The 72089-nt window shown below is 44.8% G+C and overlaps 1 protein-coding gene across 10 annotated transcripts; it reads right to left on the reverse strand.

Annotated features, from left to right (window-relative positions):
* Positions 1 to 12877: 12877 nt before the first annotated feature.
* On the reverse strand, positions 12878 to 30610 carry CNR1 (cannabinoid receptor 1). 10 transcript variants are annotated; one of them, XM_037391863.1, is made up of 4 exons: positions 23026 to 29509; positions 22526 to 22583; positions 19035 to 19094; positions 12878 to 17521 (listed from the first exon to the last, which is right to left on the reverse strand). In XM_037391863.1, exon 4 carries the CDS (start codon positions 17458 to 17460, stop codon positions 16039 to 16041), a length of 1422 nt encoding a protein of 473 aa, XP_037247760.1. In that variant the 5' UTR covers positions 17461 to 17521; positions 19035 to 19094; positions 22526 to 22583; positions 23026 to 29509; the 3' UTR covers positions 12878 to 16038. The 10 variants fall into 10 exon arrangements, with proteins under 10 accessions (XP_037247760.1, XP_037247763.1, XP_037247756.1 ...); XM_037391866.1 differs by lacking the exons at positions 19035 to 19094; positions 22526 to 22583 and adding an exon at positions 30438 to 30548 and having other exon boundaries at positions 23026 to 23119; XM_037391859.1 differs by lacking the exons at positions 19035 to 19094; positions 22526 to 22583; positions 23026 to 29509 and adding exons at positions 29520 to 29623; positions 30438 to 30518.
* Positions 30611 to 72089: the final 41479 nt, after the last annotated feature.

Raw genomic sequence — 72089 nt, forward strand, 5'->3', positions numbered from 1 at the left:
GGCGAAGCTGCTATTTGCACTGGTGGAGATTAGCCGGCCCCCAAACAGAAGTAAATTGCACAAATGCAAATCATGGCTTGCTGCGACTTGCTGACTTATGTCCCTGCCCATGGCAGAAGGGGGTGGACTAGATGATCTTTAAGGTCCTTTCCAACCCAAACCATTCTGTGATTGTGTGACTTGCATAAAATATTTCGCCGGTGTCAATTTGTTGGCTCCGCAAGTGGAGCATTTCTCCAGGGCAACTGAAGGCTAGTGGCTAGCATGTGTTTGGATGCGACATACTGCTCCCAAAGCAGAGCAGTGAGGAGGACAGGCAAGCCATGAAACGTTCTTCAGGGTGGCTTGACACACACAGAGGCCAGGAGATTCATGGCCCACCACCTTCCCTTCCAGGGTACACAGAAGCCTCTGCAAAACTTCTGATAAGCCTGTGCCCAAGATCTGAGCTTACAGCAAAGCTTTCATGACTTCTGTGCAGGGTTTTGTTTGATTTTTTTTTAATGAAGTAATAGCCCTGTTCTGCTCAAACTCTCACCGGGCAGACCAGGAAAGGACTGAGGTGGGAATCCTCTCTGGGTGCCTTAAGAGCTTAGAGGCCATTAGAGGCACTTTAGCAGGCTTTGGCCAAGGCTAAATCCAGATGGGCTTTCTCTTGCTGAGATCCATTTTGCCATGTCCTTACAATTATTTATACATCAGGACTCACATTTTCCAGTGTGGCTGTGTGCAGTCATTTTTACACACCTAATTAAGCCCAGAAATGCATGTTTAGTGTTCTAGCGATGACAGAGCCACCCAATAATCCTTAGCACTTATGTGCGTATGAAATGGTGCATACAACATCAAACCTGTGCACACACATTAAATAATTCACCCTCATAATAACTGCTGGAGGCGGGAGAGAGGGGCATTAGATAAATAGCTCATCCCTGTTCTTGCAGCAAGTCACCAGCAGAGTCAGGGTTAAGCGCTGCAAGGGTTTGGCGCCCAGCTTTATGCTTCGTCTATTAGCTCTCACTTCTCTGCTGTGGATGTCCGTAGCAGCTCATACGTTATTTGGAATATTTCCTACTCCAAGACAGTCTCCTGTGGGAAGCAGCTACAAGTCCAGATGCACAAAATATTCCGTAAAAATAAACTAGTGATCCCCGGGTTGGAGCGGCTGGTGCTGTCGAGGAGAGGCAATGCCACACAGATTAGTGATGCTGCTTGAGTTGCTCATGATGCTAACACCCACAAATGTGCTGTGGCACCAGGAAGCCTGGCACCCACCGGCTCCAGCGGTGGGCAGGGGCACCCAGGTGCAGGAGCATCAGGGAGCGCGGTGCAGAGGAGGGCTGGCTGCTGGGTGGTGGAGAAAAACCCAAACCAAGAAGAGCGTGGCAGCCACGTCAGTGGCTTTGTGCTCTGCTGTGCTCACGGCCAAAGAGTACAGCCCTACCTTGGTCACCCTCCTACTCGCTGTCGTGATCAAATTCAATCAGCTGTGACCAAAAATGACATAAAAAGCGACCCCCAAATCCCTTTGAAAACATGAAGGTTTCTAAATTAGTAGGGGGTCCCTTCTCCCTCCCTCAGCCTTCAGCCAAAGCGAGTAAATGGAGCACTACTGGAAAGGTGAATTTCTCTGCAGACATCCTGTAGCTTTACAATCAGGATTCATCCTCTCGCATGATATTATTTACATGGTTCAGTTCTGTGTCACATGCCTTGGCTTTTGTTTGTCTCTTCCCCTGAGCGGTGAGGTGTATGACACCTCTGAAAAAGCCCATCTGCAGAAGGCAGCTTTCCGAGGCTGGGAGAGAAGGTATCCAATGCTCTGGGAAAGAGCCAGCTCAGATGTAATAATAATTTGATGTTTTACTGGCCGAGGACGGTAACTCTTGATATTCTGCTGGCAATTTGCAGGGATATGGTTCTCCACATTGCTCTTTCCTGACAGACACAGCTATTTTTCCAAGAAGCCTTTGGACTCCAGGCATTATAAATGTGTTGCTGGTTTGTTGGGGTTTTTTGGGTTTTTTTTGTTTTTTTTGTTTTTTTAAATCTAAGCTGCCTTTTGGTATAGTAATCTTTCTGCTCAATACAAGTTTACCTGTGAAGCTTATATTGCCCCTTTGTGATGTTACCACTGACTCCACATATTCTTTAAAAAGCCACTTTACCTTCAAAGAAAACACCCTAAAACTCCTGTACGTATTCCAGAGCTTTGCACAACATACGACAGGCTCTGGAGAGACCTATGTAATGGAGACCATTTGCTATCTAGATATGTTTGGACATTCCTTTATAGAGCATGTGGAAATATATTCCATTTTCAAATAGATACACCCTCCTCCTGTAACATGAGTCAAGAGGAGAAAGCCCACACAGTTGTTTTGGTTACTTAGGAACTTCCATGCCTGATTAATCAGTTTCTCTCCTCTGCTTCAAGGAACCTAATTGAACTTGTCATTTTATTCCTCTGAAATGTACTCACAGATTCAAAAAATTCTGGCATTTCTAATATTTATTTTCCACACTGTAGTTGCCAAACGTACCTCCCTTGGGGATAATATAGACTGGTTTCCATGTTAGCTAAGATCGTCCTCTACATTTTCTGTCCTTGGCTATAAGGAATGGAGCACCTTCTGCTCTTTTGGTGCAGTTTGGCAGGTACTGAGCCCATTCCTATACCACAGGGTCTTCCATATCAGCAATGTACCTCCTTCTCTTGCTCCCACCATATCTTTTCCCTCCAGCATCTTCCAATTACAGTATTCCTTCCATTACCATTAAATTTAATATAATCCATCAAGTAGTCCCAGAGGGGATATCTTTCACTTTGGATTTATCTGCTAATAGACACATGGTAGCAGATGATCTCTCTCTTTCTCTTTTCTGGGAGATTATTAATTACTAATGCAATTTTATCGCAGAAACCTGACAGTCTCCAAACATAGTCTTGTGTCTTCCCATTTCATTTGAATTTCTCCAGTCTAAATTACTGCCTCACAGTCCTGGTTTCTATAGGTGCTCATTGTATTCCAGCATAATTCATGAAAAAATAGAAATAGATTATTTTATGGGTGTGTTTCTTCATCCTGAGTTCCCCATTCACTGTTTGATTCTATTCTCTTTGGTGTGTTTATGCACTCATTTTTCACAGGTTTATGAATGTTGCAGTGGGAGCCTTGGATCAAATTCTCAGCTATAGGCACAGGGCTCCCATCTAGATGAATAGCTTCTTAGGTTTAAGGCCAGAAAGAAACATTAGATCATCTGTTCTTACTTCCTGTATATCACAAGCCATTACATATCACACAATTACCCATGTATTGAACCTAATAGCTTCTTTGGCTAAAGCACATCTTCCAGAAAGGCATCCATCCAGCCATGATTTGAAACTCTCCAGAGATAAGAATCCACGGCCTCCCTTGAGGATTTGTTCCAGTGGTTAATTACCCCCACTCTTAAAAATATATGCGTTATTTCCCATTTTAATTTGCCTGGCTTCAGCTTCCAGCCACTGGCTCTTGTTATGCATTTTTCTGCTGGTTAAAGAGCCTTTTAGCAGCTGGTATTTCCTCCCATGGAAATACTTCACATGCTACAAGAGAATCATCTTTCAGTCTTCTATTTGATAAAAACCCAAATGTTATGAGCTGGGTCTCTCACGGAAAAATGGATTCTCAAGCCATTAAATCAGTTCTATGGCTTTTTCAGCACCTTTTCCAATTTTCCCTCAAAAGAAATGACATTCATATGTCTGGTTGTGATCTGCGGGAGGAAGCCCTGCCGCCTTCTCCTCCATCCATTTAGGATACAGTCCAGGTGCCCTCAAGTCATGGTCACACATAAACACAATGCTTGAGTCCAGTCCTGGGAGGTGATGGGCCTTCTCAGTTCAGCACAGACTGAAAACTATGTCTTGTCCTTCCCAGGACGAGGGCTCAGGACAGTAACAGAGCCTTTATTCAGATGTCTATCCTCCCTCCTGCCCTCTCAGCTCATTGTGAGGTTGGCGAGAAGGGCCATGCTGTTCCCTTGGCCAAGATGGCTGAAAAACCATCATATGCACCTGGCATATGCACCTGGCAGCATATCTCTCAGGGGGCCATGTGTGCATCAGGGGACTCTCCTAGTCCTAGTCCCTGCTGCCCTCCTTCTGAAAGAAACCTCCTGTAACAGGGTACAAAGCATGGGGTGATGAGCAGACACACCGTGGTGTGGCAGATGGGCTTCCTGGGCATGGTCCATTGGGGACCAGCCACATAGAATCTTTTTGGTTCTTTGTGTTGTGTTTTGCTCTCCCAAAACCTGGCAACTTCTCTGCAAATGGTGGTACTTCCAGAGAAGAAGCTCTTGGTTGGTCATTCCCATCTGGTACTCAGCCAAGTAAGAAGCAGCTATTGAACAAGTGCAGTGAGGTACCCAGCCTGTCCAGTCCTAATGTTTATTTTTATTAGCGATAAGTAGCTGTGAGTGTCTCTGAATGTCTCTTCTAGATAATGAAAGCTTCACTTCAAAAAAACCCCCAACAAATAGCTTTAAGGAAGTTTTATGACAGAGCTGGGAAGCACTGTTGCTTTTGCGGCTTGCAGACCCCAAGGAGAAGCAAGGACTGGAAGCACTTTGCATCAGGCTCAGGCTGCCTCACTCCCATCTGTGTTCAGTTAAATCCTGGCCAGCTGGTGATCCCCATCGTCATGCCTGCTGCCGAATCCAGAGCTGCTGCTGTGAGAGGTTAGATGTGGCTGGAGTTTCAGGTGAAGGGTAGATGACTGAGGCAGCCATCCTTTGCCCATCTATTCGGACCAGGACCAGGGTGCCACCCCAGAGCTCCCATTTAAGTGCATATAAACCTTTGTGGCGCAGGAAGAAGGTGCTAATGATGGTTGCTAAAGATTTTAAGTGCCTTTAGATATTAGCTGCTGCTTTCCATGCTGAATTAATGAGGCTTAGGGTGCCTGAAGTTGGCATATGGTGGGATTCAGATCTGCTCGTGGCAGTACAGGACAGGGAAGGCATCAGGCAGAGTTGCCTGTGCAGGGATGCACAGCCCCAGCCCTGTGCCTGTCCTTGCTGTGCAGTGTTTCACGGCATTGTCTTCTAGCATGCATGCAAGAATGGCAACTGGTGCCAGGGAGTTTCCTTCCACTTGTGCCAGCCAGCATTGAGAACGTGCTTTGACTTTGCTCTTTCAGCTTCATCAGCAGGCTCCAAGCATGCACCCCCAGCCAGGAAATCAAAGGCAGTAAATACGTTCAGACTTTCAAAGCAAAGTTAGACACTGTGAGGAGCACCAGAAAAGACTGCAGGCTGCTGAAGACAGCAGGGAAGAGGCGATGCTGAGTGCTCTGCAAGACCTGCCCCTGCCTGCCAAGCCATCAGTCTCAAGTTTTGGTTTTTATCTTGGAGCCCCACCAGAGGTGTTGACGCGTGGTTTGTTGTGTCAGTCCCAAGTCTGCCCTGGATCCCTGAGCTCATGGATGTTTTAGAGAGGAAATATCTGTGCTAATGAATAGTCCTTAGATCTTGGTCTTCTGCAGACCTTGTGGCCATGCTGTAAGGTCCTCCCTTTGGGCACGTGAAGAGGGAAAGATGAGGCAGGGAAGAAGCTTTCTTTGATATTGAAACATTTTATTTTTCAGGGAAGGGGGCATAGCTATTTATTTACTTTTGATGGATCCAGGGCAAACCATTTGTTTGATGGATTAGGCACTTAGTTTTAATTTCTCAGGTTGCCTAGGGTACAGGACAGGCAGGTTAGATGGAGCAATTGTCTCTATACAAATGGAAAGAATAATGTCCTGAAAAGACAGCATTAAGGGGTCTGCTCTCTCCTCTGCAGACTGTTCCACAATACTTACCCTTTAAATCCCAGTCAAGTCTCTTGAGGAGACCTGAGTTAGCAGTCAGAAGTAGAGGCTTGTGTGGCCTTTTAGCTGCAGACTAAATACCACTCTAATAATGAGGCCTTTGACATATGCAATACTGTTTTTTCCCCTCATAGGAATGGTTTGATAAAGGCTGTTTATTATTTTTTTTGTGTGTGCTGTTGCCAATACCTTAAGCCCCTATTATTATGAGTTGCCAGGTATTATAGCAATATATGTAAAAACAGGCGATTAACTCAGTGACTTGCAAAGAAGAATATTATGAGTCTACCCCTCTTTGGGCAGAGAGCTTGCACAATTCTGGTAACGTCTGGCTCATTTGATTCCCCCAGTTTAGGTTAGGATGGCTTAAGGATACACGAGGTACACACGTTATGTTAGTGTGAGGAGAAGTGCAGCATAGACTGTCAGGGATGACGACTACCAGCTTCCCATGCACATCTTTGCACCCCAGGGAAAATGCAGGGTACCTTGCCCTCCTGTGAAAGGATATGGTTGCAATTACTTTTGTGGAGTAAACACATCCACAACTCAGCAGTGTGACTGACTGATGTATGACTGGCCTCTATCGCTCTGCTTGTGAATGTGGTAGAGCTCTTCTAATTTACAGCAGCTTCTCCTCCTGATTTATTTACCAACCCAGCCTCTAGAGGAGATTGATTTTTTTGATACAGAACCAGGCAGTTTCTTTCTTTTTAACAATACAGGCCTGTAAAATCAAAGTTTGACTTGTTTTTTCTAAGAACGAACATTTCCCAAGTCCCATGTTGTCATTGGTATTCAAATAAAATTTGAGGAGCAAAGAGGCACCAAGTGCTCCTGGTGCTGAAGAGGCTGTAGTGGTTGTCCTGCCTGAGTGCTGCAGATGCACCTGAGATGTAGTCTGCTTACGTGATTGACCACCAACTGGTCAGCAGCTCCTTCTGCAAAGCATCTCCGTGTCTCTCTGCAGTGATGAGAAACAAACTCCTTCAATTCCCAGTAATCTACCACTTTGATTCCCAGTATTAACAACACAGATACAGCAGTACAGAGAGGGGCATCATGAAGCAGGCAGTGAGAGGAGTCTGCCCCAGAGGTGATGGGCACCTGTGCCAAGGGATGCTCGCACTGCGATACGAGTGCCGCTGCAGCACCAAGCTCGCCCTGCCTGCCCTGGGACATTGTGTACCGGTGCAGAGAGGCGCTCACCGTGGCATGCCCAGAGCAAAGTGATCCCACGGTGAGTCGGCCACGTGGCTCGTAGCCGGAGGGATGACTTGCATGTTCTGCCCATCCACCTGAGCATGGGTATTTCCAAAGACTCAACAGGAGCATAGGTATCTTTCAAGAGAAGAAAAAGACAAAGGGAATTTTTCAACTTAGTTGTTACTTTTGTTGTTGTTGTTGTTGGGGGGGGGGGGGGGGAAGTGTATTCGTGTGAGCAAAGTCACTGGCACTCAGAATGGGGAGAATTTTCTTAGCTCTGGTGAGGACTTTGCCTTTGAAGGACACAGACACAGCCCCTGCAGTTTTGGTACCTCGGTGGGCTCAGAAACTCAAGTTTTCTTCAGTGCTTCTGTGTGGAAGTGCAGGTCACTTTTAGACTCTTCCGATAATGAACAACAAGACCCTGAAGGGCCCATTACATGCTTGGCACAGCAGGAACCTGGTTTGATGGAGCTGTTGAGCTACCTGTGTGACAAATCCTGCACCAGTTCCTAGCTCTGAAACCCAGGTCATGAAGTCTGGAAACGATCTGTCAGTCATAACATGCCCAAAACAAAAGAAAAAAAAAAGATGATGTTATTTTATAGCTGGATCACTTCAGCTGGATCTGACTCACCAGGCAGCCATGCAAGCGCTTGTGTTGGCACTATGGAGGAGGCAGCATAGAGAGGAGAAGGAGCAAACTGCCAGAGGGCAAGGGACCACAGAAAATGTACATCAGCCCATGTTCTTATGCTTTGCCATTGTTCACTTTCTCACAAGAAACACTCCTATTCACTCACACCTCCACACTGCTCTCTAGAAGGCAAGTGCCCTCTTCCTTTTTGAGACTTCAGTCTACACTTTCATAGTCAGCAGAAGGATTTAAGCCTCAGCAGGGGCCAGCTGACACAGCAGCTAAGATTAGATCCCAAACAACTATTTAAAAACCTTGTGTAATCAGTAAGAAAGGGCAAAGAGCAGAAGTGTTAAGAATAGAGCGGCACTGAGTTTGAAGGCCCCCTCTGTCCTTCCTTATGATAGCCAGTAGCTTCCCCATGTCTGCAATAATGAAATGAAGCATCTGCAGGGCCCAGCAGTATTTTGAACCGGATTAAAAAGGAACGAAATGATGGACGCTCACTTCAAATCAGGCCTGAATGTCCTGAATGAAAGAACCCCAAAGGTCTCAGCTTAAGTATGTGTTTAGGAGGTCAGCTGCTGGTCCCTGTAGGAGTGGTCCTTTCCAGCTCCAGATGCAACCGCTGCTTGCATTGCCATTGAGTGAGACAACTCAGTCTTTTAACTAAGCTAAACCAGATCTTCAGCTTTCCCACGGGAAAATGAAGTTAAATAGTTTACCTGCATGTATCACTTGTATAGAAAACTGGGCTAAATGCCCAATTTGTAGGTGCATAATGTGGTCTTTTTTGACACTTTGCTGTTAGGCTACTCTTCCTGTAATCTGTCTATAAGGACTGTAAACATGGAGTTTTTTATCGTCTGCACATAGCCACATCTTGGTTAGCTCCAGGATCCCGAGTGAAGAACACCAAGCTGAAAGTGGAAGCTTTTCTTAAAGAACAATTTGGGGTAAAAAGCAGATACTCAAGCTATGCACAATTCATGCTCGTGTCTGATGAAGCACAGGCAGGAGGAAGCCAGCTCCCTTTGCAAATGCCTCGCCATCAGCACTAACCTTCAGCTGCAACAATTTTGGCCACCTCCCCGCCAAGGAGCCCATCATCAGCTGCCAAAGTGGGAGTGGGGGGTTTGAACCTGAAACTTTCCTCCCCCTGCGGCAGTGTCCAGCCAGCACCTCCCAAGCCATACGGGGATGTAGGATGTGCCTGGGGAAGGAGCTGCACCCTGGAAGGCTTCGCTCTTTTCTGATTTCCTACCAGGCTTGCTATGAAGTGCCAAATCCTCTCTCTTTGTCTCCTTGCCCAAACCAGTGTTTTGCAGCACCTGGGTGCCCTGGCCTTGCTGCTGCAGGCAACTCGGCACCACCACCGGCCGCATGCGGAGAGACCATCCCTCCCTCTGCCAGAGCTGTGCTGCCAGGTTCTGCTAGTGCTATAATAAGAATAAATAAAAGCCCTCAAATAAATAGGAAAAGATAAGGAGGCAGATAACTGTAATTCTCATGACTGATAGTATTACTCAATTTAGACATTAACATTCTAGCTAAAGCTTTAAATCTTGGATTTACTGAGCATTGCCTGTTATTAGTTTTGCCTACTCAGAATGCATTGGTGGCAGGTAGGTGTGTAACTGAAAAATTACTTTGAATTAGGCTGTGAGTTAAGCATTGCAGAGACAATGATTCTCCCCCACCCCACACTCCACCCCGGCTGCTGCTGAAAGGCCTTACAGCATTTATTATTACCCTTGTGGAAGTTTGGGAGGAGTGTTTACCTGATGGATCCATAGCCTGTATAATTCCCCACATTCCTGTATTAAAATGATACCCCTAATCCTTGTTCCGTAGCTAAGAAATGACGCATAGCAGATCCTGCATCATGCCCCTGCCACATCTTAAACCCTTTCTTTTCAGAGTTGCAACCAGAGATGATTATTCTTCACCCCTCTTGATGAGGTTTCTGCTCTCAGCCAGGTTATAACAACCACCAAGCCCTGCCCTGGAAGACAGGGACACCATGGGGGAGTCCCCAGAGACCCTCACAGCACTACACACACAGCAGCTCCAGGAACAGCCTGCCACAAACAAGAACCGGGGAGTTTCCAGGTCCTTTCCCTTCTCCCTCACTTCAGCTTGGTGGAAAGTGGTGTGTCCCTGTGGCGCTGAGCCCTGGAGGGACTTTCAATGAGATCCATGGGGAAAAAGAAGAAATGGTTCAGATAGCAATGGTAGGGCTTGATCCATCCAGACACAGCTATGAATGGCAGAAGTTTCCCCTTTGTTAAATTGGTGGCTGTGAAGTTATTTCACATTATTATTGTTGTTCTTGTTGCTGTTATTATGACTACTACCTTTATTTTGGGGAAAGACTTTGAATATGTGTGTGGCCCGTTTTCACCATGCACATACATATATGCATATATATGGAGAGAAGGAAAGAAAGCAGCATTGGAATCGCATCGCCACAAGCAGTCAGGAAGCGACTCTGTCAGCATTACTGAGAGCAGTTTTGTTCATTATGTTCTCTACCCCATCTGCACACATATGGATAAATAAATTGCTTCACTCTCATGTAAAGTCCATTGAACTCCTGCCAGACTTTATGATTCTGCATTGACCCACCAGAATTCAAAATAGGTTATCTTGGAGGTAAAAAACCCCTAACAGATACAGAGGGTATGACTTATTCTGTCTCATCTTTGTTTTAATGCCTGCAAATGCAAATATAATGGAATATAAAATCGCACTTTCCAAATGCAGACTCACAGTTTGAAAATCTGGGATAAGATATCATATCTGCTGAAGTCAATAAAAGATTTTTAGTGACTTTATTGAGACAGGACTCCATACCTTAATATGCTTTAACATTAAACTGAGTGCTGCTCTGAATACCAAAGATGATTTATTGGAAAGCAATACCAGGGCGTGTCAAACCTAGTGATTTAGATTACCCTGGGTTTATTATCACTTTTTCTCCTAACTGAATTCTAAAGATTAGTATTAGATGACTGTTCATATTAAGGAGCCCTGTTGAAGGCTATCATGTGCTTCATACGTTATGCTGCTATTTAAAGAAAATTCTTTATGTCCATTACCTAAAAAGACCAGTGGACAAAGGCAGAATGGAGGAAGACATGGATTCTAAACTGTCAAATAAGCCCCTGACCCTATGCCTTCTCAAACACAGGCAAAAATATTTTTTTTCTTCTTTTACAGTCTGTTCCCAGATATTATGCTTTCATTTTTAAATCAAGCCAAAGCTGGACTTTCACTGAAGACAAAATACATATGTTTTATTGATGATGTGCATGCACGATGATATTGTGACTTCTTAAAAGAACTGTCAAAGAGCAGAAACTGTAATGGATGTTAACGTGAAAGTCTGAAATGATGACAGTCTATTTGGCCGCATGCTTCCTGAGCTGGTATAGCATGGGAAAACAGGCGCTTGGGAAGTTGTCGTTATTTCCTCTTGTGTTGTTTAGAACAGACTTACAAATGCCGTCAGGTGTTACTGTCAAGAGGAACTGCTGGTCTGTGGCAGTATAGCCCTTATTTTCTAGTGAGCGTGCAATCATACAGTGGGAAACGTCTCCTGGCTGCTTTGGTAGTGACAGCTTTCAGCAAAAATATTCAGACTCTGTCATTTAAATGTAGTACGCAGTTAAAGATTATGAGTTAATCTTTCACTTCCAGTTGCTTTTGTTTTGCCAAGACTTTCTCAATTCGTCCGTGACCTAATTTTTAAAAATACAAATATTGTGGCACAACCACGATCCAAAGCCCCAGGAGACGCTCACTTCATCCCTAAAGACCTCCCATGCTTTCAAACCACAAATGCGGAGAAGGAAAATTGCCCAAGTAACATGAATCTGACATTAAGTCATATGGAAAACCAGTCCTTTGAAAGGGGCAAGGACCTTTCTACAGCATTCAGTAGGCTTCCTTTCAGTTGTGGATGAGCAGCAGTGGGAGCACTTTTTTGTGCCCGTAGGCAGTGGCGTGGCTGAGCTGGCTCTCCCTGCACAGCTTTCGTGCAGCCCTGCTGGACCAGCCATCCCCCCACCGAACCCCATAACCCTGCCCCCACTGGCACTGACCAAAACTAGACTTTTTGTTTCTCTCAAGTCTTCGATTACGTTTACAACCATCAATAACTAATTTAGGTCATCGTTGCTTTTGGCAGTGCTCGTTTAGTTTGCATTCCTTTCTTCTGCTCTTTTGTGTTTCGCTTTTCTGAAGTATACGGGTTTGTCTTAACGTGACATCTCTGTGCAAACATATGCATCTGAGGAAGGCAAAAGAGATTTATTGCATTTTGGCTAATACAGAGGAAAGGGGAAATTGCCTACATAATGAAACAGGAGATTCAGTTTTAACTATGTCATTTCTCTCGTCTCCATAGTACTGAATACACAAATATAAAATACATAATCTACCTCCTCCTTCAAACATATCAACGTACAATTAAAACCCACAAAGCTTGACAACCTGTTGTCAAGTTGTTTAAGCAGTTGTTTCAGAATCTGACAGACAAACTTATAAACAAAACGTAGAGCACCAGATTGTGGGATGAGGCAGCAGCATCACGTGGCTTCCTCAGTTATCTCAAAATTTGGAAAACAAAAAAGTAGAGGAATACTTTTTCTCCTTGAATAAATAACAGTTTAATTACATTACAGAAATAAAATATGATATGGTAGGAATACACTGGAAATCTTACAGAAATACTATTCTGCTACTGGTATGTAAATGGTCAAAGCTACTTTTCATGACAATCTGAACAGTACTTGTGTACAAACTATTATACAGGTTGCTAATGAAAAATATTGCAGCAGTTGCAAGGATGTTACCAGCTCAAACAAACATCTAATGATACAATATTCTTCTAAGAGGAAGTAATCATGTTAGATTTACAGACAATAAAGAGTTATGTTCTCCACTTCGAAACACTGGAAATAAAAAGCTCAGGTAATCCAATTTCTTTACCTCATATTATCACAAGGAAAGATTTTCCTTTCACTATGAAACAGCATCCCAAGAGACCCTGTAAACAGTTTATTCAAAGGTAGTATTTGAGATGTCACAGCAACTTCAACAATCGTCCTAGTCTACAATTACAGACTTTTTAGGCCACTGCTTGTACAGATGACGTTTTTTTTTAAATTTTTCACTTATTTACATACATTCAGCCCAATAACAGCAGGTAAAACACGCTGTCTATCTCACAATAGACACACTAAAATTTTCATCGAAAGGCCAGTGCAAGAAGATGTGGATAGTGATTGCACAGCATCGAGATTATATTACACAAATATACAATTAGACTGTTGAGAATCTAACTCTGCACGCATGTGACACAGATGATCTTCTCAGTAGATGTGCGACACTTGGGAGTTGGTACATACACGTAACTGCAACTATTGTTGGTCGGTTGATGATGATGGCAGAACACGGTATCGTTTGTCTGTGTTATCGCTAAGTGAAGGCAGGCAACTGCAAATTAGGAATACCTAACGCTGAAGTTTAAGTACAGCTTATCTTGGAATGGCAGGAGTTTTTTCTAATGAAAGGGTAGTTATACTTAGCGCGCAACGTGTAGGGAAATTGTTGCCACCTCTTTAATAAATGGTTCTAGCTGAACCGACACAGTTCCCAGAGCTTTAAAATAACTCATTATGCAAATGAAGATACTGACGACAGACGGTAACATTTCACAGGATGCTATTTCTTATTATATCAGTAAGCACCAAGTTAAGTGCCAAGACAGCCCCATTGTCCCATGATTTATCACGTAAAATTTAGAACTTGAATGCACAACGAAAGTCCACAAAGTTTGCATTTAAACACAAGAAGACAGTTTCAAAAATGGCTCTTAAAATACCTTTACATTTCAAATGGGCTTTCCTCCCCTCCTCCAAGAGGACCGCTTTAGCTTTAGGATGGACTAGACCTAGATATAAGAAAGATCTTTCAGAAGGAGGACTTGCACATCCTCCGGGAATCCTCTGCAATCTGCTGGTTTTGGCCGACCGCCGCAGCCCCCTCGGGAGCGTGGTGCCCTGTCCCACCAGCCAGGTAAGCTGCAGGGGAGCTGGGTGGAGGAGGAAAGTAAGCCCATGTCTTCCAGCTGCTGCTCAGCACCTCACCTGATGTGATCTTTAAAATGGGCCACCCCGCACCAAGCCTCAACTTCGGAGGCACTTACGGCCCCGCAGAGCCGCTGGCTGTCATCGGCTGGGCTGCCCGTGCCACCGGCTGCTCTGGCCTGCACGGAGATACCAGGAACGCCATGGGGACACCAAGGCGGCCGGAGACCCAGGGCTGCCGTCCCCCTCTTGCTCCCTACGTAACCCCCAGGATGGGCAGCATGGATTTGGCTCCACTCGCCCGGTGCCACGGAGGGAGTCGCCCCTCTTGCAGCAATAGTCAGGCAGCGAACGGGCTAAGCCAGCTTTGCAGCTATTTTGGCAGAAATCAGCCAGAATAAGAGTGAGGAATTGGTCCAAAAAAAGCAAGGCAGCGGAGAAGAGGACCCCAGACCTTCTGATTCAGAATGGAATTACGGAATATCCAAGCCTCAAAGACCATGCGGTAACATGCTCCTTGGCAAAGTCCCAGGCTGCAGAAGCAATCCCACCACGGAACAGAGTCACCGCTTCCCTTCAGTAACTTCTTCCTTGAAGCCGATAGTGTCAAACCTTGTCATCTGTATCCTCACCTGATTTCAAGCAATCAGATTTGAATGCTAATGGCCTTAAAACAAATTATAATTTATTTCTGGCTTTCTCAGCTTTCAGGAACACCACCGACAGCCGCTTCAGTTGTCAGTGCGGGCTCATGCCATGCTCTGCCGCTTGTTTCCATTTATTCTCAAGTACAACTGAAAGTTTGCTTTCTCTAGCATGTGGATACCCCTCTCAGAGTGGGTTGGGATGTTTTTAATATGGTACTTTCATCAGTAATCAGTTGGAAGAACTCAATTTTAGAAACAGAATTTGTGTGCAAAGCGTGCAACAAGAAATACAGTTTACATTTGGTCATAGTGTCCTATCTTAGTTATGCTACCATGACTCACACCGATTAGTATACTTACACACACACACGCACACGCACACATGTACACACACATAGATATTTATTTATATACACGCTCACACAGTAAGAAAATGTCTGACAATATTTCCTCCTCTTTTAGTGAAGACAGGAGTCTGGCATCTCAGGCTCTGGATCTGCTTAAACCTGGGATACGGGAATGCGACACACTTCAAGTATACATCGACGGCACAGTGATAACATCGCACATTGAGTCTGACACATGCTGTCTTCAGTGGTCCAGCACCAGCACGTGGCTTAAAACCAGATGCCCATTAAAGGAGCCAATATCCGGGACCTTCGCTTTTCAGTGTTCATATTCACACAAAGCCCAAGAGCGGGGCGATAGTCTTTACAACCACAAGTGTCCTTCCGTATAAACGCAGTGGTATTTAAAAGTCTGAACCAGTGCATTCCTCTCTTACATTCCTCCTCTTATTCCTTTGTTGCTGTTACTCTCGTATGCATGTCAAAGTAAAAGGTAGTGGGGAAATAATTTTAGTAGAAGAACACAAAGCCTCTCCCCTAAGTCCACAGAAGACCACTAAAAGTGTAAAATTTCCAAAATAGCTCATAGGAATTCTTCAAATACAGTAAGTGTTTTCAATGGGGTTTACATATCACGTTTCACATTATTTCCACGGAAGTCTACCTTATCACTTTGTTTAATCAGACAAATATCAATAACACATAATAAAACAGCATACAATTCACAGGACACGACACATTTTACAAAACCTCTAAAACTCAGCACTGCCGCTTTTGGAAAAAATCAAAAAACTCCTATTACTTACAGACATGAAATACACTTCACATTGAAATGAACAGCATGATTACAAGTTTCTTTTTTTCTTATTTGATGGTACTGGTTTAGGATGCGTTAGTTTTCAATTAGGTTTCACAATTTTTTTTCACACCCCCAAAAGGAACCATTGCTAACCTGGTATTTATTTTCTCTGTGTTCTTTCAGGAAATTTACTATTATTCAGTAAACACTTTTTGAGAAAAAAAAAATTGAAAATTTAGCTTGAATCCCTAATTGTAAAACCTGAAGAACTGGCTGATGGTAATGCTCTTAACACAATCATCACTCAGCTTACAATGACAAACCAAAAAAATATTACAGGAGGGTACAAACACGTTAAGCCACGGGTTTGGTTTTCTCTGTTGTGGATTTTTGTTTTTTTTTTAAACTAACTCCTTTTCTCACAATGCGGAGAAGTCTCTGACTTACAATGCTTCAGCAGTTGTGTCTGTGGAGACAGACATGGTAACTTTGGCAATCTTAACTGTGCTCTTAATGCAGCTCTCGGCAGCCCTGTGCACGTTGCCTGCGTTGTTGGCGTGTTTGTGCTGGCAGTCAGACTCCATGCTGTTATCGAGGGGCTGCGCGGTTCCTTCGCAGGTGGGGAACATGCTGCGGAAGGCATGTCGCAAGTCCTTGCTCCTCAGAGCGTAGATGATGGGATTCACTGTTGAATTCAGCAAACAGAGCATGCTACAGAAGGCAAAGACAGTCTTGATGAGCTTGTTCATTTTCCCAAAGACATCGTACACCATGATGGCAAGGAGAGGGCCCCAGCATATGATTAAAACGACTAGGATAAGGACCAAGGTTTTGGCTAACCTGATGTCCATACGAGTTTGATCAGGCCTAGTGATCTGTACCTTACCGTCCTCTGTAGACTGAATGATTATGCTTTTCTGCGTGCCCCGCTGAATCATGCGAACAGCGTGGCTGTGAGCCTTCCACAGTATGTACATGTAGGCATAGACAATGAACAGCAAGAGGACGCTGGTGACCCCGATCCAGAACATCAGGTACGTCTCGTCGATGAGAGGGAATATGTCCGAACAAACAGAATTGAGCTTTTTGCAGTTCCAGCCGAGCAGAGGCAGAACGGCTATTACAATAGCGATGGTCCACATCACACAAAACGCTACAACAGCCTTTGGTCGGGTAACAATCCTTTTGTAAGCTAGCGGCCTGTGTATAGATATGTACCGGTCTATTGCCGTGAGGAAAAGGCTACCTACAGAGGCGGTGAAGGAGGCTGTAACTCCACCCAGTTTGAACAAGAAGACGTTGGGGCTGTCCTTCCGGTGGAAAACATGGAAATCCACAAAACTGTAGACAAAAATCACGCTGCCCAGGAGGTCGGCCACAGCCAGGCTGCCGATGAAATGGTAGGAGGGTCTACACCGGAGGCTTCGGGAGTGGAGGATGACACACAGGACAAGGAGGTTCTCTAGCACTGTGAAGGTGCCCAGGGTGAGTGACAGCACGGCGATGGCCAGCTGCTGGCTGGGGTTCAGGATCATAAAGCACTCCATATCCATGAAGTTCTCCCCACACTGTATGTTCTCCTCATTATCCTTAAACGTGGACAGGGACTTGTTGTAAAACTCTGTGATGTTGACCTGATCCGAGGGAATAATGCTCAACAGGGGATCATCTCCTGCAGTCATTTTTTCTTGGAAAGGATCACCCCTGAAGGAAGACAGAGGGAACTTCTGGGGGTAGTATCCCAGCTTGGATGCCATGTCGCCTTTCATGTCTTCGTACTGGATATCGTTGGAGCCCACGTAAAGGAGATCTGTCGTGATTGTTCGGAAAGTTGTATCTGCGAGGCCATCTAGGATTGACTTCATAACCCCAGTCTGGTTGGTTTCAGAGAGACTTGGGGGAGGAAAAAATGCATCGGAGGAAACCCTAGAAGGGGAAAAGATCAGACGTCATTAAGATAAACAGGGAAACAAACTCCACAAACAGCCAAACTGTCCCCAACATTGACCCTTCTCTTGCATTCAGTGCAGGTCTAGCCTTTGCCACCTGCAGGAATCAGGGTGAGTCAAGCACTTAGAAAGAAATCATCTGGATTTCACTAAAACTGAATTGCGCTAAGAAGTGACGTGAAAAATGGAGGCACAGGGAACTGAGTATTCCACAGGAAAGTAATTTTCATTTCTCATCAAAACCTTCCAACCTGCTCCACCAGAAACATATTTTTTGCTAGACCTGAACTTGGCTCCTGATTGCAAAGTACCTTGCAGACCAATATTCCTTGGGCTTGCTTCATTTAGATAATACCAAGTGCCACTGCAGGAGAAGCATTAAATTGAATCATCACCTTCACTGCCTTTCTTTCAAAAGGCAGCAAGGGTTTTGAAAGCCTGACAACAGAGAGGGAACAGGGAAAGAGCCGTGCACTCTGAAGTTTCACCCAGTATGCCTGTATACCCATCATTACCCTGTTACAGCAATCTGAGGCCTACTAACATCCTGAATTTGTTATTGCAAATTTATTAGCAAGGTATTTAATCTACAAATATAGCTTCATAACTCTAGCCCTTCCTTCTGTTAGGCGAACTAAGGGAACTGGGATGTTTGGGCTACATGGGGGAGGTGGGCTGTCACCCAGCCCTGTCCACAGCTTTGGGAAAAGTGACCTGCATCACCGAGTGAGTGAGTGCATCACAAACCTCCATCAGGGCAGTCCATGTTCGCCTAGAAAAACACAGCATCAAGTTTGGGTCAGAGTACAAATGGCTTAAACCCCAGGCAAAAGGGACCAGGAGCCACTGCTCCTGTGAGAGGCACAGAAATGTAACTCGTCCCACTGGGGACACCCTCAAAAAAATTCTGTCCCTTCAGAAACGGGGACCGCAGCAGAAGGTCCCCAGGTAGCCAGTGGCCTCCGACTCCCGTTAGCCCAGCCTTTGCTCATGGATGGTGAATAATTGCAGGGTGCAACTCCTGGCCTGGGTACCCTTGGGAGGGCACCCTCATCAGCATCTGAGCATCTTACATGCATCAACATGTAAGACAGGTCTGTCTTACAGCTCTTCTTATGCTGTGCTCCTTTATATGACTTTGCCCATAAAACATGCCTTGAACGTGCATTGAACATCTGCTTTAGGGGCCCCTTCCACCAGCAGAGTGACTGAGAGTGGTCTGAATGTAAATAAGAGCCAGAATCATTGCTTCGGTGTGCTACAGCTATTCCACATCTGCTACGGGACACCTCGACGATTTCATCAGCAACAGGAGCAAAATCAAGCTTCCTCACGCTTTTAGAATGGATGAAATTGTTTGTGACACTCAAGAAATCCCAGATGCCATACATATGCTTGTACTGACTTAACCTCTTCACTTTACACAACCGACAATAAACGGCCAGAAAAGCCACGAGAGATTATCTGCCAAAACCCAGAGTACTGATCACCTCAACTCCTGAAGAGGAGACTCGCACGGTAGGTACCACAGCTCGGTTTTCCCATGAAAACTAAAAGAAAGAAGAAAAGGATTCCTCTCTACAACAATACCAATACTTCAAACCAGAAGAAATCATGAGCATTTCCAAAAGAAGCAGAGATCATTTGGCTGATGAGATATTTATACTCATATATATATATATATGCACTTACACAAGAATTTTCCCATAGTCTAAAGTTTTGCATTTGAGTCAGCAGGCCCGCACCTCGAGTGTTAAAGGGAATATATGTACCTAGACCTCCGAAGACACTGCAACTCCAGTGCTGCAAACAAGGATGAGTACAAACAACCCTTACTGGGACAGTCTAACACACAATACACACTGACTGCATCTGCTTTTGCAGACATCATTTGCTCAGCAAGTAACAACATAATCATTAGACAGACAGACAATATTAAAGAATTTAATTTTGATGGTGTGAGCAGTGAGGGAGGTAAATGCCGCTGATGCACACATTACAAATGAACAGCAATAATCTAATATGTAAGGTACTTTTCTTCCAGAAGGTACTTTACAGCTGTTTCTAGTAGAACTTGCAGATGTTACATGTTGCAAAAATGACCCTGCTGACAACTGACAAATCTGCTTTGGGTGAAGTCTGGCAACTTTAAACTTGGCATTATAAAACCAGTTTAAAGCCAGGAGTGAAGAATGTGTTATTAATTTGAAAACTACCCAAAAAATATTAAATAAATCAAGTAGCTCTCTAAACATGTGAAGATGGCTGTGGTATTCTCTGCTATTCCAGCTTATTTCTGACAGAAGACAAGACAACCATTTTAATGAGTAAAGCCACAGCCCCATGTCGAGAAGATCATGTTTGAGTAAAGCTTCAAAAACTGTATGCAACTGCGCACTTCTGCTAGACAGACAAACAAATTGTTGCGAGGTAGCTGGTCCCTGCTGGAGTCATGTTAAGTACAGACTTCCTCAGAATAAGGTGCAAGCCACCACACAACCCCTACCTTTGTCTGAAACACAAATGAAAGAACACGAATTCCTGTGTGCTCTTTCGAAGGTGGCAGCGAGTTATGTGACAATATCACTATGCATGCATATGCTATGCTAACAACACGGTTAATGGGATCAGGAGAGGCAAGTCTTACTCTGAATTTCAATGGTTTTTTTCCCTCTGTATTTTTACATTGAGATTATTACAGTAATTTCCACCTTATTGTCTCTGCAAAGAGAGTTTTCTTTGAGAGTACTTGGGAGTTCATTAGTGGTGTAGTTTAGACTTTGGGGGATGCAGCTGACATTAATTTTGGTTTTGTTTGCTGCTGGGAATATCATAATTGGAAATTTCTAGCAGTATGTGTGCATGCACCTATTCAAGTAGCAGTTGATTTTTATTAAAGTTGCAGTAAAACAGACATTCGCCTGATCTGGAATTGCACTTTACTGGAATTTCGTTTATTTTAATTTACATACTAGCTTGTCCCGGTACAAGCTACAATACTGAAATTCACTGAAGCGATCAGTGAGGTTTTCCATGGCTGTCTAGTGAAAACAAGACCGGACCTTTGGCACTGCGGTTATCAGGAGAGTCCACGTCACAGTCCGAGGTGTCGTACGACTTGACAGAGACTGAAAAGCCAATGTCAAGACGCAGTGGTCTGGTTCTTGGTCTTTTCCTTTGCTCAGGCACATGTGCCAGTGCCACACAGATTTTGGCTCTGAGCTCTTCTGTCCGAACCTGGAGTGGCGAGCAGGCACTGCCCACAAGAACAGGACAGCCCATGCCATCTGGCCACGCTGCTCTTCGCAGCTGGCTTCAATGCAACCCAAACCCGTACTGCTTGGGACCCGTGGCCACCTCTATGCAAAACACCCTGGGAGCCTCTGTGGCTTCTCACCGCCTCCCTAGGGGACATGTCCCCTGCACAGACCTCTCCTCTCTGGACGGGGCTGGGGTGACGGCCATGTGCCACAGCAAGGTCCCCTCACGGGCAGGGCGGCAGCAAGGAAGAGCCTCCCTGCCCGGCCAGAATTCACTTTTCCAACAGAGCCTTTGAGTCTCCAAAGCTCTCAGCTTCATCCCTGCCTTAAATGAGCTCTACTACCTCACTCATTTTAAAACTGCTTTAAAAAGAACTGGAACATTGATTAAAGATGAGGAAGAGCCTGCGCTGATGCCAGCACTCAAAATTCCTGATGTGCTTCCACGACTGCATGCAGCAATTAACAGTAAGTAATGAATTATGATTAAAGATAAGGATTAAACAATAGAAAAAAAAAAAATTCAAGCCTGTTTTATCTGGAAGACCGAACCCAGAAATCCCACGGCTGAACACCATTTCAGACTTCTCTCCCATCAACCAGCAGCTGTGGATGGGCGCTGCCAGGCCAGCTGTGCTGCCCCTAGATGGGGCGGTGTTTACAAACACCCCACTTCGCTCTCTGCACAGACCTGGATTTAACTTCTCCAGCCCATCTTCCAGCCTGCTCTACCAGGGTTCAAACGTATGAAGTTAAGTATCAGCTGAAGGTTGAAGACACAACTTTGTAAGGCTTTGCCCTCAAAGCAAAAGCGTTAGTTAAGCACTGAGGGGGCAAGTCTTATTAGTGCCCTCCACCACGTGGTTAGGTATAGCCTTAAAAGAAACTTGGATGCTATCAGAATGTAAAGACCTCTCAGGTGAAAGATGTAATATGTAAAAGGCTGATAACTCATCTTGGACAACAGGGAGGATTACACCCTCCCTGGACCTCTTGTTGGTCCAAAGGACCTGTTCACTCGGGGAGCAAGAATGTGACTTCATTAAAATGCTATTACCTAGCTTCTCCTGCTGTTCTAGGGGAGAAGGATGGCTGGAAAGTTTTTATCATTGTCTAAAAAAAGGGCTGAATTTATTATAATTTTCAAACCAGGATGACTGATAGAGCAATTTTAATAGCCTGAATAGAAACAGTGAATATCTGCATTCTTCCGCAGAAAGGAATTATGAGCAATACAATGATGCTACTGATAACTGCAAAAATGTTGACGTGGCAAGAAAAGGGATCAAAACAAGAAAGGGAAATCCACAACCAAACCTTTCTAGCTTCTATTTTAGAGAACACTTTCATCTCCATGTCTATACATTTCCTCTATGATACTCCAGCTAATTAAAAACAAGTAGGGCGAGTAGGTATAACTGAAACAGTTTTTGAACGCACCAGAATATGTAAATGCATTCTCCTTGCTTACACATTACCAGGTTTGCAAAGTCCTTCAAAGAAGGGCTTTATCTTCTGGTAAGTTTGCACAGTGGCCAGTACATTGGGACTCCTACCAAGCTGGGTCCACAAAGTACTACCACAGGAGAAACAGCAGTAATTTATACTCATCTGCAGTCAGCTGAAAAAGTGTGAGAGAAATTAGATCTACCATAGTAACTGTTGGCCTCCAGGAATTAGAACTGTCCTATAAAATGAAAATTTATATGGCTAATAATTACCTTATCCCATATGGCAACAAACAATACTGCTACGAGGACAGAGCAAGGTTTCTAAGCCCTGGAGAAAGAAATGCGCAGTCTGAGAAATGGCACTCTCAGGCTCCACACCGAGCAAGGAAAAAACATATGTTGACAAGAATGTGAAAGCAATGTTACCTCTATCCTATTTACTGTTTTACTACTCCATTTCCAACACTGTGCTACTCCTAGGCTATAAATGGCAAATGTGCTGTCACTCCTAATTCAGGAAAACTTGCATTCGTTTCAGTGGGAATTTTCTCAGTGTGAAGGATCAGAAAGGAGCACAGACGCTAGAAGAGAAGCAAATGAGGGATGCCATCTTCTAGTTACAGCAAGGCACTATCAGCTATGGGGTAAACTAGGGCATGCAACTAGCGAACCAAATTTTGTTCTTATGTAACATCATGGTATCTTTGTAAAGTTGAAACTTAATTAGCAAGAAATCACAGCTACATGGTTATTTATGTTAATTAACATACCGTTTGCACACGAGCAGGGTAGGGGCTGGATTGTTCTAATCTGGGGGCAAACTTGCCCCTACATGACACCCCCCTGCATCCAGCAGCTGACAATCTGAATGACAAAAACAAAACAAAGGGAAAAACAGAGTGTTAATCAGTGACCAACAACATTTTTAGAAGAAATAACGTTCCTTCCTCCCTGCAAAGTTTTGTTGGTGGGATGTGTGTACCAGTTTCAGCGCAGATGACTTGCAGACAGAGAAAAAGAGGCTATGCCTTACTTCCCAAACAGCCAGAGCATACATGTGTGTCTAAGATCACAGAGGTTCAAAAGCGAGGCCGAAGTCCTGCTCCGTTTGGTGCAGGTGAAGGACCTGAACTTTGCTCTCCAGTGAGCCAGGGGAGCGTGCCGGCAGCCTCTCTGTTCTGCTGCCCGTCCCTAAACTGCTTGAGTTGTTCCATGTTGGACCAAGAGTTAAATATGCAGAAATAAAGGCACTAACTGACACTCCAGCAGGCAGGGTGCATGCCTGATAAGATGAGAGGCTTAGCCTCAAGCCTTTTCTCTGAATTAAGCAAACCAAGGATGTGTCTCCCACATCCCACCCAGCCGCAGCGGGAAGAGTGGGAAGTGCTGCCCCACCCGCCTGTGAAAAACCCCCAAAGCTCCCGAGTTCACTTGAAACCCCTCAGCCTGTGAATTCAGCCCCCTACACACACATTCCCTACCAAATCAGAGACAAGATGAGTCACCGAAGTCACAAACCAGCAAGGGGAACGTCAGGGTCACGTTAATGGAAAACTTACAGCTACCCGGTCTGTCCAGCTTCTGGAGAAAGGAGGGGAGGCAGAGGTGGCTACTTTAAAACAATGTGGGATTTTAAGATCTTTCACACTTTACTTTACATATCTTAATTTCAGCTGAAGACAGAGTTTTGAGAGAGGATGAAGAGGCTAGCTGAAGCATGAAAGGCTCAGATGAAAGCGAAAGAGTGAAGCAAGAGTGACCTGGCATTTCCTTAAAAACCAGCTCCAGTTTAGAAACTCATTTCCCAATAAAGTAGAATGAAACAGGTAATACAAAAAATTTGATTCAGTGCTATGGTATTTACATATTAAAGAAAATGGAAAGAGAACTCATTAAGCTGGCCAATTTTGAACTCTCAAACTTTTTCACAAAAGGGGTTTATCTTGGATTTCAATATTCCAATAGAAATTGCTTCATTTCCAGCCTCTTTTCTAGCCATTCTCTGATGCCAAAAGGTGCAGGCGCCTATTACTGCTGAGCAGAATTGACATAAATGTCAAACAGAGACAGAGCAGCCCAGCCAGGTGCAAAAGAGATGGAAGCTGAACACTCAGTCTCCTGGAAATACCCAGAAGACAGCAGCTTAGCACACAACGTAGTTGAAGGGAAACAAGTCATAGGAAAGCGCAGAGCAGGACATGAAAAACCCAGGCTCCACTGGATTCTACATGCTAAAGGTCCCCAGAAGAGTGCAACATCTGGAGGATGAAAACACAGGAAAAACACATTTATTATGAAGAAAAAAAAAAACCACTCCAAGAAAACAGCTTCCATGTAATGACCAGAGCAGAACAAAAAGGTCAAGAATCTGTTGCAGCAGAAAATACTAGTGAACTTTATTAAAAGAGTAAGGAATAAGTGACACAAGGGTAGCAAAACCACCAGGCTCCAGGGAGAGCTCTCATGAACTACACAGAGTACACGTCTGCCTCCTCCTCCCTCCACAACACGCTGTGGCCATAAGAAGTTTTAATCAAAGACTGTGAGACAGCAAGGAGATGCTGAGAGCAAAGGTAATGCGAGTTAAGGATCGGTGTGAAGGGCACTGGGAGGAGAGGTAACTACTGTCCTCATGGAGGGAACAGCACGTCTCCAGTTGAGACGGGAGCAAGCCGGGGAAAGGTAAGATGGGAAGACCCAAGCGGAAGGAGCCACTGGGAGACAGGGATGCTGATTTTAGGGCAAGAGAATAACTGCCTTTGTGATTGGCTTGGGGAAAGCAGATCAGGTGAAGGAGAAAACTCACGAGAGAAAACCTCCCTCCTCTTCTGAGCTACACGAACTTCAGAGACGCCTCCATAAGCTGAAGGATACAGCTAGCGGGATTTTCAGATCTCACCGTAAAGAAAGAACAGACCCACTGCTCTGCAGGCACTGACTTGCTCTTTTGAAAGTCCTTTTCTGATCTGTATTCAAACGGCAAAGGAAGACACAAAGGGCTCTGAGAAGGCATCCTTAGTAAGGTCACAGAAAAGGACAGCACTGTGTGCACTGGCACACGGGACCGAGCTGGGGACACGCAGGAGAGATCAGTTAAGTAAATCTGACCAGGGGCACTAGTAAAAATCAAACTGCTTAAGGAAAATTAAGTACAGGATGGACCTCAGAGGTGGAAAGGAAGAGAATGCTCAAATGGAGCCACTGAGTGACCCATGCAGTGGATAAACACACCAAAAGAGGGAATGGGGTTTACAGGTAACGACAGAAAGCGCACGGAAGGTCAGCAACACATTGCAAAGCAACATCCCTTCTGCCTCCATCCTCCAGAGTCTACTTTTCCGGAAAATTGTTATTAGGCCACCAAGTATCGGCAGTGCTCAGAAGCTAGGACAGAAAGGCTTTTGGCAAATGTGATGTCCCACGCCATCAGAGATAGCAAAGGACAAAAATACTCACTCCAATTAAAAAATGTAAAACATTCTTTCATTTCTGGAGCTGTCTGGCCTTTCATAAAATTTAAATAAGCTCAGATAAGTCTCTTCATAGCTACATTCAGAATATAATGATATTCAAATATACTGCCTTCACACACACAAACAACTTGTGAAATTATTTGCCAGCATATTAAGCCACTATACCAGATTGCTTGGCAATGGTGCATGTCTTCGATATATGCAGATGCTTTTCTTTTTTAAAAAAGGGAGAGAGGGAGAGAAGAGAAGAATTACAGGAGAATCTGATATCCAAGTAGCCAGAACAACAAATAGCAGAGAGGCTCCAACCAATATTACACCAGATCTGGAGAAATAGTTAAAAGATACAGAGGGATGAGTTACGACTTTTTATTTGTGTGTGTTTGAGTGTATATATATATATCTATATATATCTATATCTATGCATAAACTTACAGATAGACATACACAAACACATACATATGCCTGGAGGAACAATTAAAGTCTCACAACCGCTGCAGTAGTGTTCGTCATGTGTAAACTCAAACTTATGGTGTCGGAGAACAAGCAGACAATCTGGAAGTGTAGGTACAAAAAAATATAGGCAAGGTAACTGCTGAATCTCTTTTTGAATTCCCTTACACATAGCCTTCCTGGGGAAAAGCAAGATTCTAAAATGAGTACATCTATCACTGAGATCCTGCAAAAGTTACTTTGCAGGTAATGTACACATAGGTACCTATATACACACTCCAAACTTATGCCACCTAATTTTCCAGGCACACGCAAATCCTGGATTCTAAACAAAGCACTGCATTGTTTAGAACAGAGACAGAACCAACTAAACCCATTGATTTCTGAGAGCACGTTTCACGTATTCACCGCAATGGGAAGGTAGGAGCCCCCCAAGTCCCCAAGCACAAACTCTGAACGGTTTCCTAAAATGCAGACAGATGAAAATTACTCCAGTGAGGGCTCAAAGGGAACTGACAGCATTCCCTGCGGAACTGCTCCTGCTCAGTACTTCGTGCTGAGTAAACACACGTTTCTTAAGAACATACAACTACCATAAAAGGGGTTAACACACGATGAGGTATTATTTAATGCCATCTAGCCTCGATCTATGCAAACCAGACAACTGAAACGTATTAAAACACCCAGTTTTACCAACCGTTAGCCAAAGTATAAGGAGTGACATTATACGAACACACACAGTAGTGAAATACCTATTTTATCTGTAATTTGGATGTGGGTAGCTTCATCAAGAAAGGATGTTCCTACTGAAGAGAGGCAGGAGCGAGCTTGGGGTGTGCGTGTGTGCATCATAATAATGCCCCTGTATGAGGCACAAACTGCAGAATAAAATGTACTCCAACCTTATGTTGCAAACCCAATCATTTTTTATGGGCAACAATGGCACCTTCGGGAAAAAGAAAAAAAAAAAAAGTTCTTTCTAACGAGAAATTGATTTATAAGTCATTAAAACCATTTCAAAAGGACAGGTCGTGGCTGGTTTCAGCCATCATTAACAAAGCCAAGCACTTTCAAAGAGCCCGAGTTCTGGGGGGAAAATGCTTATCCCACCGACAGCGATCACATGTGCACTTTTTGCAGCAGTACAGTGTCAGCCTAGAAATGGAGACGTAAAGAGCAGTACTGAGAAGACAGGTTGTCACATTTTTAACTTTGCATTAATAAGAAATGCTGTTGCTGTCTATTCTGGCACATTTGCAAGCTTGCTTTTAAGTATGAGGGGCTGGCATGCATTTCCACTATAGATAGGAAAACAAGAGCAGCCTTGTTATGATTAAAAGGGTCTATTTCCCTCTGCCTTCTGTCTTCTCTGTCCATCTGCACAGCTGCTTTGAACTTGGCCAAATCCCAATGCTAGGGTCGCCCGCAGTACATATTTTAAATCAGCATCAGACTGTGTGAATTTGTTCCTAGAGGAGAGAAAAAACCTCCAAATTCTCACTTAAATGGTTGATGAGTGGTTTTGTAAAACATTCATCATTTTAGTGAATTTACATAGCCTGAACTAATTGGGAAATGGCTGTGAAACATACCTAAAATCATTTACTATTTCAGGAGGAGACTCAGATAAAGCCAATATAGACATCTGCAAAGAAATGAGGAGCAATCATTGAGAAAAAATTAATTCTGTGGATGCGCAGGTAGCCCACTGCATAACTAGAGTGAGGTCACAAAGTTTCCATCACAGAAGTTACGGTAATTTCTCTTAAAACGTGCAGAAGCAGAGAAACTAGGTAAAGAAACTAGAGGATGAAACTAGTAGAGAAACTAGACAATGCATGAGACCTGCAGAACCACGAATGGCAACGTGTTCGTAACAATCTCGGGCGACTAAATGAATATATGGGTTTGGGTTCTCCCTTGCCTCTTAATCTGCTCACCTGCCTCTACTCTGTAGAAATGAAAGCCATCCCAGCACTCCCTCTCTAGTGTGTAACACTTTCAGCGCCAAAATTCCCAGCAGGATGATGGTCTGCAAGCATTTCGGAATGGCTACATTAAAGGCTGCAAGTCAGAAATTACTTTTTTTTTTTTAAAAAAAAAGTTAATTTAATTTCTAAACTTCTGTTGCCCAATCAGAAACCTGTGAACAGAGAAAGGGAAAGAAAGGCTTGCATTGGCTAAGACCTGCCATTCCTTCAGCAGAGCATGAAAGCCCTTAATGGGGTCCTTTATGCAACTCAGCTAACATAATTCACTGAAGAACAACAGCCAGGATCAAAGGCGCCCACCAGCTCATCCTCCTGATACTATAACCTGCTTTCACCTTCGCCCTGAGTTTTATAGGTATTTTGATTTGATTACTGTGGGTGTCGGCGTTATCGAATGGTCGATGAGGCAAATTCACAGCAAATAGTAGATTTCTTTACCTAGTCAACTTACACCCCCCCTGCTCCCCCCCCCCTTGGCAAAAGATGCCTGCTGGTTCAGTCAAACAATTACTGCTTTTTATCAATTCTGCTTTAAGTGTTTTTAATTCAAATGGTTCTGCCTCTCATTCCAAAGACCAACAGATAATAAAGCAAAGCTGTTCCTGGTAGCTACAAAACTAATTTTAACCTCAAGCAAATCAGGAATTACACATTCATCTTCTAAACTGTTCAAAGATGTTACGTTCGTTTCTTTTACGGCTGATTTAATAAACTCTGCCTGCATAATAAATATTCCTACTACAGTCACAGGGTTTTTTCCTTTCTTGAGAAGGTAAAACCCATGCTGGCAGTTTATATGAGGCGTAATTTGAAAAGAATTAAGCACACCCAAGCAATTTTTGCAATGTTGCACATTTTGTTATTAAATATGGTATTAAGTATCAGTCTCATCCTTTGCATGATCTTGGTACATGTGAACAGCAATGCCACCCCCAGCAGAGAATGCTGTATTCCTTTAAGAAAAGGTGAACAATAACAATGAAAAGAAGATGATACATCTAAGGGGAAAAAAAAACCCCAACAACATTACTACACCTTTAACAGATTAAAAAAGCCACGCTATGTTGTTTTGTTGGTTTTTTTTTTTTTAATAAAAAAAGAACTTGTAGATACTCAAGGAGTATTTTGCTATCTGGCTCTACACTATGCATGTCCCTTTATCTTCTGAAAGAAGAAAACAGATGCCCAAACTGTTAATATGATCATTTGCTGCCATACAGAAAATAACACTGATGATAATTTTAGAGAAAGAAGGAAAACTACGGGCTTCATCTTCTGACACCATTTTACTTAATCAAACTGCAATCACAGTAATGAGCTCTCTGCCACCAAAGGCTTGGTACATACCTCATCCAGGGGTGTTCTCAATGGAGATTTGCAGACGTCTTTGAGACAAAAAGATGCCCATTTAAAATAAGCCCATCTGGTTACTCAGAATTCTTTCTCAACAGCTGAAGATTTCACATGACAAACACCGCGTGAAGTTTAAAAAGCTCACTCTTTTTTGGCTCTTTTCCCCCCAGACCTCCCAATTTCAGACAAAAACAACCCAACCAACCAAAACCCCTCCTGGGATATTCTGAAGATGCTGGATGCCTAAGTGACATCTTTTAACGGCACATCACTGCGCACAAAATCACGATCCGCCTTTAATTTCGGTGCCAGCCTCCGCGGCAGAGTTCGGGGAGGAGAAGAGCCGCGGCAACCCGTGCTGGATGCCACCCGCGGTAAATCACCGCTGGCTTAGGACGGGAGGACGGACCTCCGATGTCAGACAAGGTCCGGTGGGAGCCCGGGAGGCCGCCGGCTCCGCGCACAGAAGAATAGACGCGTGTTAACCACACCGCCGCCGGCCGCCCGCACCTCGCCCGCCGCCGGGCTCCCCTCCGGCCGGGCTGCCCCCGTCCGCCGGCCGGGGCTGCGAGGGCGAGACGGGCACCTCGGGCTACCGGCTGTTCCCCGCTGGCCCCGCCGCACCCTCCGGCTCCCCCCGGCCGCCCGAGGCGGCGGCACGGGGCCGTGCCCGGGGCAGGGGCGAGACCCGCGCTCCCCCGGCCCCCTCCGCAGCGCGGGGCGCCGGACCCCGGGAAGGGATGCTGCCGCCTCCCCGCCGTCGGGGCAGCCGGTGTCACCCCCCGGGTGTCACCCCCCGGATCTCCCCCCACCCCCGCCCCCGCCGCCAACAAACTTTGAGGGGGACGACGGCTACCTGGCCCCTGGCCGCAGGGGTACCCGCCACCTCCGCCCGCCCCGCGCCGTCCTTACCCTCCGCACGGCACCGGCCGCCGTCCCCCGCCTGCTCCGGCCGCGCCGACCCCCGGCAGGGAGCGGGAGCGCCGCCCCGCCCGGGCACCCCGGCACTGGGGAGCGCCGAGGAGGCGGTGCCGGTGAGGGGAAGGAGGAGGTGGGAGACTTCTCCCCCCGGCTGCCTCCCCTTCTTCCCTTCCCTCCCCCCGGCGCCTCCTCTCCGACCACCGCCGCCCTTACTCGCCCGGTTCAGGCGGCGCGCCGGGCTCCGCCGCCCTGCCGCCGCCTCTCCATGTGCCGCCCGCCCCCCCCGGCCGCCGCCCCCGGCCCTCCTCCGCCGCCTCCGCCCGCCGCCTCGGCGTGGGGAGGCAGCGCGGGAGCCGCCGGGCACCCGGCGCGCCTCCGGCACACGCCGCCGCCGCGTCCCCCCCCGCCTTCCGCCCCTCTCCGGTCCCATTTATGAAGCCCGGCTCCCATCACGTGTCAGTGTGCCTTTTGTCCCGGCCCTGGCAGCGGCGGAGGCGCCCCGCACGCGCGGGCAGCGCCGGGGGAGACGGGCGGCGGCGGCGGCCAAGCTTCGCCCCGGGGGAGGGACACGGGGACAGCGGGTGACACCGCGGGGCGGGCGGCGACGGCGAGCGGGCCCCGACGGCCCCGTGCGGGCCCCGTGCCCCGCGCCCCGGGCCGCCCGCCCGCCGCTGGCCCCGCGCCGGGGCCGCGCGTGATTGATCGCAATTAGCCCCGTCGTGCCGGCGCCCCGCCGGGCGTGGGGGAGCGGGGCCGGGGGAGGCGGCGCGCGCGGCCTCCAGCCAACGCGGACGGCAGCGCCTCCTCCGGCCCGCGGGGGCGGACGGCGCCTCCCCGCCGGGTGGGCAGCGCTGCCCCGCCGCGGGCTCGGCCCGGCCTCCCGCCCTCGCCGCCCTGCCGGGCTGAGCGGGCGGCCCGCCGGCGCGGCGCGGCGCGGCGCGGGGAGAGCGGGGCAGGCCCGGCGCTCGTCCCCGGGCCTCGGGCTTGGCGCACCCGCGGGGCCCGGCCGGCTGGCGGCCGCTGGGCCTCGGGCCGCGGCCAAGCTCGCAGGGCGGCCCTCGGGGCCGGGGCCCAGCCCCCGCCAGCGGCGCCTGTGGAGCGCCGGCGTGTTGCCGTCGTCTGTTTCCCTTTTCCTCAGTGCCCTGAGCCCTGCCCGGGGTGTTGCGGGGCTTACACGACTGCCATCATGGCAGCCCTCGGAAGCGCCGGGCAACTCCCCGGCTCTGAGGCACGACGTGCCTCCGAAGGCGGACAGGCAATGGGCAAAACCGGAAAGCTGGGCTTTATTCAACAGCCACTTCCTAAAGATGTGATATCCAGCTGGCTTTGCTCCACGTGCTTCTGCCTCTGCAGTGTCATAAATATGTATTTGCCTTCACACGTATTAATACAGAAGCATAATAAATATTTATCATTTAACATAGCGTCTAAAGACATTAACTGGTCCATCTACCACACCCACCCACGGAGGAGGAATATGCCGTATTCCTCATTCCTCAGGGAAAAAGCACTCAACTCTTCAAAAGCGAGGGTTGAAGATTCTGGGTGGCTCTCAGTTTTGGGGTGCCCAACCCGAGACGTGCCTGCCGTCTGGCAGCGAGCCTTCCTCTTGACGGTTTCTGGAGCTGGGCCCCCAAGGCCCGAGGCACCCAGAAACCTCAGGGTGCCACCCGGGGGAGTGCATCTGCCAAGGAGCACAGCCCATTCTCACAGTCCAGCGTTTGCCTTGCGTCTAGTCCCACGATGAGTCTGCAAGATCGTAATTACTGCCAATTTTTTCCCAATGCTGGCTCTTTCCAATGGCAATGGTCAAATTAACAAGAAAGGAGATCATTTCAAACGGCATTCCTGTGAGAAAAGTGGGGCTAACTCATTTGTGCCCAGCTCGAGTTTCTGATGTTAGTCAGTCTGTTTGGTCATTCAGAAGTGGTGGTGTGTAAAAAGAACTTTATTTAACACTGCAGTAAATCGGAACAGATGTCTCTTTGGCTGTGCATTTCAGAAAGTGTTGACTTCTCGTCCTCAGAGGGCTAAGCCTTTTTGTTAGTTCTTTGAAGGAGTTGGGTACTTTTGCTTTTAATGTGAACCTACCAGGTTCTCTTCCACATTTGTGGAGGGACACATCCCCTTGGCAAAGGCAAGTCACATCCAGTGGACATCGCTGGACTAAAATCAGCCCACAGAGAGAATTTAAGGGCATATGTTAACTGCTCATCCCACCTCCACATCCATGGCTTGCTAAAGATCCCCATCCCGAACTGGGAGTTACTCCAGCCTTGGGGTAATCCTTCTTTCTGTCACTTCTAAACTCGGATGATAGAGGGAAATTGCAGTGCTGAGCATGTAGCCATGCCCACACACCGAGGTTTTTTTTTTTTTCCCCCTAAAATCCCCCACAGTTGCTACTGCCAGTTCAGCCCACAAGCGCAGCAGTTCCACAGCAGACGAGACGTACGGGTAGCCAGAGGTGATTCAAGCGCCAGGTTCTGCACCTTCTTCAGCGGTGGGGTGTCCTGTGGTCCCTCATGCCTTGCACACCCCAGCCACTTTTCCAGGATCTTGCTTTTAATTTAGCAGTCTGGCAAAGGGAAGGTTGTTGCGATCTTGTGACACCTGTTCCTAGCAGAGCTAGTTGGAAAACCTCTGAAAGAACAGCTTTCCACTGGAAAACGCAACCCTGTCAAAATCAAACTTGTGTCGGTTGCACTGAAAATGTCATTTAAAAAAGAGTAAGTGGTAGAGGGATGTTCCAACAGTGTGGGAACATCTCGTTTTGACATTTCCAAGCTAAATGTTTCAATTTCTTCCTTCAAAATGAGTCTTGGTTTCAAAATATTTCCTTTTATATTATATATTACAAAATAATACAAAATTTGAAAAGCTGAATTGCATATTTTCGTTGATAGGAAATTAATGTTCTCCACAACTTTCTTGACGTAAAGAATTCTACTGTTATGATTTGGAGCAAAATTTTAAACCCCAAACACCTAGGGAATGTAAAATATCTGAATTTTGTTGGGCTCTCAACTACATGATTGAATTCCTGAACACATTGATGGCCGCCACCTTAAAGTGCATGGTTACAAAATACTCAAAAAAGTGGAGGGCTACTTGCATTCCTGTCTTTACTTGCACTTTAGGCTGTGCTGCGAGTCAACAGAAAACCATTCGATAACAAAGATGGGGTCTGAAGGAAAAAATGGGGGTGGACATAGACCCTTGAGGACTAAGTTCTCACTTTTGATTGCTCCTAGTTAACGTTATTTCAAAGCAGCACATCAGTCACGTATATGCTGGCCACCTCCTGTACTATTGTGTCCTGGTTTCGGCTGGGATAGAGTTAATTTTCTTCCTAGTAGCTGGTACAGTGCTGTGTTCTGGATTTAGGAGGAGAATAGCGTTAACACACTGATGTTTAAGTTGTTGCTAAGCAGTGTTTACACTAAGTCAAGGACTTTTCAGCTTTTCACACCACTCCACCAGTGAGTAGGCTGGGAGTGCACAAGTAGTCGGAAGGGAGCAGAGCCGGGATAGTTGACCTCAACTGGCCAAAGGGGTATTCCATACCATATAATGTCATGCTCAGTATATAAAGTAGAGGAAATGTCTGCTGGTGACCACTGCTCAGGAACTGGCTGGGCATCAGTCAGTGGTGAGCGATTGCATTGTGCATCAGTTGTTTTGTATATTCTAATTCTATTATAATTATTATTGTTGCTATTATTATTATTATTAATATTCTGCCTTCATTTTCTGTCCTATTGAATTGTCTCTATCCCAACCCACAAATTTTTACTTTTTCTTTCCCAATTCTCTCCACCATCCCTCTGAGAGTGGGAGTGAGCGAGCAGCTGTGTGGTGCTTAGTTGCTGGGTGGGGTTAAACCACGACATATTGCAACTGGAATTTCCTTCAGTTCTTATCTCAGGAAGAAGAGGAAAGAGGGTAACAGATGAAATAATCCAGCTGATCCTATGCTCTTTCTAAATCACAAATTCCACCAATTCTTGCCCTCTCAATAATTTTTTTTCAAATACCTGTATTTCATATTTTTATGAAAAATAAACTGTCTGCCACTTTACGAATGTTGTCTTCCATCCATGAAGCATTTTAGTTATCTGTTTATGTTGATCAGAGGTGTCTAATGGGTGAGTTTGGTGATTTACTTAGCAAAAATCTGCACAACAATCATGTTAGACGCTTCAGTTATCTCATAAAGATGCTTGGTTTCTGGTTTTACAGACCCTGGAGTTCCATGGCTGCTTTCAAGATTTCTTCATCTCTTCTTTTCAAGAGCATTTCCTGATGCTACCTCATCAAACAAGACATAAATGATCTCCCAAGAGGTACTTAGAAGTATGCTGGCTTCTAACACCCTTATCCTGTGTCCTGCCCACGGGCAAATAGGTTTTCACAAGGTTTGCGTGGAAGTTTCTTAAATCATTTTCAAATGACAGACGAGATTTGGTATCATGCCCAGTTCCTAATATAGAAGATTGGCTGCTTGTCCCAAAGGCTCATCTTTATCTGTCCAGTTCAGGAGACTTTGCTGCTAGGATAGCAGCGAGCACTGTAGGTGCGCACAAGCTGTCCCACCAATTCATAGGCATAAAATCTGTGTAAAAAGTTGAAGAGGGTCTTCACCATAAATACAGTTCTGCCCTTCCGTATCTTGAGGGCCATGACAGAAATTCCTTTGGACAGGGAAATCAAAAGATTGAAAAATAAGACCTTAAACGTTGACCATTTCCTCTGCTCGCCTTTTCTTTCTGAACCACAGAGCCTGAGGACCTGACAGGTTCAGGTGCTGCTGCAACACAGACAAGTACTCAAGGCAACATGATTTTTATGATTTTTCAAGCTATCAAACAAGCAAGGTCAGGTTGGGACCCACTAAGTCTTGATTCTGCTCCTCTGTTGCTACATGATCTTGGCCCCCTTTTTTCAGTAGTGTTGAATACCCACAACTTTCACAGAGTTCAGCAAGAGCTCCATGAGCTCAGCACCTCAGGACATCCTGCTGCTTGTCTTTCTGTGCTGGTGCTTCCCAGCTGTAAAATGAGGATAATAGTATCTCCTTTCTTTCATCACTCTCAGGTTTTTCTATTTAAACTGTAAGGCCATCAAGGCAAGGACCATCTCTTACTAGCAGTTTGTGGGCACCTGTCACAACAAAGTCATAATCCTGTCTGAGACCTGCAGGCACTAACACATTGCAAATAAAAACAATAAAAACCCAATCAGGAAGGTTATTGTCCAGGAGTAGCTTTGCTGCCATCCAGCAAATGAAAAAAAACCCAACCCAGGGAATGACAGAACCCATGCAAGTTGGGTGGGTTACCTGGGGGCTTTGCTAATTATCCAGCTCCATATTTAGTCAAACATTGGTCTCCTGTGAAAGGGTTGAGCTGCCAGCAGGCAGCCACTGTTTATGTCACTGGTGAGGCATGGCAGTGTCCTTGTTTCGGGCTGTCCCCGCAGCATGCTTTAACCTTTTTGTTGTTCAGGTGGCATGGTAGTCCTGCTCCTTCCCCAAGCCTGACCATGGCTTTTTGACTCTGCCAGCTGCTGAAAGCAGGAGACATGCTGCCGGCTTTTGTAATGCAGATGGCCACCAGCTAGGAACCGACCAAGGACCACCAAGTCATCTCACACAGGAAAACAAACAGCTCTCATACAGTAATGACTTTGTGTCACTGCTGCCCCTGAACCAAATTAAAACCAGTGATGCAGGCATTCAAGTCCTCTATCCCATCATTAACTGTCCCCTGAAGCTATCCAGTTCCCCAAATAATACTGTCTTCAGCTTCTTGCTTTGTCCTTTTAAATTGGAGCTGAGCAATGATGAACCAATTTAGCCACTGTTCTATGTAGTTTAGGTTATGAACTCAATGAATTAAGGAGAGACACACATAACACAGTTAAGAATGCATATGTTTTTAAAAAAAACCCTCAGTTTACTCCTGATGGGTGTCAGTAGGCATACCAGACAGAATGCATTTGAGCTTAATCTTCTGCTCTATTGATTTTTTGTAATGTTTTGCCTATTCTGTTGTGGGTGGCACTGCAGGGTACTAACAAGGTTTTTTCTTTTGCTCTGATGGCAGTGATACTGTGCTGTATCACGTTCCCTCCACCAACTCCTGACAAAGATGACAGAAAAGAAGAGCCAGGAGACAGATGAGCACCTGCTATGGAGAAACCTCTGTTTTAAAACAAAGGCTTTCCCAGATTCAGAGAGGGGGAATTGCTTATCTGACATCTCTTGACTGTCACACATTCGCTGATGCCTGGGGAAGGACTCTTAGAAATGTTCCTTTGGGCTGAAGTCCACTGTCCCCTCCTCCTTCCTTTTTCAGTCTCCCTCTGATCCTTAAGTCTCGGCTGTGGCATGCTGGAAAGAAGCTGCTGTGTTCGGTGTGAAGCCACGACACGGTGCTCCCGTTCGGCGCAGCACCTTCTGGCTTCAGCGACTCTAATTGGCTCTGTGCTTTGAACCATTCGGCACCGTGTGCTCTGCTCAGTGTGGCTCGGTATTGACTCATTCTTCATCACAGGTCTCCAGAGCAAATGACAATAATCTCATCAGCTTAAAGATCATGATTTTGGAATCTCTTGTTCTGCAGAGTTTGACTCTGTGGCTGCAGCCGTAGGTAAGGGTTTGTGAGCTGCTCTGTTAGGGGTGGATGCAGCTCCAAGCACCTGCTATGGCATTTTTGCATGTTCCTTCAGAGCTAAAAGCTGGCTGAGGCACATGAGTTTCTTTTCTCTCCACCATCTGAAAATTACAATATGCTGGTCCAGGTGGAAGAAGGAGGTTGTCGGGCAGGAGAGTGAGTGTACTGTGTGAGAGAGGAGGGACCTCTGTGACCTTGGCGATGCTGCTTTTGAACCTTGGTTTTTGTATTTTTCGAACACAAAGGAAAACGCTACTGGTCCTAAGTGATCTTCCAATGCAGAGAAACACCCTCATTAGTTTTTTTTTCACCTTCTCACCTTCTTTCATTAAACCGTAGTCTTTACAGTCCCAGTTGAACAGCAGAGAACATTATGAGCTGACTGAAAGGCATTTTCCTTTGTTAACAAGTTTTTTCATCATCGAGCAATAGAGCAGTAATGAGAACACAGATCATCTTTTCATTATAAATATGCATTGCATAGCGAAGTATGTAAAAAAAAAGTGAGTTCCTAAAATAAATAAATAAACAAAACAACTGTGTGGTGAAGGAAAGGAACTGAGAAAAGCAAGATGACAAAGCTTTTTCCTGATGCTCTCTACCTTTGCTAGTGTACAGAGGCATCCAAGTCAGGAAAGTCTCCAAGTGATGTTGGGTGCTCTGAATGTTACGTTTAAGGGAAACAGGCATAGGATTGTATCTGCAACTTCTGTGCAACACAAATCGATATCATTCATCAGTATGGCAAAAGAAACCAACAAATAAACAAACAAAACCCAACTAAAAACACAGCCTAAGATGACTCTAAAATAGATTGCTTCTTTCATGGAAATATACAGATTTGTTTTCTCTCTTGACTTTTGTTCGCATTTTCCTTGTTCTGCTAGATATGAAAACAAGCCATCATGTCAGTTTTTAAATAGGGACAGTATATATCAGTCTGCATGGCTTACACGTGCAATTCCAGAAAAGAAAAACAATTACGAGTTTGGATGAGAACTACACATTTTCTAGCTCAAGTTCTTTCGGAGATGTAGCTGTGTGGAGGAGGCACTGTTTCTGTGTATGTGTTTGTACAGCACTTAATAAAATGAGGCCATTACTGGAGGGTGAGGGAAAGAGCTCAACTGCTATTGTAATAACTATAAACCCCAGCTATGATAAAACACACTGAAAGCAGCAGTGCGTAAGTGCTGTCCCAGAATGCACACTACTTTGTCACTGCTGCAGAAGGAAAAGGTAATTGGTAGCTCATAATCTACTTTCTTCATCTCTCCCCACAGGTTGCAGAGGACCGCAGAGCGTCTTTTCCCGGTCGTAGCACACTCAGCGCAGTGCACTGGTGCAGCTGTTCTCCTGGGTAGCCCGGAGTGTGTATGCTTAAGGCTCCCCTCCACCTCTGCTCCCTCCCCAGGCTGGCTTTTCCAATCAGTTTGCCCAGCATGGGGAAGCGTAGTGAGTCTGGAGAACCCACTTCCAGCAGAAATCTACAGCGACTCCAAAGGAGAAAGAAACGTAAACTTTCCCCTCTTCTTTTGTGCCAGCCCTCAGGCTCGATCAGTCTGGTCCTCAGGAGACGGTATGGCTACGTCTTTTGCCTCTACCAGCTTTTCTGTGCCTTTCTTACTGTTGCTACAATTTTTGTGGCTACGTTTGTTCATATGGTCAAAAGGTTGCTAATGCTATCTATCCCTCCCTGCCCCACAAATTATTCATTATAGCTTCATATACTACTTGGCATAAAATGTACACTTGAGTGCTTGTTTTCATTTAATAAAACACTTTGGTCATGGAAGCACTGTCAGCTCAGGTTTTGTTATTTCAGGATATTCACCTTAAATCTTGTGGCACCTGTGTGACAGAGAGGTCACCTAGCATTTTCAGCTCTGTAAAGCAGATGCGAGGGGTGTGTCTGTATTTTACAACTACAGGTTTAAACAACAAAGCCAGATCACGAAACTCAAGGCCACTCAACATTTTCTTTACTAAGGCAAGGCAGAACTGGATGCCGACAGCTGATAACTTTGCAGCCCCACACCATCCCTGAATCCACTGGAAAGTAAATCCACATTAATGGCAGTGAGGTCCTGGACACAGATTAGCCTGGGATCAGCCCATGCAGCTCACCTTGCAGCGTTAACTTGAGGAAGAGAATGGGAGAGACAGCTGGTGGGACAGGGGTTCTTCAGAGGAATCCCTCCGGCGATTGTGTTTTGGCACAGCCCCATCTTGAAGCCCAGTTGATAAGAGATTTGCTTGCATCGTTTTGCGGTTGGGAATGGGCTTGTGGCTTCTGGAACCAATTCACTTTACGAAGAAAACTCTAAAAAAATTAAGGGCCAGAAGATATGTTTTATCTCAAGGAAAATCAACAACATGATGTCACCCTGAGAGAGCACTGTCTTGGAAGCATTCTTTGCGGTTGGTGAGGGAAAGCTGACTTCTGAACTCCAACCTGGAGAGCAGATTCAGAAATAAAATGTGCTTTTCTCATAGCTACTGAATATTTAGATTCACAACTCATATTGCAGAATATAAAAAGCCAGCAGGATCATTTAAGGACTAGAAGATGGACTAGATTATTTTATTATCTACATTCCAATGCTTTTTTCCTATTTCTGTGGCCTGAGCTTATCTTCTGCTCATTTGTACTGGCTCCGGCTCAAAGGGTCATATAACCGGCTGAGTCAATAGCAGAGCTTTTAGCACCAGCACCAGGAGCCATCTTGGACAAATGGAGTCACCGACAAATTCTTCAATTTCCCCCCTTCCTCAGTCATTTATAAAAGCTATTTTTATTAAAACCTTCTTGGGTACTTCTGCTGCTGCAGCTGGGAGACCATGTGATGAGCATTTTCTATTACACCATAGAAGAAAGAGGCAGAAGTGCTTTGTTTACTTCAGTGTTGGCTTTCCTTTGTTTCTGCAATGCTTGTTTTCTTTAGGGTGACCAAGAATACTAGAATGCGGCAGAAAAGCCCTGACAGATGCTGCAGCAGCAGAATTTCTCTGTTCAGAGGGTATTTTTAGATGAAAAGGTGTAAGATGCATTTAGCCTATTTGTCAGGAAATTGTATTTGGTTAACTCTTTTTAAGAGCAACACAGAGAGGCCATCTATTATAGACCATCAGGTTATTAGGAAGATAGCCTGCCGGACCACACATGTCTGTTGTACTGAGTAGGAAATGAAATATTACGGCAAGGTGTACTATTCTGTCACCACAAACTGGGGATGTCTTCTCTCGTTAAGAGTGGTGCAGTTGTGGTAAAGTTATTCAAGACACAGGAGTGACAAAAGACATAAAGCTTTCCCATGTATTTACACTGTCTAAAACGTGAAAGAGTCTTAGCCTGCACACTTGCCCAATTCAGTTTTCTGGTGGATTCAGTGCAACGTGATGACCTTAAAAGAGGAATTTCTATAGCAAGGATCACAGAAACAAATTCTGTTGTGCCTGATTTTTGTCCTTTATGCAAGTCTGTGTAACTGTGCCTCCCACTTGCTTTGTACTCACCCCCCAACACACACACCTTCACCCCTTTGGAATGGGTATTACTATGGAAACAATTGTGTCCTCGCTATCGTTAAGGGCAGCTGAGTGACATCCAGAAATCCCATATACCCTCAGAAAATTGTAATAGTAAATCATCTGACCAGCTATTCTTAGCCATTTTCTTTCTCATGTAAGAGAAGGATGATACATAAAGGGAGATTATATGAAGGAGCTTTTTTGCTCCTAGAGATTTATGACCGCTTAGCTGAAGCATATGAGTAAAGGTAAAAAACCATAAGCATTTCATGAGCAGCAGAACTAATGAAGCCTAGTTCCCTATGGATTTGTATCCTGTGGTTGGATTCTCTGATGACTAATACAACGCTAGCTGTCTGATCACATCTTCTCTTTTAGCTGGGGCATTCAGAATGCCTTTGTGCAATGTGGATCCTCAGGTATCTATTAACAATTGAGTTTGAATTGCAGCTTTTTGTCGATGAGGATGCTGACAATGGTCTATCTCATACCCACACACTGGTTTTCATCAAACTTGTAGAAATGTAACATCTGAGACTACTTCCATCATACTTGGTTGAAACAATCTATCAAGTTCAGAGAGTATTCTTGGGGAACAGACAGACACAAAGACATTGAATATGTGATCTTGTGAACCTCTTTTCCTTGGGAAATCAGCCTAAAATTTTGCTTGAATTCTTGTTCCTATAATGTTTCTGTGCCCAGGTTCTTCAGGCTAGCAGGTGGATGATAATCCTTCTGTAGTTCATAAGAGACTTTGCAGTCTTTTAACAAATGGCTCTTTGCAGTCTTTTTTAACAAATGGTTAAAAATGGGCAAGCTGCAGAAAGGGAAATTCACATTAAATACTAGGATTTTTTAATTTTTCACAGTGAAGGTGGTGAAACTGTGGAGCAGGCTGCCCAGAGAGTGTGCAGAGACTCTGTCCTTGGAGGTACATGAAAGCTGGCTAGGGAAAGCCCAGAGCTACCTTCTGTGTCTTCTGCTCTGAATGGGACTGGACCGGATGACCTGCAGAGATCCCTTCTAATCTCGAGTTTCTGTGCTTCTGTATTACTTATTACTTTAGATTTCAATTCTGTAGGCCTCTTACTCAGGAAGAACCATAGTCAAAGTCAAATTTTTCAGGAATGTGATGTTCTGATAAACAATGTGTGCACACTGGCACGAGCAGACCCTCCATGGAAAGGTTCAGATTCTTACTGTCTGAGACAAATTAGAGCTTTTCTATTGAGTCTTCAGTATTTTCTGAATATTAATTTTCTCATTGTTTCATTTAAACTCCATGTAAAGTTACTGTGAAGCTTCTTATAAAGAAAACCCACACCTCCATTTGCCACCTCTCTTTGTAAATTGGAGAATGCAATGAAGGCAGCAAGACCGCTGGAGTCAGTCTCTCTTGCAGATAACAAATACTTCATAAATTAACTACTTTTCTTGGATAATCTTGGGTAGTATGCTCTGGAAAGCTTGGCTGAAGTGAGAGGAAAAAAAGGGAATTATTATTTTTATGAAACACAACATTTTATAATGTGATTGCTGTCCCAAGTACAATCAATCTGTCCATTGATCTGGCAGTGTTTAACAGATGAAAGTCGCCACAGATCTGAAGACTCCAAATGTTCCAGAGCCCGATATTTGGAATATATGGACACAGGAACGTAAAAAAAATACTTAACATCATAAATGTTTTTTTTTTTTTCTCCTTTCTGTTTTTTCTTTCCATTGACATTAGTGCAGTCAGAGATGGTGAGATAATACATTAGTAATGAGCCAAATGGCCATAATAAAACAGTGACAAATCTTTCCACTAGAAATCCAACTTTACTTAGCTTAAACCTTTTCACAAACACTTGCAGCACTGTTCCTAAAATAAATGGGTGTCTCATCATTTATTGCTCACCTTGTGACAGCACACGGGGGCCTGTGGCAGCGCTGGAGAGAGCACACTGGAAAGCAGCAGCCCTTGTAACACGGGGTTTAGGAGCTCAGACCAAAGGCAACAGGTGGATACAACAAACAGCCAGAGGCAGCACAAGGTATCAATGAGACGATTATTAACGGCGTGACAAGCAGCTGTCACAGCACACCAGCTGCCTAGCCACCAACATCTCACATTGAAGAGAGGAAAGAAAGAAACCAAGCCACCAATAACTGATCCCCCTCCCCAAGCCTCACAGGCAAAGACGAATCTAATTGGAGCTGCTACATCATTGTTTTTAGTTACTCATGTCCTTTCTCACCCCTACTCACTTCCCAGTCGATGTTGTACTCTCATTTGCCTACCATCTCTTGTATTTAGGGCTAGGGTGTTGCACACGAAGGGCATGAAGGAAAATTTTCCTGACCTCATCCGGAAGGAAGGGGAAATTTTAGATATTCGGAGGTGGGGGACAGGACACAACATGATAAGGGCAGGAACAGGGGAGTAATTTTTTCTGTAGTACAGCCTGGAACTGTGTGACCATTTGCAGAGGTGAGGTTGGTAAAGAACTGGGGATCTGAGGAGGAAGGAAAGGAGAAGAGTGGAGCACCCTTATTTGTGTACTGAGACACTGCTATGCACCAGAATGGGAAGTCACTGTGTTCTGGCCCCTCAGTACAGGCTGAAGCCTACATCCGTCCTTTAGGGTCATCACAGCAGCAAACTTGCTCATCAGTAGGATGTACTCCATAATCAGACACTGGAAGTGATGGCCACCTCCATATTAAGACACATGAGTCCTTGTAGGTGTCTGCATGGTGGGGTGTCTGAGCTTCCATGGTAGTCCATGAAGATCCAGTCAATACAGTCAAGAGACCATGGTGAGTGACTCAGGTGACCCACTACTGAAGTTGGAGCTAATCGAATTACCCTGCAAATTCCACTGAGTGCACTGACTGCCTCTGTGCTGACTCACCTTGAGGGCTTGGACAGCTATGGTTAACACCTAACACCTGCTTGTACATACCACAATGCAGGTGCCTTAATCTAGAGTTGATTTCAGTTTGGTCTCTCATAGTGGGACTCTGGAAAACAACAGATAAGAATCATAGCAATTACGGCAAGGACACAGATGTTAGTTGAGAAGCAGCTTCAATTAGCACATGGTAGAGCTCTGTGCCACTGCAGTAAATCAGGTCCCAGTCAGTACCTGAGTTAATGCTTTTAAATCTGTCTGACATCCTCATGCAGCGTCGCTGCCTGCAGTGGAAGTGTACTTGAAGATTGCTGGTCCATAGTTCAGTGTTGCTGTTGAACCATCTTCTCCAGGATCACAAGGCTACTCCACTTTGCAGGAGAAGTAAAGGCTGACTTGGAGATGTAACCTTGTGATTTTTTAACTGGTACTGAAACTATCAGACATGTAAGTCAGGATCCAAAACAAAATGTCTTGTATTTTTCCTGCAGTTGCTCTTCGGGAAAAGGAAGGGGGGGGGGGGGGGAAGAAAAAAGGAAAAGTGCCAAATTAGTAATGTTAGCAATCACTTGACCAGTGCTGCTACTAGCATGGAAGGTGTCCCCAGCCAGAGGCTGATACTAGTTTTAGGACTGGCTTCAACCTTAAACTAGCTTCAGAAATATATGCAAAAGGAGAGAAGATGAGCATTTGATGGTGCCAGGGGAGAGGTTAGTTCAGAACTGAAGAGTTGGAGGAAGGTAGAAGCCTAGGTCTTTAATGTACTTTTCAATAAAAATTATGGCTCTTTTGCTTTTTCTTGTGGCAGAAATAAGGTAGCGAGTCCTTCAATATTGCATGCAGATTAAGGAAGGACAAGCCCACCCCTGCAAAGGAGTGTGGTACGATCTGCCCATTCTAATATTTGCGCCAGACCCAGTAGCAATAAAGCACGGAGCCAGAACTCAGAGCATAAGGGCTTTGTTAGGCACAGTGGTGCACAGGGTGACTACTTTGTGTTTTTGACCGCAGCTAGTGTGTTTGCTGTGTAGGAAGAACTTCTCCAGGTATCCTCATCATTAATTTTCAAGGAGTCTCTGCTGTGGGCTCCAGTGTAGACATAGCCAAAACTCTTAAATATGAATAATAATTAGCATGTGGCACACATACTGAGCAGCAGCAATATATTTTTATATTGCTTATGTAAGTGTTTTCTTACGTATTTCAATGTGTATACCCAACACACAATCAGGCAGAGACATGAGTAAATGTGGTTTCGGGAAAGGAAAGGGTGGTGATTGCAGGCTATAAGGGCATTTGCAAATGACTTGCAAATGTCAGCCAGGTTTTATTTGCATTAACTAATTTTCAAGTCAGAAATAAATGGATTTTTGGTTGGTTAAATTAAACAAGACTTGGGAAAAGAATAGGAGAAAGGAGAAGCATTTGAAAAATTCATAAATATTATGTAAGGATTTACAAATCAACCTTGAATTACTCAGTAGTGGAGACAAGAATTTTGAATTGTTTTGCTGAAACCCTCATAGAGCTTGAAAATACTTCAGGAAGGATAAAGGTGGTCCTAAAAATGATGTTAGAAATGCACCCTCATATTTCAGTTTATAAGGAGCCTCTTAAACATAATTCCCAGTCCTTATTATTTGAAGTAGAGGAAACAGAAGGAAATCACACTTGGAATTCAGGTAGGTGAGATTTCAAGCAGAACTTTACAGTTTGAAGATCAGGCCCTCAAAATGTCTGTCTTAGCAACTGAACTCTCATGAAAACTCCTGCTACCGACTGAAGGAGGTTTAGTTGATGGAAAAAAAAAATCTTTTTTGTTGTTAAAGGTCCAGATTACCTTCTTATTATCTGAAATAGATGCAGTCTCAAAAATTTACTCTCTTGTGAAGCAGTAGATCTTTTACTTTGAAACACAGGCTCTTTGTATTCAGTTCATAGCTTTCCTTTGGCTGCTTCCTCCGTTCCCCTTTTGTACATGTCACATTGAAATCTCCGTTCTTGTAACTGGATGTAATCCCAGTCCCAGTTCATAATGACAGAGGTCACTGGTGTTGAGCGGTTTTCCATTATGAGGCATTTATAACTAGGCTGGATAAAACATTCAAAAATGTATAGGAGGGAGAGGGAGGAACTCTGCAGTGCTGAGGGTTGGGCTGGATGACTGAAGGGGTCTTTTCTGTCTTGGATTTCTATGCTGATCATGGAAGCACACAGTCTAATGAGCCAGATATTCAAACATCTTCAGGCAAACCATTTTGGCCAGGAAGAATGTACATTGGATGCTCAACTTGATACATCTGAAAGAAAATCAATAGTTTTCCAAAGGCCATAATAGGACAGAAATAGCATTGGCAGTTCTAGATATTTCTCTGTGAAAATTTCTACCATCAGTTATATAAGTAACCAAGTATTTTTTGCATCAAAGGCTGTAGTGAGCAATTTTAGTTACTCTTCCCTTCAGATCTTAGTCTTGCTGTCTTTATATGGATGTCATTAGCATATCAGCATTCCAAAGTCTTTTTTTTTTTTTTAAAGCCACATGATTTCCCACCCAGTGGATTGCACTATGAATTCCCTGTATTGCAGAATGTCAAGCAAAGGACCCCCAATACTGGAAACAATCATCACGTGTATATAGGAAATGAGGAACAATCTATTTGATGATCCAGCTTCTTTTACCCTGTCTGACTTCATACAGCATTAAATACCCCGGCTGAAGAGCAATCTTGGGAAAAATGCTTCCACATCCGCAGGGAGATGTGATGGTCAGACGATAGTTCAGGAGGGGATGCTTCAAAGCTGCATAACAAGGAAATGAGCCTCCGGGGACCATGCCCAGGAGGTGTTCAAGTGGGTGCTCCTGGGGCTGGGTTTCAGCAGGACCAGCTCAGCCGTGGGGCTGATCCCCTACCAAGTGATCCTGCACATACCAAGTCATCTTCATAAGAGGAGAGGAGAGTCCTCACCCATTGTCCCTGTAAACTCACCCTTGGTTCACTAACATTGAGGACTTTCTTTAGGGGCAGCTATGCTGATGCCATGGGGATGTGAGTGACCTAAGTGGCTACAAAACTGCCTGTGTACCTGCAGAGATGCTTCAGCTCATTGTTATTGCACAGGGGTAGCAGGCGGGTGACAGACCAGCTCTGTAGCAGGTTTAGGTGTGGATGCCACAGGTTGGTACAGTTAAGCCAGTCAAAAACTCTCCAGGAGAATACTGCTTTAATAGAAAGTAACTATTTGCTGAAATTGAAACATTGAAAAGATCTTGTTGATGCCCACAAATTCAAATTTTTAAAATAAGTCCTTAAAATTAGGCATTTGTCTTAAAATTAGACATTTTAGCAAGAGTTTGGAAACATTTGGAAACATTTGATTGTCATTTTCCTAAACCAGCTTTCATTTCAAAATGTTATATATTTAACATTATCAATAAATGAGTGTGTTTTGATCACTTATTTTGTAGTGTCTACAATGCCAAGTGCTAAATCAATTACCAAACCAATTATCTATTATAAATGACCACTTTGCTCTGTTACCAATGAGAAACCAAATATGAATTACCAAACCAATTAGAGTACCAATTAACAATTTCCATTGTAATTACCAGTCACTAGTAAGAATTACCCCAATGGCCATTTGGAACAGCAATTGCCAATTAAAATGCCAATTACCAAAGCAAATACCAGTTACAGTAACACTTAACAATTAGAATACTAATGAATTATTGCATTACCGTACCTGATATTGTTTATAATTAAGATAATTATTATGCTTTGTTCATATAGAAAAATTAGATTACAGAATTGGAAAAGCTCTCCACATCAAAACCTTTCAGCTGACGGCAGTTATTTCCTCACAAAAATGTGCAGTATGGGAAATTTAAACCTGGGGTCTTTTTACGCCAACGATGAATGAAAGATGTTGGAATCCCCCACAGAGAGCAGAAATTCGAGGTTGCGGTTTGTAACAGCAAGCTCTGGATCTGTTGGAAAGCCCAGCTGCTCCTAGGTGCTACGGCATCGGACCTTGGCCGTCCTAGTCCTCAGTCCCTGGGGCAGGAACCAGGTAGTACTCACAGTCCATGGGAGATCCGGACGGTTGGGTCACAGCTGTCACAGCTGCCACCCTGTTTGTGTGTAACATAGAGGTGTGCATCTTGTCCTCAGCATACGCAACCTGCAGAGAAACACTCCCCTTCTAGCAAAACAGCTGATGCAAGACATTGCTGCTCACTGTCCCTGCTTTTCTGTACTGAGACGGGGCTCCAGACCCAGATTTAGCTGGTGGTGCATGTGTTTGAGCCCAGAAACCCGCAGTTCCAGGGGAATTTTGTGGCCACTGGGATGTTAGCGAGGTGAAGCAGTGCCTTCAGTTGTGCTGGTGGAGCAGCCTGGCCTGGGGCAGGGGGGCTCAGCAGGAAGGCACGGGTAGGGATAGAAGGGCTCCAGGGCTGAGCTGATGCTCCCAGCCTTGGCCCCACGTGTGTCGAGTGCCAGGTGCGTAAAGAGGAGTAATGAAATTCTTTTTCCCTCACAGAGCCCAGCCGTGAGAGCACTCCAGCCTGTGGCAGTCACTGTCTGCAAGAGCTCTATTCAGTCCACACCAAAACCTACCCCGAGCCCATACTAGCCATTTGACAGAGCCGAGAAGAGCATACAACTCCTTGTGCCTCTGCCCTGGGCCTGTTTCACTAGAGGAGACATAACCTATGCTGGGTTTTGGTTAGGGACATTGTGGAGCCAGGGTTTAGTGCTGCCATTTCTAGAATGGGCTCAGGGACTTGATGCACATAGACCTAAACCTGGTGGTTTCCTTCAGATGTCCATTTCTGACCAGTCTCACATCCAGCAGCAGCACTGTGGGGACATATAAGCTAAAGATGAATATATAACCTACTCCCCAAGCTGTATGAGTTCCCAGCAATACGCAGACTACTGCTCATTATGTAGAATCTGTGAGTCCATATGTTCGAATGATGATGTGTGATACATTATTCACCCTTGCAGTTACTTTATAATTACATGCATTTGACTTGTTGGGGCATGTAACTGCGCCTAGGTACCAGTCAGCATGTTGGAAGCTTCTCTGAGAAATCCAAAATATTGCAGACTAGTGGGTTTTTTCCCATAGCCAAGCTGCTCCCGTGGGTTATTCAGTACAGAACATAAGCCCTGGCAAAAGTCTGTTGGTGCCTGTCACAGGGGGCTTCTGTCAACTGACAATTATAACCATCCATGGCAAAGCTTAGGAAACTACAGACAGGTCTGTCTGTCTGACTCGGGGATTCAGGTATTCAAAAAGTGGCTGAGCATAATGTCACTTTGCATGAACACAGATCCCAGCAGGGGGTGTGTGGGAGGTGGGCGGGTGACCTGGGAAGGAAGGGACCGATATGGTTATGGATTACGCTTGTGCCCTCTGGGTCCTTGGCTGCTCTGGGGAGCACTGAGCTCCTTGGCAGTGTTTTAGCACTCCTGGGGTGCAATGTGGCATCTCTTCCAGGCTCTGCTGTGGCCTCAGCCCTACCCTGAACGCCCACAGCATCTCAGCAGAGGACTTCAGTGCGTGGTGGTCTCAGCAGCGCTTGAACCTGGGGACTGCTCCATGAGGAGGGTAAGGGACTTCTGGAGCCCTGTAGCACCTCTCTAAAAAAAGTGGGGAAGGGCAGGAGCAGAGCAGACACCTTTCCTTAAAGTGTTGCAATGTTCAGTAACCCCTGAGAGAAAAGTATCTGAGAAGGGAAATATTGATTTGGATTAGGAGTGAATGTGTGGCACAAAAAAACCCCAACAAACAAACAAAGGAAAAAAGAAAACTATGAATGTTCTAATGCAGTTCTGGCTTCCCAACAAGTACTTAATCTCTTTCCCAGACAGGGTTTAAATGATCTTTGTCTCTTTCCACAAATGCAAGTGTTCTCTTTTTGCATTTCCTCCTACAAAATCTGAAGTTTAAGACTAAGTGCTGGGACTCCTGAGGTCCAGCAGAACTTTGGTTTTCCCTGTGCAAGTTCTATTTGTGACCAGCAAGCCAGCAGAGGATTTTCCTGTAAGCACTTGACCAGGGAGAAAAATACCATCATTTTTTCTCCTATAGTAGCTTTCATCCAACACTGACAATTTATAGTAGTAAGCTGGCAATATTATCCACATCTTCGTCATTAAAGACAGAGATTAACTGTCTGGTCTGAATTCTCATTAAAGATTAAAATGTATCCCTCTGCAATATCTCTTCAACAGAGCTAAACCAGAAAGGACTTTCCCTGGACTCCTTAAATCGAGGGATAAATCACCATACTTTACCTTTGCAATATCAAAGCATTGTCAATTAATACAGGTGTTTGCAGTGCTCTATTATTTCCTCTTCAGTTTATGAAAACGTGGATTTGGGACCTACAGAGCAGTTGGCCAGCTCAACAAAGTCATTCCACGGGATTTTTCGATGCCTATTGGTCTGCTTCCATTTTCAGTTCTTTTAGAAATGTTTAGGCAAGTGTAATGGGTTCATGCTGCTAATGGGTCCGTTCTGGTCCGCTTGTTGTTACCACATCTCTGAAAGACTGATCTTCTTTGTCATATTTGCAACTACAGTGCTGCCTCAGTTCTTTCTGCAGTCTGTAATTAAGCATCTTTTTTCATCAGAGAACTGAAAAAACTCCCCTTGCCCATCTCTTGTTTGGGGAAATTGGGATTGCCCTCTATATTTATAGACTTCCAGATGAGTTACCAGACTGAAAAGAAAATATTTTGCTCTTGGAAGGACCATACAGTGTGGGCTTACCAGCTTATAAGCATTCATTATACCCTAGTGGCTTTGCAGGCAAATTTTAATTCAACAAAGGATGAGACTTAATAAAACTGATTTGTGGTGGAAGCCTATTACTATGCTACAAATAGAGCAAGGCTCAAGTCTGGACAAGGACATGGACAAATTCTGGTAACCCAGTACAAGAGTAAGACCCTAAAAACCTGTGCTTGCTCCTGTGGATGCCTGAAATCTTTAGCTATATTTCTGACAGCTATATTCTCTAGGATCCATAAGTACCTGATTACCTTATCACAGCTTAGCAGCTCAGCTCTTACCAAGTGCTCAAGCTCAGTGACATTCACTAACTATGTATTTTCCAGGTGGTCCAGACTGGAAGATGGATTCTTAGCATAAAGTGGGGTTAGAGAAAACAGGGATGTATTATTTACCTCCTAGCAGTGTGGTGAAGGCTGACCCTAACTGTGGCAAATACAGGTTCAGTTTCCTCTCCTGCTTGCAGACATTCAAATCCACATTTTCCCACCTTCCTGGGGATTACTCTGCTTTTGAGTCTTGCCTAAAAAAGGAGCCTTTTGGAGCAAGGGCTGGCACCCACACGTGCCCATGCTAGCAGAAAAAAAACCCCCAAACCCAAACCCAAACAAATTTCTTATCTGGTTCTGAAGAATGACCAGCTTTAAGAGGGGCGAGTGGAGATTCAGAGAAAAAAGATTTTTGCTAGGGATCTCCACCATCCCAAGTCCTTGTCATGAAGATACTGTGCAAAAGGGGAGGCGTTAGGAAGAAGGGAACCCCAAATGCATTCAGCTCTGTGAGGATCAATTGGAAATCAGCTCTTTCTTGCAGAGTGCATGCATCTGCATCCTACGAGGCGGAGGAAGTGGTGCCGTTAATGTTATACAGCCAGTGTCAGCATTTCATATAGGGTAACCTACACTGAGCTGTATACTCAGCCCACTGGCTCCTCTGGGCTTTATTTAGAGGTGCAGGGAGCTCAGCACCTTGTCTCTAGCATTGGATTCCATCCACCCTAACGACCAGGCACCTCAAAATCCAGCATCAAGATTTATAAATCATTTCCAGCCCTAAATCCGTACCTTATCTCTAGCAGAGCACACAGCCTTTAAATCAGCACCCAGGTTCATGCCTGCGAGTGTCTTTGGCTTGCAAGAGTCACAGCAGGAGAGAAACCAAACAGGAGGCTCAGCCCTAGCTTTTCCAGGAACTGGGCTGTCCCTTACATTTCCCTCCCCTGCTCCTAGCACCTGGTTCTCCTCCTGGATAACTGATTCTGCTTCCCCAGCTACCCAGGGAGGATTTAACAAGCTGAACCTGGAACAGCTGCTGGCAGGGTTTGAACCTGCGCTAAGAATATGGGTCAGCAGAAAAGCATGATTATGCTTTTAAAGAAATGCTGTTCAAGGCATTTCACTAAAATACGAAGGCCGTGGATAAACGGAAGGGAATCTGCTGGGTCAAGTCGAGAGCTGTCTGTCCATCCATGGAATAAAAAAGTATCTGTTCGAGTCCTCAGGCGGTGTCAGTAGCCGACAGGCGAGGTGTCAGGTGGGAGCGGTGTGTGTGGCCCAGTCCTATGTGGGTCTGAGCGCTTCCCAGGAGGTGACAAGAGCTGTCAGCACCTGTGAGTCCCACAGCGCTTCGCAGGTTTGGGTGTAGGGTGCCTGGTGCCATAAACTCCCACTGATGGCAGCTGCAATTGAGGAACTGTGAAGCGTAGGACGGACTGTGCCACACATCCACCCCCCCTTTTCACCACCACCCACCAGGCGCCCTGCACCCAAACCTGCGGAGCGCTGCAGGGTCGCAGGCGGGATCTCCAGGATGGGGCCCTGCATCAGCAGGATGCCTCTCCCTCTGCCTGCCTTCGCCTTCGTGGCTGATGGCCTTCCAGAACAGCAAATGCCACTCCACTAATTTTGTACTAATATCTTACGGGGACCCTGCCAAGGTCAACAGGCCTAAAATTTCACGCACATGTGCTACCCTAAAAACTTTTAAATTGATGTTGGTTCTTTTTTTTTCAGATCTCTGTTATTAAGGGGGAAAAATACCACTTTCCAAAAGGAGGGATGTAGCCGTATTAAAATCCCAGCTGGGTGAACCGCTCACAGATTCAGCAGATGCAGGCATGCTGATGGCAGGGGTTTGCATGCCAGCTGTGCCCTCTCTTGCCTCTCTGTGTCAGCTCTGTCACCGATAGCTGGCAAGGGACGCGGGCTGTTAGGATCCTGTGTGCAGAGTGCAAGAGACTCATCTCCAGGCAAGCTTCTGCTGGCTCACACTGGGTACCAGGGAGGAGAGGATAACAGTGCTATCGAGGCTTGCCAGCAGCATAACGGTGCTAGCAGAAAACCCCATGTGCTGAGTTAACTCTTCAGCACCAAGCTGATGAGCTGAGGTATTTTTATCCTCCTGCAGCCTGGGTTTTGCTGCATCCTTCAGCCCAAAAGGGGATTCTTTCTCCTGCTGCCTCAACACACACTTAGAAAAACCCAGCCAGTTGAAGAAGGATCAAATTTTGGTCTTGTCAACCTCAAAAGTGTTCCTTTAGCTTCTTGCCACCCACACATGCTGCATGTATTCATACACATGTGCAAGTAAGCAAATATAGTCATATGCGAGTGCATACACACAGAAAGACATACACTTGCATCTACATGGGTTTTGCATAGTAAGAATAGCATTAAAGTATAAAGGACCAGAAGGATGTATAAAACAAGAAAGTCTCTCGGATCGGTGCAGGAGGTTTAAGCCCACCAGCCTGCTTTTTGTCATCTTAATTCTCCAGCTCTTGTCAGAAATTGTGCTGCCATCTTCATTCTTTTTTTTTTCCCAACAAGTCCTGCAGTTACCTGTGGGATGGACAGATAATTACAAATATTGACTGACTTTAAGGCAGAGAGCAATAAAACATTGCCTATGGGATAAAAAACCCGTGCTCCTCAAGCTGTCATATGTTGCCTGAAGGCAAAGAGCCAGCAGAAAATACACAATCAAAAGGAATTATTTTTATCCAAAGACAATTTCATTTCCCACTCTTATCCTCAGAGACAGCCACTGTTTGTTGTTATTACCTGTAGGTCTGGTGTGCCCAAAGGCCCAGTCAGATCAGGGATACACTGCGCAAGGCACTGTACAAAATATAGTAATGCTGTTGATTTTCTTTTCTCCAAAGATTACCTTTTAGAGCAGACTTCAGGGATGAGGGCAAGCCATGAGGTCTTATCCGCTGCCAGGAACATCCCGTGAGGAGGAGAGGAATAGCTGCATTTACCTAACGCTGTCCTCTCTCTCCTCTCCCATGTGGATGAAGAGTCTCTGAAGTTGCCAGTTTCCCTGAGGAAGAGGGAGTCAGAGGTTTCTGATCAGTCTCAGAAGGGGCAGCTCCATCACTCCCGCTGCCACAGCTCTGTGCTCTGACTCCAAGGTGAAGAGTGCAAGGGGAGCTGATGAGACGGCACAGAAAACATGTCTTCAGTCATCAGCTGCTCTCTCTGTTCCCAGTTCTGGTCTCCCCAGACAGCTGATACTTTGCAGAAAGCTGGTATTTCTTAGCAGCATCTTCTTGCTGCTGGCACCTGTACTTTATGTTCTGAGTCAGACATCCATGCTATATTGGCACACATAGTACCGTTCTCTACGGCCAATAAAAATGTGTTTGTGCCTGTGTTCTTGGAAATGAGTCCCATCTCCCGACAGCATTTAGCTTCTGAGTTAGTGTTCAGATGGGAGGTAATTAGGCCCTACCAGGGGTCTGGATTTACCGCTGGCTCTGAGACCAAGCAAATGCATGCCACACAACTCGTGTTCTACATTCCTGAAAGCTGTCTCCAGCGTTTACCTTTGGTCCCAGCTCTTCTCCCCTTGGAACAGGTACCACCAGTCTTTGTGTCTCAGCTGTAGTTAAGGCACCTGGGAGAGCGAGGAGGATGTTGACATAGATCTAACATATATTGTTAGCACGACACGCAAGCGTGTCCCTCAGGCTACTTCACTACCATCTCTAATGCAAGCGGTGAAGTCTTTTATAACAGAAAAATCGTGCTCGTTCCCTTAGCCAGACAGTGCAGGTGCATTAGCAAGGTTTGCTCTTTCATGTGACTCCCTGTACAGATCAAACAGAAACCCCACCTTGCCTGTGATCCCAGAGCATGGTCTTGGGAATCAGAAAAATAAAATTACGGTAAACATTTCAGGGACTGTAAACCATTGTGCTGAGGTATCGGTGGATGCCTGCTGTGAGTTCCCAGATACCTTGGTGGGGAGTTTAAATAGCGTAAGTGCTTGATAGATAGAGATCACCATCCAGCCAGCTAAACAATTAAAATCAAATGCAGAGTTATTACTGTGAGCATGTCAGAACATTATCAGGAGTACTGGATATAAAAGAGCACTCTGGTGCACTTTAATTCCTCTTACACTCGTGGTATGTGCCTGTCCTAACTCCCACAATAAGTTCTCATCCGTTGGTGCTCAATAGGTTGTGCTGCCCCAATGATGCACATTAACATTTTTTAACCTTTCTGCTTCTGCTTTTGTAATTACCCAGCATTTTGAAGCCTCATTTGCCAACTCTGTGTGACAGGTTGATGAAGTAAATCTAAGGGCTTCCAATATGAATCTGCAGAACGTGGCAACCAGGACAAACATCATTTCAGCCCATGTATGGGGGTATTCTCTTTAATTATCATATTATATAATTACAAAAATTCACATATATATTTGTACACATTTATGCACACACATATTTACACAGATGTGTACATTTCTTACAGTGAATGCTGAGGGACAGATAGATACTTGGCATATGCAGAACCTACTATGCTGAGAAACACAACAGGGATATTAATTTCCTTGCTGGGAGACACAGCTTGTCAAGACCTATATTTTTTGAAGTACAGAAACTCCTGGCCACAGAACAAGCCTATAATCTCCCTCTTTCCCCACTGAAAGAACAATGTTAGAGCTCTGACATAAATACACAAAAGCAGAAAAATTGGAAGCTAAAGCTTCTGTTCTTTGAATGTGTGTCATATACTTTAACCTAAAGATTGCTACAGTATCTAGACATGACTAACAGAATAAGGTCAGAACAGAAGATGAATCTCAGAGGATTTTTGTGCTGGGGTTAAGACAGAATATTACTGACTTTTCAGAAGCAGAACTAGCAGGGAAAAATATTTTTGTGTAGATATCAAAGAGATGCCCTTGCTTCATGGCTCCATGCATATGTGCACGGACATGCACTCACGCACACAGAGACACACATGTGCTTGCACACTGCTAACAGACAACATATATCTGTATTTTTTAGTACTATGGTGCATGCATTGAAAATTTCTTAGACTGTTTTTTAGCCTATTTTATTTATATCTGTAGTTTTTAGTGCTACTATGCATGCACTGAAAATGTGTTCTTAATGGTCATTCACAGGCTTTTTCCCTCAGTCCTACCATTCAAACAACTTCGCCTACTTCTGAAATTTTTCCTTTGAGGATATGAGTTTCTACAACTAAATTATTAGTAACATGGTATGTTCCAGTGTTATACTTTAGTGTTCAGTTGGATGTCAGAATATTTAAGAACAGGACAGGCATGATGATAAGGAATTGACTTGCTGTACCCTAAATCTGTCACGGAGTTCTCATGGGAGCAATACTGCCCCATACATTTTGAAATGTAGCTTTTCTTATTCATTTCAATCATTTCACCTTTCACTAGTTGATAATGATGCTTAATATCACATTCAAACCATTAACCAGCTAACCAAGAATGAAAATAAACATTTCGGGCCACTTTGTTTAAATTTGGGAAACTGGCCACATTTCAAGAATTTGACTTACTGTTCAGCTAGTACAGCGTTGACAAATTGCATGACTAGTGCTGAAAAAAAATCCTCTACAATCTCCATCTTGCTAAAAATGCAAGTATCTTGATGCTTTTTTAATACTGCAGTGAAACAGAAAGTTTCCCCTAGAATGCGTTGATTGAGAAATATTAAAGGTTAACCTTCCCTGTGCTGCAGAAGGTCAAATGTACCCCCTTCCTAGGGATTATCTCTCTGGTAATTCAAGCTACAACAAAACATATGCCTTTGCCTTGCTTCTCCCCCAACCCTGGCTCTTCTTAGGGTTTCCTGCAGGACTCCCATCTGTTAGACCAGTCATTTTCCTGGTGTGTATATAGCAAGAGCTATAATTATCTAGGTATAGATATGTAAAAGATAGATGACACACATAAATGATACAGATACGTATATTCATACACACGTACCTACAAATTTGTAATTCTGGACTCTTTGAAGCCTCTGACAGAATTGCCACTGATTTCAACAGAGCCCAGATGTGTGTGTTTATTTGCAGGTGCAAGTGAGTAGTGCGTTAACAGTAGCATTGATCTAGCAGAATATTTTCCTGTTAGAAAATGCCAGTTTGTCCAAAGGGAAATATTTCATGAAAATGTACTAATTGCAATGACATTTCTCTTGCAGACAGAAATAAAAAAAGCATATTGATTGGGTCAAGATGTCACCCATTTTGGACATATTTGGTATGGAACGTCCTGATACTTTTTTCAAACTATTTTGCATTTAGGAAGGTTTATGTAGCATTTGATGTATCTTTTATTAATTAAAATAGCAGAAGGAAATATGAGTTTATAAAAATAAAACTCCTTAGTCAACATACGGGGGTTTTTTTGGTGGAGAAATGTGTTTGTGAGAAATTTGAGAGAGTTTTTTAGATTTTACTGCAGCTGATGAGATTTTTCTTTTTTTAATGGTGCAGTTCCTAGTAAAACTCGGTCCCAAAGAAACTAGTTCAATCACAAACACATCTTATGTGGATTTTCTACGGAGGCAGGCTTGAAACATCTGATCTGAAGTGGAAAGCTGAAGAGAGAGCCATGGTCACGTTGTCATTAGTCCTGCCCAGGGCACTGTAGAGACATCCTAGCTTTACGCTCTGTGTAGCTTCTGGATGTTCTGGGAGCTCTCTCCAGAGGACCAGTGACAGCAAAGGGACCTGGCTTAGGGTCTCACACCTAAACATATTGGCCTAGAGTTCCTGTCCACCTGTATTTTATAAAACCTTCAGCGTATTTTCAGTGCTTAACCAATAACAACATCATATCAACAAGGGAGCGAGAAACTGCTTGCAGTGCTTTTTTGAAAATAGCATAATAAAGCAATGGTCTTCTTTTCTGAGACACTTGCCAGTAAGAGGCTATTATATTTTTTCCCTTTATCCTTTAGAAACCTTGTGAATAGATTTATTAAATCTCATTTTCTGTTAAATGTGCTACATGGCACTATGTAAGTGAGTTACGTTTGGTGCTGAATAAAAGAACAGTGTGTCATGAGCCTCTCATTATTTTAATTTTGATATCTATAGCTGGCATTTCAAGTTGATGAAAGACATGTACTATGGACAACAAAATGGTATTGTTTTACTTCATTTTGAAACATTCTCACAGTCAAAAAAATGACCATATTTGAGTCCTCAATTTTCCATTACAGATAGACAATTTTATTGTCAGGCTGATAGCTGTGAGATTATGTCTTTTCTGGAAATGCTGAAAAACCTGTCACATTGTAGATAAATTTCAATCTCACTAGCAGTGGAAATTCCAAAATACACTTCAGGTGATGCTATTATGAACAGCAGAATCAATCCCATAGTTCAGGAAGCAGGAATAGGGAAAAAGTTTTTAAAAAAAAAAGAGCGCTGCTCACGTATGGAAATTAAAACAGTCACTGATGACTCCACAAAGAGACAGCTCAAATTATCCTCACAATTATCAGGTAGAAGACGGCAAATTATACTCCCAGTTCACAAAGAAAAAGCAATCTAGAGGAGAAGTGTTGATTTACATAATCAATATAATACAAATTCAGGGAGGCCACTTTGCAGCACACACAAAAAAAGAAAGCAGAGCAGGAGACGGGATTTGCACTAGGCAGATAATGGAAGAAGAACCCTGCCGAGAAAAAAATGAGATAAAAGAAAAAGGACGTTGGAGAGAGGAGGCAGGACAGCACCACCTTGCCCATGTGCCAGCCCAAGTGCCGGCTCCAAGAAAGCTGCAGTGGGGGAGGTGATTTAAGGCATCTTTTAAGTTTCATAATGTCATCTGAAATGAAAAGTAAGCCCTTGGACTGGCTTCTTGCAGTCTAAAATGTTCTTTGCTGGAAGCCACAAGCATCTGATGATTTCCAGGAGTTACAGGCAGATGCTGAACATACCTTTTAATTGCAGTAGTAAAATCCCAAGTGATAATGTTCAATTATAATATTAAATAATAATTACAATATTCCAAATGACTTTAAATTGTGATGATCCAATGAATCAAACCTCTTTGCTCCCCACCCCACCTCTTTTTATGGTGTACAGGCTCCAGGAGATGGGTTAACAACTCTAGCAACTGAGAAGTATGCCACAAGCTCAGTCCCCTGAGCATCAGACAGGCCTGAAGGAGCCAATGTCTCACAGTTATTCTCATATGGATATTTTTACCTGCAACATCTCGTTGCTGGGGAGAAGCTGAGCAGTCCCAGACATCACCGCAGCCAACACACGTTTTGCAGACGTGACCTAAAAAGTTGATGAAAACATCCATTTGGGCTTGTAGCTGAAACTGCAAAATCTGTAAAAGGGAACGGACTCAATTATGTGTGTCCCGATGGCACTTGGCTCGATTCAAAGGCAGATGATTCCCATGGGAATGTGAGCATTGATTATCAGGGAGTTGGTCCTGCAAGATAGGCTTTGGACTCCGTCCACGGTCTAAAAAGGGCTTGGACACATTTGTAGCATTAAGCATATCTCCATGGCTCAGTGGAGTCACTGGGACTCAGTGAGCTCCAAGCTGGAACCAGACCAGGTGAACTTCTGGCAAGCAGCAGTGACGAGAAGGGGTGTGCCGGAGCGGGGTACCGGCACTGGGGCTCATCGCTCCCTGGCTGCGTGCGGCTCGGCAGGCTTTGGCCCTTGCACCGTCCTCCCTGAGAAAATGTCACAGGACACAAGCTGCAGCGAGTGCAAGTGGGTGCCCGTGTAAATAGGTCACTGCAGGCGTGGCACAGAAACACAAGTGGCCAAGCACAGGTCATCTGGCCTTGCACAACTGCAAAGACATTGTTCTCATTAGGCATCGTCCTTTGCTCAAAAGCAGCTGAAATGCAGTGCTGGAGCCAACAGACTGGGCTGTGAAAACATATTTCAGTGCCATGGCAGAAACTTGTTCCCACTTCCATTGGCAAAACTCCCTCTGACTCCTGTCAGGGGGGTCCCAGACCGAGCAGGCACGCTGCATCCTCCGGATTGCCGAAGCAGGACCGAGGGAGGCTGAAATGAACCACCAGAAAGCTGACCGCAGCTCTCTGCTGCTCCAGACTGCGGCGAATCATGCAACATTTGCAACCTTGGAAGGAAACTAAAAATAAATTTACAGGGAAATAATACATTCTTTCTAATCTGAGTCAAACCTAAAAATTAAACAGCTATAATTATCAAACCTAATTTAATTAAAACTAGCTACTCACCATCTGGTGTTATTTGTATAAATTTGGAAATCTACTATTTCATATTAAATTCCTCCATTTAACAAATTATGTTAGAGAATATATTTCTCCACTATAATCATTATGTAATTGATCATTTTACAAATTATATTTCCTTCCACTTGATAGAAATATATTTTGTATAATAACAGGGCAGATGATCAGCTACTTTTTTCATCAAAACTGAATTTAAAATTAAGACTTGCAACATCAATAAAAAATAATTCACTGAAGTAGAAAGATGTATGATGAGGCAAGATTTTTTTATTTCTCATCTTGGTCAATGAGAGTATAAATGAGAACTCCATGGGTTTTTTTCTGCAGATGTAAGTTTATATGCAGATATATAATACTATATGTCTATTGTGTGTATGCACACATTTTATAATAGCTAGTGAAGAACAAGAGTTTGGTTTGAAGAGTGCCATGTACATGTGTGTGGAAACGTACAGTTGCAGACATTTAAAAATATATTGTCAAAAATATATTACTCTTTCTCTCCAAAGAAATGTAATAATCATTTACACAGTGATATGTAAAACTGATGGTAGAATAATAAAGAGAACATAATAAGAAGACTACAAGTTGATTAACACTTAAATATGAATTTTGACACAGCTAGCACAGGAGTCGTGGGTTTCTCAGTGACTTCTTAAAAATTTTCCATAGTTTTTGACATGTAGGTATTTCTGTAAGAAAGTAGAGCAATGTGTAAGTATCATAAAAAAGAATCCACTGCAATGGGCTCAGCTGGATGTGTTGACAGAAGAATACACACAGTGGGTGTTCATAGGAGGCTGTGGGATGGAGTGGAATCACAGCAAAATGTTGAGACGGCAGAATGGGTGCAGTTTAGGGCATAGGCTACCTAAATCAGGTTTGGAGACATGGAGTTTATCCCAACCTGCCTGCTGATTTGCCCTATGGATTTGAGTTAATCTGTTCACATGCTCCCAATCCATGGAGACTGTAAGCGCTTCTGGGTGGTGGGTGGTTCTCCAGTTGCACTTGCTCAGCACTTGGATCAAGAGACACGAGGTCTTGGTGGCAGCCTCAAGGCAGCACTGTAAAAGTAAATAATGGCAAAACACGAAAGACCAAAAGTCATTGTTCAGACTCGTTGGTGAGAGAAAGGAAAGGGAAGAAAATGAAGGAAAAATAATCCTCCCTAAATCTTAAAAAGGCACTTTTTTCAAAAATATGTTTCCACCCACGGTTTTGGCATGCCATTACCTGTGGCTGCAAAAACATGAGTTAGTCCGTAAGTCACCTGTTTGCAATTTCCTAAAAATAAATGCAAGGAACTCCCTAAAACTAAATGCAGGGACACTCCTAAGCTATCCACAGTGACTGGAGACATCCCTCAGAGAGAAGCATTCATTAGTAACAAAAACATTTAGAAACGATAAGGGAGAAAGACTGGTCATGTTTAGCTTGTTTGATATGCGGTTATCTTCCGCACAGGAATCTCAGCTGATTTACGTTTCCTGGGGCTCCCTAGCAAGCAAGGTGCTTCCACCCCACTTTTTGCCCTGTGCAGCACCCAGGCTTTTCCCTCACCAGCCGGGGTTCTGCCCAGGAGCTCCGTCCTTGCAGCCGGCCGCTCTGTTATACAATGCCTCTGTTACACTGGCAAAGGACTCGCAAAGCTTCACCCCCTTTTTGCTCATCAGTATTTATAGATTAGCACACAGCAGCATCTAGTCCATCACATTTGGTACTTTGCTATCTAACAAGGAAGCAAATCTGGCACGGATGAATTTTGTTGTTCGGCTGCTGTTGGGACTCTGCCCCAATGGGAGCCTAAAATTGCCGATGTTCTTTGGGCATGGGGTGCATCGCAGCTCAAAGGGCCGAGCAGAGGACCACAAAGGAGCCCGATCGCAAGATGCTCAGATGTATGCAGAGAATGCAACATGACAAACTGCTAGGTTTGATTAAATCGGGACTGTTAATTATAGCAGTTTAAATTGGGTTCTGACTCAGATTTTGAATTCATAGTGGCAAGATGACAGCCTGGAGAAGGTGTTTGCAAATGGCTGACTCAGAGGATGATGATCAGCACGACGGTGCCGTCTGCCTGTGCTAGTACTATGTGTTTATAGGAGCAATGTTATAAGGTGACAATTGCCAGTTCAGCTCCACCCCTTGATCTGTTCACCAGAGATTATGAAGCCTGGAGAGACAAAGTGAGCAAATGGAGGAAGGAGCGTATTAATTGGGTGAGTACGAAATGGCAATCCGCCATCCCTCTTAGTGCTCTGTCCTCTTCTTTCCACATGTAATGCTGGTTTTCCAGATTTTTTTGTAGGCATCCAGCTGCTTCTGACTTGAGTTGATGAAATGGCTTCTGAGGGAAGAACAACTGTTTCCTAAATCCTGTCTGTGAGACGGAGGCGCAGAATTGTCACCCGGTTTGCCAAATTATGAGGCTGCGGATGGGGGAGGCCACAGCCCCGGGGTCCCTGCTGGGAGCCTCCGGGAGCTCGGTGCCCTTGGTGGGGCTGCAGGACCCCAGGGCTCCTGGGACCCCTCCAGCAGCTAAGGGTTCCCAGCACCTCTCCACAGGGGCTGCCAAAGGGATGGACACTCTGGGGAACAGCTGCCTGATAGGAGGGTTGCAAAACCTGCCTTAATTTCTGACCAAATTCTGCAAAAATTGAACACTGGTCCTGGAAATACTGGATGCTGACAGATCTCCAGTGTTGTCTCTCCTCTCCCAAAGGTGCTTTTGCTGTTTTCTACCAGTTGCTCTTGAAATCCTTTCATTCATGTTTTCATGCAAAATGAAAATGTCCAAGATTTCCTTCCCTGTGTACTTACGTACAGATTGGCTCAACTCTTCGAACGGTTGCTGCTGAAATCCCTTTGCAAACGTTGTAGGTGACTAAGTTTTGTAACTGTAATTTGTGAGTTACAAGCAGGGGTCAAAAATCTAATACCATGTGAATAATGTAGCTATCCCTTGCTTTGATCTTAGTAATCCTTGTACCTGTGCTTGGCTGAGTACAGCGTCAGCCAGGCACCGAACGGCGAGTGGGGAGGATTTGTTACAAGCTACCGGTGACTGAGCCAGAAGGCAAGAAGTACATACACTAACATCACTTCTCAGTTGCTCGTAGAAATAATGTATAGCTCCTGAAATTACTGTTTTCAGATCTCTAACTCTGCTCTAATAATTACTAGAATTGAAAGACTAATATATTCAATGAATTACTATTTGTTATCCATTGAATAGCGGAGAACAGATTGTGATTCCCCGGTCTATTTGTTATTCAAATGAATTCAACAGATACCTTTTCTAATCTTTAACTCTGTGGACTGAAAGCAAATATCCACAGTACGTAGTTGCTGTAGTTGCTGGTGCTCTGATAAATCATGTGCATTGTTTCTGTTTCCTGACAGGAACACTGTGCAGATACCTAGGCTGAATCCTTGTTTATGCAAAGATACAACTGGGTTTTCACAAGAACTTACATATGTAGATTTAAAAACTGTTTCCTCATACTTTTTTTTTTATTGTTACCAAAGGTCTGTTTCCCCAACTGTCACAGAAAATGAACACAAAAGGAATTTAAGTGGGGCCAAAGCAAATGTACTCTTTTTTTTTTCCATGTAATATCTGTGAACAGACTGTGATTGAGGCCCTCATGCAGAAAGGTGATTTATGATAGGCTTGGCTTTAAATGTGCTGCCCTGCTCCCATTGAATTCAGTGTGACTGTGCAAGCAAAAAATGAAGTATGAGCATTGTCTTGGAAGATCAGGGCCTAAGCTAAGATTATCTGAAAACTTTCTGGATTAGTCAGCTCTAATAATGACTATTTGGGCACCACTCCTGAAAGAACTAAATCTGCCATCACTGCTTCCCTGTCCTTTAGACAACCTGAACCATGGAATATTGACACTGTTCCCCTGCTCAAATAAAACAAAAGAGATAACTGCGAGCATCCACGAATGGACGTGCTCTGTAAGGGAACATGCCCAAAAGACACAAACCCTGGACAAAGGAATAGTCACTGCGGATTTCCTGGAGGTGGCGAATGGTAGTTTTTACAATGTAACTTACTTGACCAACAAAGTCGTCTGTTTTTTTGTTTGTTTCAGAATAGATTTTGTATTTTCTGGAAGTAAGCAAGAACATTTCTCAAGGGCTCCTGGTAGGATTTCACAGTTTTGACTGCATGTAGCTGAGAGGAGGAGGATGGGCAGAGGCATACCTATCAGAGATCATGTCATCCTGTGTATTAATCCACAGCAGAATTCATGCAGGTGACATCAAGGAGCCTGACCGCTGGGAAGGAGAAGAAACTTGATTTTCACTTGTTAACTGAACTGTAATTATCATTTCCACAGCAACAACGCACAGTTTCCTGGAAACTATTCTAGTGTTGGGAGGACTCTTCCTGGTGGCTTTTGCGCTACTGCTTTCCAGTCTGGGAGGTCACCCTTACCACCGAGCAAATGATGCACTGCTTTCAGGTTTACATGCCTGCTCTATAAAGAAGCCATATAGATCTGTCACATAAACTCAATCTTATTCTCAGTCCCTGCTGTGAAATACATGTTCTGAAGGTGGGGAGACACCCTCTAGCAATAGCATAAAATCAGTGGAGTGTCTTTTCCCAGCGACAAACTTATGCTTAGCCATATGAGAAATTTTCTAACCTACATTTGTGCCTGAAACAACACAGTTGGCGGAAGAAACAAGACATAGTTACGGAGGTTTACAGTTTTTTATGTTCTCCTGTGTAAAGATGTAGTGATGGATTTACCAGTCAGGGAGAAGGCTGGGAGAGAAGGGAAGATGAGGCAGAGTGTTAGCATCTCCAGATCAGCTTGCATCCTGGATGATCTGCAATGTTAATGTCTATGGCCATCTTTGTTTTTTCTCCTATGCATACTATCCATCCAGCTATGGTATATCCCACTGGTGTATTGTGGTATATCACCTTTGCCCTTCCCCTCACCCCTCTGAGTACGTTTGTGGCTATGTTTGCACCACAGAAGACACTCGCAGGGTATTTAAGCCATCGGTAGCCAAGCCCTTCCTCTGGGAAGCTACTACCAACATCGCCAAACTCCAAACCGAAACAAACGCTGCACCACAGTTGGTAATTTGAATGGCCCTGGGAATGGCTCCCTGTGCTTGCCACAGGCAGGGCTGCTCCAGCCCAAACCCTGTGGTGGAGAGGGTCCACATGGTGGGACACCCTGGGAGAAAGCAGTTTCTGACCCCTCGCTGTGGTGAGGTGGTGCAGTGGATGGAGGAGACTGGGTGGCTCCAGGGACGGAATGCTGCCTCGGAGAATACAAAAAGGCAGGTGGGTAGGAGGCAAATGGCAAACAAGTGGCAAGGAGGGCTGGCAGGTGCTGGGGGTGGTGTGAGGATGCTGGAGGGCACACGTTCAGCTCTTTGTGCTTGTTGCACCTTCTCAGGGCTGATGGCCTGCAGCAAAGCAGCCGTAAAAGTGGGCATTGTTTCAAAGCACTTACCCAGTCATGCTTAAAGGGTTTGTACATGTTTGTTAGATGTTGGAAGCAAAAATCTGAGTAAAAACATAAGGCAAGCCCTCAGGGTAGATGTACTCTGCGAGACAGCATAATCTGGTCCCACTGCTTACCAGCTTTGCACCTGGTTAACTCTAGGTCAGAGTGAATCTATATAGTCAGAAGTGATTATTTGTGACCCCAGACAAGCACATAACCTTTCTATCTTTAGGCTCCATTGAAATGGCAATACCCTGATTATGGAATATTTTTCCGCTAATTAGGAATGCAGGCTCTACAGGTCACTGGGAGTTCATACTATTCCCTTGGCAGAAGCAGATGTCTTCAAGATAAACCTGTACTAAACGCATCAACAGCTACACACTATCTTGCATGCACTGGGGGGGGGGGGGGGGGGGAAAAAAAGAAAAGAGAGAGGCAGCAGCTTACCAAAGACTGAAGAGCCAGATGACTCCAGGAGCTGGATATTAATTTATGAACCTTAAATAAATAGTTGTCTTTCAGGTATTGGGTCCTGGACTCTACAGCATGTGGCTACCAGTCTGTAAGCAGGCCTTATTGGTGAGGTACAAATCTGAGGCAAGGAAGATGTGCTGCACAGCCTGTGAGTCTTGCGGGGCTGTGCTGGCTTCATGCAGGGCCGACGCAAGCACCCGTACCATGCTTCCAGCCTGGGGGAGGTGGGGAGCACGGCACACAGGCACCCGGGTAACCATCATCACAAGAGCCTGTGCGAACTTCATGCAGCAACATCTTTGCTCCTGTTTCTTCCTGCCCTCTATTTTGCTACGTCTTCTTAACTTTATTCCCACTGCCCCCCGCCCCACCACAGTCTTCCTGCTTGCCTGCTTGCTGCTAGCCAAATTCTCCATTCCCCTTTATATGTCCCATCTTTTCTTACCCACCTTAAGCAAACCCTCACATCTTCCCTAAACTTTATTCCTTCCTGCTCTGCTCTGTTCCTGATCTGTTTTTCCATTTCTTATTCAGAGGTGTGCCTTATTGCAGCTACAGTTTATCCAGGACCCACTTTACTCATTGTTCTTGCTGTAATTTTCTCTTCCATAGCAAAAGTCTCCCTCCTGAAGAGATCCAGTCATGTTTCCTGGTGAATTTACCTCCCTCTGCCCTCCCATCAATCTTCCCTGTACCAACTGCTGTGATTCAGCTGCCAGGCACCAGGCACTCCTTGCAGCCCACGACCCTCCTCACGTACTTGCTCATGGGAGGAGAGCGTTGCTGGCATTGCGGTGCCAGCAGAGAAGCGGGGTGACGGGCTCAGTTTCTCTGAGCAGACGTGATGGCTGTACCAGTCCGGAGCTATGCCTCTACTTTCCCAACAAATAGCAAGTATTATTTTATTTTGTTGGCCAAGTGGGAGAGCTGAATTGTGTGCATCCTTATGGCTTATAAATCTTCAAGTGACAGGTCACAATGGTGAAGGCATCTGCCATGCTTTGCTCTTCGGGCAGCAACTGGCTGAGCTGCAGCTGCTATAATAATGAGTGCTGCTTAACATGGAGATAGCCTGTCGCAGAGCTACTCTCCTGGCTGTTTTCTGGAAGGATGATATACTGCTTAGCCACATCTAGCCTGTGCAATGAACACTGTAACCAAACTCCTTGTATGTTTTTATCCCGCAGGATACTAAAGCATTTGCAGTTGATACAGATGCAGGACAGCATCAGCTATCCTTCAAGTGCTGAGCTGGGACTTTGTCCGCACTGCCGCACAGCCATTTTCACATGAAAAGAAGTGATAAATAAAACCCCTTTATGTGTCTCTGCCTGGAGATTCATGGGTGAATCCTCCCCAGATGTCTGTGGCATGGGCAAGTCTTAGATACACAGGAGGATACATGAGAAACCCCCAAAGGATAAGGGATTTACCCAGAGTTGGCGTTAGTTGTATACGGTGGGCACTGTGCCTGTGAAGTGGGGAAGGAATGTTGGAATTAACATTCTGTATGAGCCATAAAGAAGCCAGAGCTGTATCTTTGTGTGCCATAACGATGCTAATGCCCCTGGTGGGGCTAGTGGAGCTGGCAGCAGAGGGGAGTGCATTGTAGGGAGCCACGCGCTGCTGCCTCCCTACTGAGCTCAGGCAGGTCTGTACGCGCTGGTCACCCCGGGGTGGATGCACACACTGCCCTTTCCCTTTCCCATGTGAAAAGGCAGGCTCCTCCATCACTGTGCCCCTTCCTCAGCCCAGCAGAAACATCTGCACACAGCTGGTGGGGAGACAGGAGGGGCAGCCGGGGACTTGCTGTGGTACCTGTATTTTTCTTTTCATTAGCGGAAGCATCATCATCTTGATTTCTTAGTACCATTGCTTGCATGAATGATAACTTTGTAATATCAGCAGTATTGAGGCACTGCTGTAAATAGGGGCATTTTTAACTCTGAACCCTTTTTCTGTCTTCAGTAGGACAGTCTATGTATTGTTCAAGACAGGAAAAGATAAAACAAGGCAGGAAACCTATTTCTCAGTAGCACCTGTGATGTCTGTTAAAATGTGTTAATGAAGGGGAAACACCTCGTCTGCCATGTAAAAGAAATTAAGAGATAACATCCGGTGAGAAATATGACCCAGGCACCGAACAGGTCTTGTTCCATATCCTCAGATATTTACAGAATACAGTGTACTGGCAGGGCTTTTACCAGGTGTTGTATCTATATATGCTACCTCTTTAAACATAAAGAAATACCTTTCCACAGAAGATGACTGTGCCACTCCTTCTCTCTACTGTTAACAGAGATATTTTGACTAGTGAAGTTATTCGGGTGGAGAGGGACCTCAGGACGCACCATGATGGCCTCCTCACAGGTGACAGGCAGCAGTTAGGTGCCCCCAAAGTCACCTTTTCTCCAGGGTGAACAAGCCCAGCTCCCTCAGCACGTCCTCATGGGGCAAGTGCCCCCAGGCATCTTGCTGGCCCTCTGCTGAATTTTTTCCCATTTACCAATGCCTTTCCCGTGTCTCAGGGAGCTCAAAACTGGATGCAGTATCCTGTGTGGTTTAATGAGTAAAGAGTCAACTGCCTCCCCTGCCACAGGGAGTCACACGGCACCATCACCCACACTGCCTGGAAATGTATTTCCACAATATATGCAAGCGGCAAGCAGTTGGGCAGTGATGTCCCAGTGATTTGTTTGTTCCAGTTGGGCCCTCAGTGGATTCCCACTTCTTGAGAGCTCTGTGTATTTTGGGGGAAAGCACATATGTTTTTTTGCAGTGTCACGTTGGTCTTTTAAAGGCTGACATCACCATCTGCTCATCTTCTGCCACAAAGGGAAACTGTGCATAAAGTTTCCCTCCTTTTCTCTTTGGTGCTTAAATAGCCTCTGGTATCACAGTACCAGAGTAGGCTACAATATTTAATATAATTTACCTCTCATAGTGGTCCTGTGAGACAGGAAACCAGTTTCATTTTGAATTTATGAAGATGTAAATGAGGCATGGAGAAACTAATAGACTTGCCCACAGAAAGGTTGTCACAGAGTAGGAGTCTGAACCCGTACCTGCTCAGCTAACATGGCCTATGTTCTGGCTATTTGTTCTTTCTGCTGCTGTATTGGTGTCCTGTTGCATTCAGGGATGACCAGCCTCACTGCACTCTGTTAAGATGTGCTGCAAGCTGCAATCTGATCCCATGCACCTATGGAAGTGGGAAAGGGTTTGGGCTAATCCATTGGCCCATCAAAACTGAGAGCCCCAAGGGAAGCTGAACTTTGGCATCTTTTTTTTTCTTATGCTGCCTGAAAATAAGCTGATTTCTCAAGCTATAACATGACAATACAAAGCATTACAGAAAGTTAATTCTTCAAATGCTGAACTAGGAACACTAGTGGAATAAACATGATCTTCCTTATGCGTATTCTGCATTTCTGTTGGGTTTTGGCATCGAGCGTTCTCAGTCCCTCTTGTGCTTGCTTAGTGCACAAATCAAACATGGATCTCTCCAGCCTCCACTCTCCATTTCATCAAAAAAACGGAGTACGAAAGGTCTGCAGAAGCCCTGGAGGGAAGTGACACAATCCCAGATGTTATAGGATCTATGTTCCAGCTGCAACAAACCTGCATGTGGCAGCTGCTTTTGCACAGCCATCAACAATAGCAGCTGGAGGGGCTCTGCTGTTAATGGCTCATCCCCCAGCGAGGAACTGGTGTGAGGAAAAACAGCAGGCATTACATACGAGATATCGCATTGGCACACTTTACGTTTCCTTTTGTTATAAAACAAGCAGAAAACAGTGAAAAAGGAAGAAAAATCAGACATGTTCCCTTGCTTCCCTCTCTAGCCTAGAAGTGCTGTGAGATATTACCCCCCACCTACCCACCCAGTTATGCTCTGCCCTTTCTGATTGAGTCCATAGGAGATCAAGGTATTTGCTATTGTGTGACCTATTCTAAATACCCTCCTTAAGGTGGTGAAAAGTAAAGGTGGCCTATAAGCAAAATAAAAATGAAAAAAGAACTGCAGGCTCTGGAGCCTGTCCAGTGAATGCATAATCCTAGTGGGTTTTCTTCTCATCACCTGAGAGAAAGACACACATTAGGAGAAATAAAACAAAATAGAGGTTTATATCCTCACTAAAGAAAAAGCAGTTTCTACATTCATTGTCGCTATATTTTGACATATGTTTAGTTGTATTATGTCCTAGGATCATCTAATTTCCATATAAAGTGTAGCTACTTTCAGTTTTACTATATAGTATTCAGGGGAGACTATGATTTGTGTGCCCTAGGGTAGATCTGAGAAATGCATAATTTTCTTTAAGACCCTTCTGTCATGCACCATCAGTAAATTCCTGTACAGATTACAACATGGATGTTTAGTCAGAGGTCTGCACTCCCACAGAGGAGAGTAGGAGGGAATAATAAATGTGTGGACCAAAGTGGAAAAAAAGAGGGGTAAAAGAAAAGAGAGGAAGAGAGAGAGAAATTCCATTAAGAAAGGTTACTGAATCAAAAATAATTTATCAAAAGTAGACTGGTGAGAGTGGCTCTTGAATTTTTATGAATTTGTGGGGCACACAAGTCAGTCTGCTTTGGACTGTAATTTCAGGTAATAGCAGAACTGGGACCACTGGGGCATGCTCTGTCACTGTTTCTAATCTCCACTGCTCTGGAACACCAGTTACACATCAATTCAATTAATCACCGGTGATAACAAAAGTTGTTTTTTTCCCACTTTAGAAATGTTGCAATTTTTTTTTTAGTGCAGAACTTTATCAGAAAATTTCCTTTTCTCTTGCAAAGAAAAGCTTATGAAGTTCATTTATACAGAGAGCATAAATCCCATCCCCAATCGTTTTCCCCTGTAACCTAACATGAAATATGGCTTACAGCTCTGCTAATTCTCAACATTTAGTGCAGACTGATGAAAATAGTTTATCACTCACAGGAATCTATCACATACGGCAGCACATACAGACCAGGAGGCACACGTGTCAGACCAGGGAAGGTACATGCAGCAGCGTTGTGGCATGACACATACAGCCTCAGATATACCACAGCAACCAGGTGTCTTAATACGGCTTGTTGGGATATATAGTATTAAAAAATGAGTACTTCCCATTGTATAGCAAAAACATCTCTCTTTCTTGTTACTCTTCCCCCTCCACAGATTTATCTCCTTCTGTTAATGGCTCCCTTTTTTTCAATTTGTGTCTCTCTCTGACAGCTAATACTTGGTCTCCTTGTTCTCATGGCTTGGCGTGCCTCTCACCTTGTTTGCTGCTTGTTATTTGCACTCATTATTTGCTGCTCATTATTTGCAGGATGTAGATACAAGAACTTGCCCATAATCAGTTCAATAATTCCACTTCAAATCCAACCATTCTGCTGTTACATATAATCCTGACAACTCATTATCCACCAGCCCGGGTAGGTCTGGCTCTTGCATATCAGCTGTGCTGTGAACTCGTCCTCCTCCCCTTGCCTTCCACGCTTTGATTCACTGTTAAACTCCCCTTGCCGAGTTTTACCCTCAGTTGCTTTGGTGCAACGGGAAGGAAAGGAGACTAGCAATGTGGCAGAGATGCTCAACTGTTCCTAACTCCCCGAATGCCACTATTCCTGGTGGGAATACGTGAAAGTGTATTTCCAGCTTGTGACATGTAAATTATTAGAGCTGACATTTACAACATCTCCCATCTCAAGCCTTGAAGATAACATTTACCAGCCTGTGAGGCAGGTAGGTGTGATCATCCCCATGTAACAGAAGGGTAGGCTGAGGCAGGGGATGAGGACATGAACTTGCCAAAGGAAGTCAGCCCTGGGCCTCAGACCGTTATTTGCAGCTCTGAGACCAGATGACATTGGAGAGAGATGCACCTCAGCTGGGACACAGGTGCACCCGGAGCTAGCTGGCGGCTCTAGCAGAGCTGGCGGCTCTAGCAGAGCTGGCAGTGCAGTGTTTCACACTGTCTAGAGTCTGCCCTGGAGCCCTGGCTAGGGGCAGAGCAGGGCAATGGCCCCAGGGACCCCCAGGCACTTCCCAGGCTGGGGAAGTTTCCTTGCTGCAGCGCACAGAAGGATCTCATCTCGGTAGATGAGATAGGGGATGGTCTCCATAGCAAACAGGAGTCTCTTGCCACATCCCGTGCCAAAAGATGGGAAAGTCAGATATTTAATAAGCCAGGCAAGGAACCTAACTGCAGTGAGGC

Source organism: Falco rusticolus, chromosome 6, assembly GCF_015220075.1.
Source record: "Falco rusticolus isolate bFalRus1 chromosome 6, bFalRus1.pri, whole genome shotgun sequence".
Taxonomy (NCBI): Eukaryota; Metazoa; Chordata; class Aves; order Falconiformes; family Falconidae; genus Falco; species Falco rusticolus.